This window comes from Benincasa hispida, chromosome 1, assembly GCF_009727055.1.
Source record: "Benincasa hispida cultivar B227 chromosome 1, ASM972705v1, whole genome shotgun sequence".
Lineage (NCBI taxonomy): Eukaryota > Viridiplantae > Streptophyta > Magnoliopsida > Cucurbitales > Cucurbitaceae > Benincasa > Benincasa hispida.
In genome coordinates, this window is record NC_052349.1 from 67,090,796 (window position 1) to 67,162,884 (window position 72,089).

At 33.8% G+C, this 72,089-nt stretch overlaps 3 protein-coding genes across 14 annotated transcripts in view; all 3 read right to left on the reverse strand.

The window, feature by feature from the left end:
* Positions 1-2,038, reverse strand: part of LOC120090689 (protein indeterminate-domain 7-like) — a 3,222-nt gene extending 1,184 nt beyond the window's left edge. The window contains exons 1-3 of one of the 4 annotated variants that reach the window (XM_039048409.1): positions 1,915-2,038; positions 1,196-1,396; positions 564-963 (exon numbers count right to left, since the gene is read on the reverse strand). In XM_039048409.1, the coding sequence (XP_038904337.1) occupies positions 564-963; positions 1,196-1,396; positions 1,915-1,993 (680 nt within the window). In that variant the 5' untranslated portion in view covers positions 1,994-2,038. Of the gene's footprint in view, positions 1-563; positions 964-1,195; positions 1,397-1,547; positions 1,887-1,914 lie in introns of those variants that run through there. The other 3 variants (XM_039048413.1, XM_039048417.1, XM_039048420.1) reach the window with 3 other exon arrangements.
* Positions 2,039-22,502: 20,464 nt separating this feature from the next.
* Positions 22,503-38,879, reverse strand: LOC120091422 (putative hydrolase C777.06c). 7 transcript variants are annotated; one of them, XR_005485716.1, is made up of 14 exons: positions 38,565-38,879; positions 37,982-38,106; positions 37,463-37,575; positions 37,265-37,306; positions 36,415-36,470; positions 36,171-36,247; positions 35,548-35,667; positions 29,260-29,336; positions 29,108-29,171; positions 28,971-29,021; positions 28,827-28,875; positions 28,552-28,658; positions 23,087-23,370; positions 22,846-22,987 (listed from the first exon to the last, which is right to left on the reverse strand). XR_005485716.1 is itself a non-coding variant. In XM_039049465.1 (14 exons), exons 1-13 carry the CDS (start codon positions 38,716-38,718, stop codon positions 23,604-23,606), a joined length of 1,053 nt encoding a protein of 350 aa, XP_038905393.1. In that variant the 5' UTR covers positions 38,719-38,879; the 3' UTR covers positions 23,382-23,476; positions 23,560-23,603. The 7 variants fall into 7 exon arrangements, 5 of the variants coding, with proteins under 5 accessions (XP_038905384.1, XP_038905393.1, XP_038905413.1 ...); XR_005485715.1 differs by having other exon boundaries at positions 23,087-23,476; XM_039049465.1 differs by lacking the exons at positions 22,846-22,987; positions 23,087-23,370 and adding exons at positions 23,382-23,476; positions 23,560-23,621.
* A 1,737-nt stretch (positions 38,880-40,616) lies between these two features.
* Positions 40,617-49,985, reverse strand: LOC120083818 (glyoxylate/succinic semialdehyde reductase 2, chloroplastic-like). Of its 3 annotated transcripts, XM_039039805.1 has the most exons (13): positions 49,666-49,977; positions 47,809-47,881; positions 47,462-47,527; positions 44,653-44,728; positions 42,988-43,043; positions 42,654-42,738; positions 42,464-42,524; positions 42,161-42,213; positions 42,008-42,078; positions 41,847-41,919; positions 41,135-41,239; positions 40,862-41,050; positions 40,617-40,765 (listed from the first exon to the last, which is right to left on the reverse strand). In XM_039039805.1, exons 1-12 carry the CDS (start codon positions 49,709-49,711, stop codon positions 40,889-40,891), a joined length of 927 nt encoding a protein of 308 aa, XP_038895733.1. In that variant the 5' UTR covers positions 49,712-49,977; the 3' UTR covers positions 40,617-40,765; positions 40,862-40,888. The 3 variants fall into 3 exon arrangements, with proteins under 3 accessions (XP_038895733.1, XP_038895662.1, XP_038895764.1); XM_039039734.1 differs by having other exon boundaries at positions 40,626-41,050; positions 49,666-49,976; XM_039039836.1 differs by lacking the exon at positions 47,462-47,527 and having other exon boundaries at positions 40,626-41,050; positions 49,666-49,985.
* Between the last annotated feature and the right edge of the window lie 22,104 nt (positions 49,986-72,089).

Genomic DNA, 72,089 nt, shown 5'->3' on the forward strand with positions numbered 1-72,089 from the left:
TATTCATAACAAAAACAACCCATGAAAATTATCAAACACAATAATTAATTCAAATCACATTAATGAAGACCAAGTTAAAATTACAAAACCTTTAAATTTATCCATTTGGACCCGTTGCAAATGTAGTAATCAAAATTTAGATTTAGTTCTCCAAATCTATAGCGATATATTATATCATTGATAGAAGTCTATCAACTATAGAGCCTATCACTAATAGATTTTACTATATTTGTAATTCTTTAAAAATATTGCTATATACTTAATTATTAACCCTAAAATACTATCCATTGCAATTATTTATGTTAGTTCTTTTTTGAGAAATTTCCTATATCTATAATCCAATTTAGATCACTGAATTTATCGTAATCTATAAACTCAAGCCTTTTAAGATGAATAGAAGTTTAATTAGTATATGAGTTTATGATTAACATATGTGTCTTAAATCATTAGGATGAAAACATTAGGAGTGTGATAATTTCACAAAACTAAAACAGTAAAAACTCGTGAGTGAATCTGTAATTTAACCGCAATACGAAGTGTATATATAATCATATTAATTTTACCTTGAGAAAAGGGTTCCACAGTCACATCTGTACTCTCTAGTGCCACAAGTCTTGGAATGAGCTTTCCAATCTGATTGAACTGCATACTTCTTAGAGCACTTATCACATTTCCATTTCTTCTCACCATGTTTTCTACAAAAGTGCTTTTTGATTCCTGTCAAGTCCCCTAATGCCCTTGATGGGTCATGATGAACACAACTTGTTTCTGGGCACACATAAACTTTCTTCCTTATTACCTCTTTGTTTGTTCTTTGCTTTAACTTCCATGGAAGATTATGCCCTCTTCTATGAAGCTGAAGATTCTGATCTCTCTGAAATCCCTTACCACAGATCTCGCATACGAATCTATTCGTCGCCATAAGCGTCTTCGGCGATAAAGCTATCACTTCTGCATCTGGGTCTATCATCAAAATCGAACAAATCAATTATCATCAGATCCGTAAAAAATAAAATAATATAATATAATGTAACTGACAGTTTTACACCGTTGAATCTATGAGAATTATAACAAATCATAATTTTCTAAATTGATGTGTTACGTAAACATAATTATTTTAGATTAATTTCCATATTACAATTATTATTTGATTTATCATGAGCTTGTAAAAAGAGAGAGAGAGAGAAAAAAAAACCTGGATTTCCGGGGAGGTTTCTCTTCTTTTTTGGTGGTGGTGGTTGGGTAGTAGCAAAATACTGGCCGGAGTAGTTGGTCGGAATCTGATCGGAATGGTTGCCGGAGCAGGCACTAGCTTCACCAGAAGCCGAAGTTAAATTGGACAAATTTTCCTCCATAGCTTGAGCTTGTTGTTGAAACAACAAACTTTTTATCATCCCTAAGATATTATATATATATAACAAATAATTAAATTAAGCAAATAATAATAATAATAATAAATTTAGAATTGGAAGAGAGTGGATGGATCTTAAGACGCAGGAAAAAAAAAGAAGTAAAATCCAAGGAGGAAAGTGAACAAAAGAAAGGACCTAAAAAGTCGTCTCTTTTGATCATTTTCTGCATAAACTTACTTAAAACTCACCAAAGCTCTTGAATTTGAATCTGTGTTGAATTTGGCACTCACCCAAGAGACAATTTTCAGACACTTTTTTTTTTTTTTTTTTTTTTTTTTTTTTTAAATATGCATGAAAGAGAGAAGAGATGAAGAGAGAATAAACAAAATTCTGAGAGAAACAAAATCCTGGGTTTGGTTTTTGGTGAAGTAAATATTATAAATCTTGATAATACCAATGAAGTAGAATAATTAATAGCCACCCAAATATGAACAAAAATAATAATAATAATAAAAATAAATAACCAGAAAGAAGAGAGAGAGAAGGGGAAAAAAAGGGTTACCTTGAAAAAAAAAATTTGATGTTGTGTTTGTTGAGTGGAAATAATTATGTACTGAAAACAAGTCTAAAAGACAATACATAAAACCACAAAGAGGCAAAGGAAATTGAAGCCTACGGCTGGCAAAACCCTTGATGTTGCACTTTCTGTCTTTTCCTCTGTTTTTCCTTTTTCTTTTTTATTTATTTATTTATTATTATTATTATTGCCTGTAAATATTTTTTTGAAAAATATTTGGTACATCTCGAGTAGCGATATTTATTTTTGTACATATTTAATTGTTCAATCACAATTTTTCACATGGTAAAAAAAATCTTCTTTTTTATAAAATATTTGGAAAAAATGTGTTTTTGGTTCTTATAATTTGGGTTTAGTTTTTCATTTGGTCATTGAATTTCAAAGCGTCACATTTTTATCTCTAAATTTTAAGGTTAGTTTTGAATTGGTCTTTTAAGTCTCAAAATGTTTACACTTTTTTTAATAGAAACAAATAAAAGAGCACAATAGATGCACTTGAATATCTCAACGATGTCGTAAAATATTTACATTTTTTATCATTGAGTAAATTTTAAGTTTTGTTTCAATTTAGTCTCTAGAGTTTTAAGATTTATATTTTTAACCTTGAATTTTTTTTTTTCTTTTCAAGAAAACTTTGATTTTCCGGTGAAATACTTGATGTTTATTAATTAATTTAATTCGTTTAGATTAATTATAATTACATTAGTTTTCACTAATTTTTCATCACACTAAAATTAATTAATTTGAAAAGAATCATACCGTAACTATTTTAAATTAATTAACTAAAAGTTAATGGCAAATACCAAAAGCATTAATAAATACTCGAGGGTAAAAGTGTAAAATATCATAATATAGGGGATCAAATGAAAACTAAACTCAAAACTCAAAGATAAAAATGTAATTATTTGAAACTTAGAGGCAAAATGAAAATTAGATTTGAAACTTAAAAACCAAAATAATATGTTTTTCTCTTTGATAAAGACAGATAGAGGTTGATAGAAATCTACCAGTGTCTATCAATGATAGAAACGGATAAAAGTCTATCATTGATAGACGCTGATAGAAGTCTATCAGTATTTTTTTGTTATTTTTGTAAATTGTTTGACATATTTACTATTATTTTCGCTATGCAATTAAAAGAAGTTGCACAAAAATTGGTGAACCCTAGATGCACCAAATATCATTAATATATTATTATTTTGTTACATTTTCTTTTGGGCAAAGTTTTGGAATTTTCCTCCCTTAAAATACCACTCTTTTACAAACAAACTTTTCTCACTCTCTCTCTCACATAAAGGTTTGCAACTATTACAAAAGCCTGTCTTAGTAAAAAGAGAGTATCATTTTGTATATACCTTAGAGTTAGAGAGAGACAGAGAGAAAGAGAGATTTTTTTTTCTTCTTTTTTTCTCAATTTATTTCTCTTTAGATCCATCATGGGAAATGAGTAGATCCTTTCCCCCAGCTTTCTTTCCAATTACTTTGGCATCATTGATCCATTATTGATTTTACATCAAAAGCTTTCATCATTTTAACCATAAACCCATTTCTATCTTTCTCTAAATAATTCTCTCTTATCAATCAAATCGAGTATATCGAATCACCTACTCCTAATGGTACTCTTTTTCTTCTCTTTCAAATTTTATATAACTTGCCTCTTCACGTAAACCTTGTTACGAGAAGTAAAAAGTTGATTAATTATTTAATTAATTAAGAAATATATGTCTTCATAAAAAATATTAAAATCCTAAGCATGAATATATTTACGAGCGATTCTAAAATGATTTGATAATAGTTCGAATTGATCATCCACGTCAAAAAAAAATCAAAACAAGTATGACAGAACAAATAGAGAAATAGACAATAAGTACCCTCACTTCAGATTGGTTTTAAAATTTATATTTATATATATAAATATTAAAAAGTTAAGATTACAAAACTCTAATTGTTTCCTCTAAAAATAGAACAAAGAAGGAAAAGAGGGGAATTTTGCCGCCCTCTCAATTTTCTTAAGATTTTAATTATGGTTACATGGATAAATAAGTTAAATTAGTGAAAATTTATTTTTAAAATATATTTTTAGTGTATGAACTTTTAGGAATAAGTATGTTTGGATTTTAAGTTTCCAAGATGTATATTTTTAATTTCTGAATTTTTAAAAATAGATTTAAATTTTTTTAAAACAATAATAATAATTATTATTTTAAATAATTATATGTCATTTTAAAATAAAAAAAATAATTTTTTTAAAAAAATCTTCTCTCCAAAATTATTTGTAAAATTAATTTTCTGATTTAAATGGTCATATAGTTGTTTAAAATTATAAAAAAATTACTTCAGGTATCTTTGGAGCTTATTCTTACAAATTTATGATTAAAAAAATTAAATTTTGAAAACTTAGAGTTCAAACACACTTATTCTTAAAAGTTTATGAACTAAAATTTTGTCCTAGATTTTACCCCGATATACAGAATGAGATGTGATAACAATAGACTCAAATGTGCAATGGAATCGACGGTCAAGCATTCCTGAACTTAAACAAACTATTTCTTCCTTAATTACCACTAACTAATCACTCGCATCATCCTTTTCTCCCCTAGATTATTTAAAACTTGGTACTTAGTTGCTCAAATTATCAATTTGTTCGAAATTCTCCCAAAAATATTTCTCCTACCTAATTTATCTTTAAAATTTATAGATTAAAAAGATAGTTTTCTCAAACTTAAAAAATCTAATCGATCGGCTATTCAATTCTTGGGCTGCTACTTTGTTTTCTTATTTATTAATTATCTACTTGACAATTTTAATAACTACAACTCTTTTTAGTCCTCGAAGAAAAATGAATTATATTATATTTTCTCTATTTAAAATGAAAATTGTTCCCACCATGAAAATGATTAATTTTTCTCTAAAATATTGAAGTTTCCAAATTAACAATGAAGAAAGTGTTTAAAAATGAGTTCTAAAATAAGAAAAGTTGGCGAATGACGATGACACACAATTGAATTCGATTTGACTGCATGCATGTCCTTCTCAAAACATTAGTACATTAATGACTTTTATTTTTGTTACCATATTTCCATTTTCCTAAATATTCCAAAAGGAAACTCTCTTTCTTTTTTTATTATTTAAAAAAAGATTAACCACTATACTAAAAGAATTCAACAACATTTATATAGTTAAAAAAAATTGGAAAAGAAGAAGATTGTAACATTATTCAATAAAATATGTACTATATATATATATTCGGAACCTTTTATATTGTGCTCTGTATATGCTTTGGAAATTCTTAATTTATTTATTTTATTTAATAGCTGTTATTACCATTAATAGTCAATGTTCAAAAGTTCTTTTTCTGATAGATTATAAACAACATGCTTTTTATTATTATTATTATTTTAGTTTAACACCACTCAATATTAATGGTGGAAGACACCTAGATTAATTAGATTAAAATAGGAGAATGAAAATACAATTCTATGAAGAGAGAAATGATGTGTGAATTTACAAAAATGAATCTAGTTCAATTCACGTTAAGTGTACTATCAATTTTAGGATTAAAGGTTTAATTCCAACCTCTCTCTATATATAATGTGTAGAATTAGGTAAGTTTTTCATTGATCGCAGGCTAAGAAATATTTTAGTCCTGCAAGAGGACCATATTTTCTTTGTTCACCATAGATTTGTTTTCATAAATATTTGTGACTCATATTAAAGGGTCTTACCCTATTTTTAAAAGTATGCTAGCATGACACACAATAAATGAAGTAAGTATAGAAAAATGTTCATATTCCCATAGTGTAAGATTCTTTGTTTTCAATTTTTGTTTAAATACTACTTTAGTCTCTATACTTTTGGTTGTAGTTAATTTTGGTCCTTATACTTTCAAAATATTCATTTTGGTTCTTATACTTTCAACTTTGGTTCATTTTAGTCCTATACTTAAAAAATGTTCATTTTAGTCCTTGTACTTTTAACTTTGGTTCATTTTGGTCCTTATAGTTTTAAAAAGTTATCATTTTTGTCTCTTCATTTTCACTTTTAGAGGGTAAAAATGGTAACTTTTTTTAAAGTTCAAGGACAAAAATAAACCAAAGTTAAAAATACAAAAACCAAAATGAACATTTTTAAAGTATACGGACCAAAATGAACCGAAATTGAAATTATAGGGACCAAAACAATCATTTTGAAAGCAGGGGGACACAAATGAACAAAAACCAAAAGAACAAGGACCAAAGTAGTATTTAAACTTTTTTTTTTTTTAATGCAAGAAGCAAGCGTGGAGGAAATTTACAACAAACCCATTCTCATGCCAATATTACGTTGGGACAAAACTTCAGCTAAATTGTGTCATGATAGCTTTATCCGATGATATTCTGTGTTTAGATAGAGTTGGTAATTTCAACCATCGTTGGGTCGGTAGAATAACTCTATTTAGATTCATATCGGCGTCGAGATTTCCTTTTCCTCAAACCTCTTTTCAGAAACCTTATGAAAAACTTGTGGATTGAGAGAGGAACAATAGAATGTTCTCCGACAATATTTGGGAGGATACTATTGCTTTAGTTGAGCTTTGGTCCTCCAAGTCTTCTCTATGCAAATTACCATGTATCTTCTTCATGGTTTTTAATTGGCATTCGTTTTGTAATCTTTGTATGTTTATATATATATAAACTTTCATATATATATATATGTCCAAATTTAGTTGAGTACTTTTTAATATATCTTAAAATTAGTATTTAAAGCTAATATTTCTGCAAGACCTATTAAAATAATAATGATAATAAGTTTAACTCAACCATGCAAATATGTTTACCAAATTGAAGTTAGATCAACATAGGAAGTAAATCTTTTTAATTAGCTGAATTTAGTGAAAAACTAATGGTGAAATCACTTGGGTCTAAACTAAAGTATTTAGAAAAACAATGACAAACATTTGAAAGTAGAATATATGACTAAAATAAAACAAATCCTATAATATAGGAACAAAGAATTATGTATTTTAACCTAATTTATATTTTGATATCACATTATCTTTTTTCCAATTAAATTTGGTAGCAAAAACAATTTCCAAACAAGCCTAAAAGCATCTAGTTTTCAATTAGATTTATGCATATACATGTGAATGCATGCATTAAGATAGATCTAATTATGGGTTATTTATTTATTTATTTATTTTTTTAAGTGTGTTTTGTCATTTTCTTGTTTTATTCTTTCCCAATGATTTGGTTTTTGAAAACCATAGCATTGGCTAGACCAAAAGTCTCCACACACACTATATGCTCTCTCCCAGCTCATCCATATCTCTAAAATTCTAAATTAAGCAAATAATTTATTTCCTTTTTCTTTTATGAATAGGTTTTAATCATTATTAATATAAAATTATTGTATCATTTCATGCATTTACTGTTCCATATATATATATATCTACACATTGTAGAATTGAATTTAGTACACACATAATATTTTTTTATTGCTGCCAATATTAAGTCACTTGTATCCACTTTACTCACTATCTAAATCAAAATAAAGAAATTTAATCATAATTTTGATCTATTAAACTATTGTTTTCTTTCCATATGTTTTTTTTTTTTTTTTTTTTTTTTTTTTTATTTTTATAGCTGGTCATTACCCTCAAATTATTTGTTTCAAGATCTATTTTTAATAGTCAAAATCAACGTTAGTTTAATCGGTATAAAATATGTATGGTTAATCTTTATTGAAGGTTGTTCAAGTCCAAAGGAGTTCTAAAACTTGCACAAGAGGTCCGTGCATTCCAACAAGGAAAGTCCAAGTCCTCTCCCGAGTTTCAGGTTGACCAACCAAGCTATAGAGTTTCACCAAAAGGGATAATCGAGCTGAATTGCTACTGGCACTCTGCAACATTGAGAGTCGCACATGTTAATTAATTTTGGCATTGTTATATTGCACATATCCCAAGCGAGAGTCAAAAGATTGATCATATAAATAGCCTCACACCAAGAACCTCAAGGGGTAAGTAATATTCTTTTTGTGCTTAACTGAACTAAAGACCTTGTGTACTAACTTAGATATCATAGTGCACGCGGTTCAACATCATATTGATGCGAGTGCTTTTACCAATAAGCTCTAGCGATGTGTTAGAACTTAAGAGAAGTTTGGAGGAGTGTTAGAGGGCTCGTTCAAGTTTCCCACGCCTATATAAATTTTGAAGTTAGGAGTTCTATTCTCCTTGCCTAATTATATTATAAAACTATAAATAAATAAATAAACAAAAGGGTTGTATTTAAAAATTAAAAAATGAACCAAAATATTTACAAATATAGTAAAATTTTAGAATTATCAATGATAGATGCTGATAGACACTGATAGACTTCTATCAATGGGCTATCAATGAACACTGATAGCCACTGATAGCTATCAGTACCTATAAACGTCTATTATTGATAATTCTAAAATTTTGCTATATCTTGTAAATATTTTCAACAGTTTTACAATTTGAAATAATTCTCTTAAACAAAAATACTACCTGGCTAGCTAATTTTAAAAAAAAAAATAAAAGAAAAATAAAAAGTATATTTGTAGTTTTTAAAATTGGACAAATATTCAAAGTAAAAACTTTAAATAATTAATTAATTGTTTTTTTTTTAAAAAAAAAAAGGTAAGATACTAAAACTTTGAAAAACATAAAACCAAAAACCAACAAAATGATTAAAATACAAAACTAAATGAACACTTCGGAACAAATTTGGTAAAATATGAATACAATATGTATTATTCAATAATTGATAATGCAAAACAGCATTGCACATGACAGTTTAATTTCCTCTCTGGAATCCATGCTTTGATGCTTACCAATTCAACAATATTTTGAATGAGACTTTATAACCAAAACCCATTCATATTGATTAAGAGATAAAGAGAGAGATCAACATCTGAATATAATACAACTAATTATTATTATTATTATTATTATTCAATGTTTTAAAAAATGTTTTGCATATTTCGTTTTCTTTTTAAATAAAACATATGCGTAATCACCTAAAAAAAAGAATTTTAAATTTAATTTTTTAATTAATTTTTATTTTTTAAAATTTTACCAAATTACAATGTGGCTAATGTCCCCCGCTAAATTCTTTGGGACATAATACTTCCTTACTGACTTTTTATTTATTTAATAACATAAACATTTTTCAACAATTTAATGCTGGCCAGCAAAATACCTTTTGAAAAATATACAAATTTTTCATATATAAAAGTAAACATTCTTTGAAAAATATATAAAATTTTCAACAATTACGCTATATGGTCATATATAGACGTAATATTTTTTTGTCAAAGTGAATTTAGTTTAATGGTATTGACATACACTTCGATTCAAGAGATCGGAGGTTTAATCTCTCTGTTATACTTAAAAAAAACTAAATTAAGTAGACATTTTTTTCAAAGTTTTTTTTTCTTAAATTACAATAGTTTAAAGTTTTAATTATGAATATATGTAATAAGTTTATAATAATAATGATTGGCTTTTGAATGTAGTCTCATGAGTTTTCGAAAAAATGTACAAAATGTTCGTGAATGACATGATATAATAATGTAGGTTTAAATATCAGTTTTTTTTTTGGAAAAGAAAAGTTAGTTTCTATTTTTCATTTCTGTAATTTTCGATTGAATTTATTATCACGTCAATAAAATAAATCAATGACCCCCAGCTAAATTCAGTAATTTCTTTAGTGTATATATATATATATATTAAAGCTACCGACGGAAGTGTAGATAGGAAGTGTCAAACTAATCAATTGTTGTATCGTGAAATGACCACCGTTTTGAAAACAATTTATGGAGAAATTGTAAAAAATAACACCATCAACTTTCCATCAAAGCTAGCACACTTTTTGAAAAGTTGTTAAACTACTTTTTCTTGAAGATCCACCATTCACTTGAAAATTTTACTTTCTTTAACATATCCATTGTTTTGGCCTTTTTGGGCCTCTCGTAGAGATTAAACTCCTATATTTTAATAATATTTTCAAGTAATGTATCCAAATCTTATACAAAATATTATATATTTTCAATTTTTCTTCAAATTCGGTTATTTTTATCAAATATTATATTCAATTCTATGTAATTTTAGGTTTTTTTCTTTTGTTTTTTTTTTGTTTCTATATGAATTTATAAATATCCAAATAAATTTACCAATTAAATTTTTTCAGATGAATGATTACATTTTGATTTTTTTTTTAATTCTAGGAAAGATTAAATTTTGCAAAAAGAAAAAAAAAAAGGTAATATATGGAAAATATATAAAATCTTAGTATTAATCTGTCCGAGAATTCACCAATCTCCATGTTAATCTGCCCGAGATTTATACCAAAATTTTATATATTTTCCATATTTTATCTTTTATCTTTTTTTTTTTTAATCTTTCCAAAAATTTAAAAATAAAAATCAATAATCTAATCCACCTAAAAAGATTTATTTGGATAATTGGTAAATTGATTTGGAAATTAGAAATTTGACTAAAGATTTAAAAAATCATGTAAGATTTTGATACAATATTTGGTAATCGAATTTGGAGAAAATTTAAAAATATATTAGATATAGTATAAGATTTAGGAAAATCACATAATATTTTGGAAAAATTACTAGAATTTCAGTTTAATCTCTCTGACATGTACTGAGAAAGGCCTAGTAGGGCCAAAACAATAAAAAAAAGCTATTTTTTTAAAAAACTAAATCTCGGTGGTCGATCTCATCCATGATGAACTAAGAAAAACTATTTGGACGAGTTTTCGAAAAGGTGCTAATTTTATAAGATGAAAACTTAAAAGGTGTTATTTTTTTATCAACTTTATTACACAATTTTGATGCTAAATCATTTATTGTGTTGTTCATTTCTATTAGAATTTAAAATAGAGTTTATTTATAATGGATCGTTTTTAATATATATATATATATATAATCGAGTTGTATTTATTTTTATTGTAAACTTCCAATTTCATCATTACACCTCAAACTTTGGTGAATCTGATTCCTAACCCTTGAATCTTAAAAACAATTGCAATTTGAAAAGTTACTAATCACTAAAACAAGTATTCTCGTGAATAATAAAACATATATATTCTTTCAAGAAAAATTATAAAAAAATATATATTTGCTACGAAATTAATAAAAGTACAAAAGAAAAGTGACTTTAGAGCTATATCTTTCCTTTTTAATTTTAATGTGGGAATTTTGGCAAGATTAATTTTGTGTATAATCAAATTTATTTTCATGAGAGCTTGATTTTATTAAAATTAGTGAAGGTAGAGAGACTTCTATTCTACTTTCAAAAATTAGTAAATTAAATTAAAATACTTTGAATAGTGTGTAAAAATTGGTACACGTGTAATAAATTTAGGGCTCAATTTAATAAGATTGACAGCTTAAAGTGAAAATTATTACCGGTCCTAAACAAGTTCATAAATAAAATTGTATTTTCCCCCCTAAATTTAAAGGACAATATCAGTATCCTCTCATGAATATTATATCAAATCACTTCAACATCATTATTTATAACACCATTAACCCAGAAAAAAAAAACATGAGGATTAACAAATTTAAACACTATGATTAAATTAAATTAAACTTTTAACATGGAAAGAAAAAAAATGACAAAAAAAAGGTCAAAATGGAGAATGGAGGTGACGTTTATTTAATAGTAAAAAAAGAAAGGAAGTGGATTGGGCTGTCATGTAATACAGCATCACCACACGTGAGCGTAATATTCCTGTGGATCACAGCCTAATAAAGTTCACGAGCGAGAAAAAAAGCACACATACTAGGGAAGAAAGTGCGGGTCCCACCTCCCCCCAATAATTGACAAAAATGGGCCCCACGAAAATAGTCCAAAAATCTAAATAAAAAATAAAAAAAAGAGAAATTTGATTGGATGTTAATATACGGAGGCGGTGCATCATGCTTGATGCACCACCACAAGAAAAATAGACTTTGGATTTTGCTAAAAAAAAAAAAGGGAAAAAAAGAGCTTTATCTCCCAATTCCATTCAAATCATTCTCTTCCTCTCTTTTTTCTTCTTTACTTACCAACTTGGGAGCATCCATGCCCTAATTGGACCCTCTCTCCAATCTAGGATCAAGATCAGATCGAACGTTATCTTCGTTAACGTATTTATGAATCAGTTAATCTCATATATTAGATCTACGAAGTTACACCAACTTTTAATATACATCAAATTGGATTCAAGAATACATTCTTTGTCAACCCATCTCACTCTCAATCCTACTTTACCTTCATATTACTCAAATGATTTGAAAGTTCAAGGTCGAGGTTAGGGTTAAGCAAGAGAAACTTTTTTTTTTTGTCGAAAAAAAATATATTGATCTCCTTCCCAAATCCATATTAAATGAAAATTTTCAACTTTTACCATTCTCAAACTTAATTAGTGCTATACAAAATCTCTCTCCTTGGACTCAAAAGTTCAAATCCTCATATTACTAAATTAAAGAAAGAGAAATAGAAATGAAAAAAAAAAAGTGTTATAAAAAATTAAGATCTCGTTTGGTAACCATTTAGTTTTTTATTTTTGGTTTTTGAAAATTAAGCTTATAGACACTATTTCCATCTCCAAATTTCTTCTTTTAATATCTACCTTTTGCCAATGGTTAAAAAAAAGTCAAATTTTGTAAACTAAAAAAAAGTAACTTTTAAAAATTTGTTTTTGTTTTTTGAATTTGGCTAAATATTCAACCATTGTACTTAAAAAGATACAAATCGTTATAAAAAAATGTAGAAGAAATAGACTTAATTTTTAAAAATAAAAAATAAAAAACAAAATAATTATCAAACGATCCCAAAATTTTGAAATTCAATTTCTACCTAAGTGAGGATACAAATGTGGAAAGTAGATCAAGGGTTCTTTGTCATTTTGAGCTTGGTTAAAATGGGACCCCCTCCACATGACATGTACAATTTTGCTGTCCATTCAACTCTCCATTATTGCATAAACATTACATTTTTGTTCATTTAAAAAAAAAAAAAAAAAAAACTTCGATAGAACAAAAAAAATATGCGACCTAATTTAATTAATTCCATCTCATATTAAATTATAGGGACGACAACTTCCCTTTTTGGGAAGATATAAGATTTTTATTAATGTTCGAAATCTTCCAAATTTACACAAATGTCTCTCTGTCAAAAAGTAATAGCACAATTACATTTAAACTCCGATATCTAATTTAACATATTAAAACATGGAAAATTTTCAAACTGAAATCATGCAATAAAATAAAATAATTATTGTTACATTTTGTTTTAAATCATTCACTATTCTCACCAAAATAATAATAATAATTATAAATTTAATTGTCATTTTCTTTCCTTTTCTTTTTAATCTAAAACGTTTGTCATCCCTTTAAACTTGAAAAAACACGTTTTTATCCACACATAAGTATATATGTAATATATATGTAAGAGTATATGCAAGTATATATTAACGGTAGGTGTATATTATTGTGTACGATACAATTAAAAATTAAGTTGAAGACCAAAAACTAATGAAAAATGACTGAAAAATATCCGAAAATGGCAAACAAATATACCAAATATATTTGCAAATAACTAAATATATCGAGAGTAGTACACATGTTAGATTATTTTAGTAATTTAATAAAGTATATATATCAATATATAAACGTAGTATATATGCGAGATAATTATAATGTATATGAAACATTTAAGCCTTTAATTAAAGATCTTCGTGAACATATAAGATTCTTAGTAAATTATTTATTTACAAAGAGAAATTGAATTAAGATCAAGATAGAAAGTACTTCAAGCTTTAGTAGAAAATTAAAAAATAATAAAAAAACATATTTTTGGTCTACCTACTCACCCCATTTATCCATTAATAGAAAACAATTTGTAAGATTGGATTATCAAGATGTTAAGGGATAATGGGTCCCAAATCCCAACAAGTTATTAAAGAAAAAAAAAGAAATATATACCACAACTATATATACAGGGTGGGTATTTTAAATTGAAATTTTCTTATTAATTTATTTTAAACCTTCATTTTGAAGCAAACTTGTTAATGTGGTTATCCCATTTTCCAAAAAGAAAATATAGTCAAATTTAAGGGGCTTTTTTCTCTCTCTTTTCCTGCTAGCTATACCATTTCTATCTTTCAAGCACGAAAGTCAAAATTTTGAAGTTCAAATAAATATATATATATATATAACAAGATAATCTTGTGTAAGTATAGCTCAACTAGCATAAATATATGTTAGAGACTAAAAGTTTAAAGAACAAGTCATCCCATTAAAAAAAAAAATTAGGAATGTTACATATCCTTTTGAAGTGTTATTGCGAATTTCATCTTTATTTTTTTTTTCCTAAATATGAGACCTTTAGTTGACTTTACTCCCAAGTTGACTATTGTTCATCTCATCATGATACAACGATTAAATTTGTAGAACAACAACCTTGAACTAACTAGATTTAGCAAAACTCTTGAATATTTATTCTCAACTCAACTTAAAATAAAAAAGAAAGAAAGATGGGAGAAAAGAACCCTTTAAATTGAAATGAGATACTCTAAATGAAGAAAGAAATTACTATTTACAGGCTAACAACTTACTGATTCTCCAAAAAAAATAATAAATAAATACAAAATTGAAATATTTGTCAAATATAACTCACTTAAGTTATTACTTGACCATACTCAAATATAACTCTTGAAGTGGAAGAAACTATAAAAGAAAGTTAAATTTGTAAATAAAACATCAACCAATTTGAATGTTATGACGTTAAACAACAATTGATGTTTCAATTCATGAATGTATTACTTCCTTTAACAATATAATAAAATTCAATAATCCCTCACATGAAAGAAAGTGAGGAAAAAAAAAAACCGTTCAGACCAAACAAACAAGATCTATCTATTAATCTAAAAGTGAATAAAAGATCTATAATCTAGTTTGGAAAATCGAAATAAAACTACTTTAATTATTATTTAAGTGAATTTTGTGAACTTTTTTTTTTTATTTACATGAATATCTGTTGATATCAATATGTCTATCGAAATATTGTCTTTTGGACTTGAAACTTTCTTAGTAAATACTTATCGAATTTACCAAAGAAATGATGAGACAAAACTCTAGAACTATTCTTTTTATTGGTGAATTTAAACAATAGATATCACACATAACTCATCCTATATCTTTGAGTTCTATACGATTGTATCTCTTTTAGTCCTAGACAAAATCCTAAATTCACATAGAGCTTCCGTTGGAAATGAAAGTTTTCAATTGACCATTTAATCCAAAATTCTAACAACCATATTTAGATCGAAATATATATTTTATTATTAAAAAATTAGATTTGTTTTTTATTGAAAAGAAATAGATTAGAATGTGTATGGATTTATTTTTTTAAGTTAGTTTTAACTTTGTTTTTAATTTAGCTATAAATGACCTTTTTTTTAATCACGTGTATCTACGTTACATGCAAACTCTAAATTTAGCATTTAAATGATTAATTGTATATAATAATTTTTGGAATTTTCATTTATTATTCATTTATCAACATTACATGTAAAATCCAATTGATGGTCAGCCAATACGGACACGTTTAAGCTAAGATTTTGACCGACGTCAAGAAGATGATAACGAAAAAACATTTCAAGTGCAACATACAAATCAACCCAAATTTAGAGTCAAGGGTGAGGACCTCAAAGAAAGAATACATTATGATTGTCGTGATATTGGGGTTAAGATGTAGTGGTTTTAAATGGAATGAGTGTAAGTGCATCGATTGCGAGAAAAGTATATGCGACGTGTGAGTGAGGGTAAAGGAAATATTACTGCCAATATTGTCTATACATTAAAGCATTTTGTTCGTCCTCTAATTATTTAACGTCTTTCATGCAAAGTCACTCTAATGCAAAAGGCTTTAGACATAAGTCTTTTCCATTGTAAAATGATTTAATAATCATATTTGAAAAAGATATGTTAAAGTATGTATTTATCAAAAGTATATATTTATGAGAAATGTACAAGAAATATAAATACTACACTAACAGTCGAAGAATATAGCCTACAAAGCTCTAACCATGCTAAAGTTGGATTAAATATACATTCACACCCTCCCTCAAACTCAAGGTGGTAAGGTCAGAATCAACTTGAGTTTGTTAAGTAGTTGGAGAAAACGACCGGGAGACAAAGCTTTAGTAAAAATGTCAACGGGTTGCTCATTGGTGGAAACATATCGTAAAAGTAAAGTTTTACTCAGGAGCTGATGATGAACAATATGGCAATCATTCTCAATATGCTTGGTGCGCTCATGAAAAACATCATTGTGAGCAATTTGGATGGCACTACAATTGTCACAGTGAAGAATAGTTGCGGACGACTGAGGGACTCCCATATCAGCAAGAAGCCAACGAAGCCACAAGAGCTTTGATGTAGCATCAGCCAAAGCGTGATATTCAGACTCTGTACTAGAACGGGAAACAAAATTTGTTTCTTGCTTCGCCAAGAAATGATAGAGTCACCGAGGTAGAAACAATAACTGAAGGTAGAACGCTGGTCAATAGGATCACCAGCCCAATCAACATCGGAGTAGTCAGACAAAACCAGGGAAGACTGGAAAGAGAACTGAAGTCCATGTCTCAAAGTTCCTTTGACATAAGGAGGATACGAAGAACAACAGTAAAATGTATAGTTGGAGGCGCAACCATGAATTGACTAATAATGTGAACATCATATGCAATGTCAGGATGAGTGACTGTCAGATAAATAAGGTTGACAATAAGTTGACGATAGAGACTGACATCCTCAAGTGGAACTCCATCAAATGGAGACAAGCGAACATTGGAATCGAGTGTTGTTGGAGCCGTAGTAGAGTCAGTGATACCGAAGCGCACCAAAAGATCTGAGGCATACTTCGCTTAAGACAACGAATAACTAGCATAGCTCAAAGATACTTCGAGGTCAAGAAAGTAACTAAGTGAGCTCAAATCCTTCATCTCAAAGTGTTCACCAAGGTAGTGTTGTAGATTAAAAACAGCCTGAGGATCATCCTAAGTAATAATCATATCATCAACATACAAGAGAAGAAGAATAATATCATGAGTTGTCTGTCGCGTAAATAGTGATGTGTCATGAGGACTGGATGTATATCCAAGTTAAGTGATGGTGGAACTAAAAGTTGCAAACTAAGCCAGAGGGGCTTACTTTAAACCATACAATGCTCGACGAATGAGACATACCTTCTGGGATGGAAAAGAGACACCTGAGGGCGGTTGCATGTATTCTTCCTCAGATAAGGCCCCATTAAGAAAGGTATTATCGACATCCATTTGAAAAAGTGGCCAGTGTTTGGCTGCAGAAACTACTAAGAGACACCGAACAAATGTCATTTGTGCCACAGTTGCAAAGGTCTCTTCATAATCGATTCCATACTTCTAAGAATAGCCTTTTGCCACTAATCGAGCTCTATAATGCTCAATATAACCGTTAGAATGAGTCTTGATCTTGTAGACCCACTTGCAACCAATGAGTTTTTTACCAGGGGTAAATCAACGTAGTCCCATGTGTGTACCTTGTCTAGAGCCTGAAGTTCTTCTCTCATAGCTTGCTGTCACAGAGGATTAGTATTTGCCTCATGAAAAGAGGTAGATTCAACCAAGGAACTGATAGTAGAAAAACAGTGAAAATCTCGAAGACGAATAGGAGGTGCCCTTATCCTAGTGGAGCTTCGAATAGGAGAAGCAGGGTCATGAACAGGTTCAGTTTCCACAGATGAGATAGAAAGCTGATCACGATCAATAGAGACTGGCACAGATTGCTCAAACTCAGATTCAGAGAAGAATGTAGAGGAGGGGAAAAGATCAAAAGTATTGTTAGAAATATAGGAAAGAGGACTCAAGAGAAAGTCATGAAAGATCGAGAGACTAGAAAACATGGTGTGCTCCCAAAAGGTGACATGTTGAGAGATGTGCAATCTGTTAGAAAGAGGATCCCAACAACGAAAACCTTTGTGTTCAGTTCCGTAACCGAGGAAGCAATAAAGACGCGCACGCAGTTCTAATTTGGTATGTTCATGGGGGTAAAGAAGTACAAAACATGCACAACCAAAGATCTTAAGGTTAGAGTAATCAGGAGAAGTACCATATAAGCAATCAAATGGAGAAGCATTTTGAAGAACAAATGAAGGAAGGTGATTGATTATGTAGATAGAGGTAAGAGTGGCTTCACCCCAAAATTTTGCAGGGCAAGAGGTAGACAGAAGTTGGGCCTGGACAGAGTCCAGAATGTGACGATGTTTCCGTTTCGATTGCCCATTCCGTTGAGAGGTATGGGGACAAGCGCGCTAAACAAGAGTGCCTTGCTAGGTTTGAAAGGGAAGGAGACTAAAGTCTTTATATTCCAAGGAGTTATCTATATGCAGAACCTTGATTGTGCTAGAGAACTAGATGTGAACCATATTAGCAAAATCAATATATATTTGAGACAGGGAAGAACGATGTTTAAGAGAATATGTCTAGGTAAACTGAGAGTAATCATCAATGGACAAGACATAATAGCGATACTTATTGACAGTGGAGATAGGAGCAGTCCCCAAATATCAGAATGAACTAAGTCAAAGGGTCGATCACTTATAGAATTGGATTGGGAAGAAGATAATGCAGGCTGTTTTGCAAGTTTGCAATTCAAACAGTCAAAAGATACAAATTTGGAGACATTATTCAAATTTTTACTAGAGATTAAATGACGGAGTTTTTCGAAAGAAGCATGACCGAGATGAAGATGCCACTGATATATAGCAAAGTCAATGACAGCAACAGAAAGAGAACAAACAATAAGTTGTAGCGATGTGAGTTCAAACAATCTTCCACTTTGCGACTTGTACCGACTGTCTGTCCTATCTGTGGATCCTGAACCTGACACCCAATAGAAGAAAAAGAAACAATTAAACCAAGATCACACAATTGCCCGACAGAGACAAGGTTAAAGGTCAGATTTGGAACACAATAAGTATTAAAAAGTTGCAACTTGGAAGTGTCAATGGAGCTAACATGGGTTATGGCCATACAACTACCATCAGCAACATAGATGGGTGGAAGAGATTTGGCAGGAGTGGATGTAGTTAGAAGAGAGAAAATCAGACATTATATGGTTGCTACAAACGGAATCAAGAAGCCATATATTACTTGGGGAGACTGCAAGCACTGAGGAATTGGATGAAATCACCTGTTTAAGCAAATTTTGTAAGTTGCTCATTTGAAAAGTAGGCGGAGAAGGTTCAGAATCAACAAAGGAGATAGTAGCAACAGCAGAAGTAGAGCTAAGACCAGGTTTTGTCGAGACTTGGAAGTATGTCCTAGTAGTCGCGGTGGTCGCGTAGGGCAGTTGTCCAGAATATGACCTCGTTTTTTACAGTATCTGCACTCTACTTTTGGGCAGTCAACAAACTTATGCCCAGTAAGCTTGCAGTTTTTACAGAAGGTAGCTCCAGAGGTACCGGGTAAATGAGTGCTTGCAAGGACAACTTCAGATTGCTTGGAAGAAGTGATACCAAGACGTTTTTTTTTTAAAAAAAAATTTCCTGGATTGCTGAATCCAGTGACGGAAGGGGACTACGGTGTAGTAAAGTAGCACGGATCGACTCATATTCTGGACGAAGCCCCATAAGAACCTTGATAAGACGAAGATGATCGGTACTAATTTTAGCTTGATCCAATTGTGTCCAAATTGTCTGAAGCATGGCCAAATAGTCATTAACGGATTGCCTTGTCTCTTGATTAAGATTAACAAGAGTGTTGTGCAGTTAATAGTAGTGAGCTAAGCCAACGGACTAGAACCGAGTAGATAGGAAATCCCACAAACTCTTGGCATCATTAAACACATCAAACTGAACATGAAAGGCCGGTATAGACATATTTCTGAGCCAAGTGATGATCTGATGGTTTTTGCTATCCCAATCCTTTAATCGTTCGATGAATTTAGTATCGTCCTCAATTGATATCTTGACTGGCTGAGGAATATCACTAGTGACAATGCGCCATAATTTACGCCCAATTAGAAAACTCTTCATTTGATGAGCCCAAGTAATATAATTTATCCCATCAAGAATGGTACTAATAGGGCTAAATACATTATCTTTTTCCATGTGGCTTGGCGGCTTGGGAAGAGAAGAAACTAACTCAACTACTTGGCTTGACTGAAAACGGCTCAGAGGCTTGGCTTTGACTAAATCGGATCGACTCAGTCAACACAGATCAGCTCAGCTTGGCTTGACAAGATCGGCTCAGCTCGACTTAATAGAATCGACTCAGCTCGGCTTAACAAGATCGACTCAGCTCGACGTAACCGGATCAACTCGGCTCGAGTTGTTCAGATCGACTCGACTCGACTTAACCGGATCGGCTTAGCTCGACTTGACCGGATCGGCTCGGCTCGCGTCAGATTTGAAAGCACAACGGTACTGGAAGCATCGAATCTGGAAGGCTTGATGGATCTTGATCGGATCTGGAACGAATCAAGGTTGGCGAGGAGGCAGAGGTCTTGACCGAATCAAGAATAGAGGAGCTGGAAGGCTTGCGTCAAAGCTCACCGGAGGAACTCGGGTTACGTATAGAGGAGGAATTCGCACGAACAGAGGAGGTTCTAATTGACGGCCTTGCAGATTGCTCAAATTGTTGTTTGGCCTATTCAGACAAATTTAATGGGAAATACTTCATGAAAAGAAATGTACGTAGAACTACAGGTCATCCGAGATATCTATGCAAGATGTCCTAGTCGTTAATCCGTCTTTCCTCTCGAATAGTTTGTTGTCGAACTCCTGCATTGACTTTTCCCTCCACAATTGAAGTACATTTGCAACACTACTTTCGTTTGTAGTATTTGTTTAAGACTTTGATTTGTTAGTTATATCCCTACTATTTCCAATCACCCCTTTAATCTGTTATATTGAACTTTATCCATGAATCTAGAGTTAGAGTTAGATTTGGAGAGATGATTAATAAATTTAATTGGCAAATGAGTCATGGATATTGAAAGATAAAGTGTATATATATATAATATTAAATAAAAGTTGGTGTCATTTTAGATGAAAAAAATACAATTGTCTTTTTAATTAAAATTTGAGATCGAGTAAATCAGACAATAAGGTATCACTACGTTCAGTTTCAATTTGTTCATTTGGAGTGAGTGCATTATATTCGAAAATAAGAAGCTCTTAGATTACCTTTTCTCACTACAACTAATTTGTTCTTTAAATGTTGGTAAGAGAAAAAAATGCAAATCTATGAGCCTTAGGGTTTTTATTTCATACTCCTTTTTTTCTATCTACATTCATGATTTCCCTCATGTTTTATCAATTCAAATTTCAACTTCCTTACCTTCTCTTAAGACTCATGTCACCACCATTTTTCTCACAACGAACTGCTTCGATCGAGCAAATATGAGCAGCATAATTTGCTGTGGGCAATAGATGATCATGTCCAGAGTCTTCAGTTCGTTTGTCATGGGTAGTAGATCTTTGTAGCAACTGTTCTTCCTAGACCTTGTACCATTTCTCCTCCCCTTGTTTGATGTAGGTTATCACTTGCTATGCACATTTGATCATTGAAAACTAGGTTGAAGTTGCAAGTTGAATTGGAAGGATTTTTGTGGGTGAAGGAATCTAACCAATTCGTTTCAAGCACATTAAGATCAAATTCACATAAGAAAAAAAAGGGTTAATTGGAGACATAAAGTGGGTTTAGAAGCTAATTAGAAAAAAAAAAGGTGGTTTTCAAACTATTTAAGAAAAACGAGGTGTTTATATATATATATATATTTATCCTTATTAGAATGTGCCTCTTGAAAAGATGCATTCAATTCATTAAATAAATAATAAAAAAAAGATTGTTTGAATGCGTTTGTTGAGCTGACGTACCATAAAAAGAAAACAAAAATTACAGCTTGAATGCGTTTGTTGAGCAGACGTATTCAAAAAAAGAAAAAAAATGGTATAAAGATGGTATTTTTTTTAAACAAAATTTTAATTCTTTTAACCCTAAATTTATAATAGAAATTTTTAATTCTTTTAACATAAAATTAACCATCTCATTAGCCTCCTTTACTCATTTTAATTTGACATACACAATAACTTACTTTGATTAAGAATTTCTATTCTTTGATTAATTTGATGTACTCGATAATAATTTTAATAATGTTCAAATCGTTTAATTCCAAACCATTGTTGTTGTGTTTTATATATACAAAAATATAATGATCAATATGTGTAAAGTTTGTACTTGTTCCAAAAAAAAGTCTTTTTCATATATATATTTGAAAACGAATATAGTTAATATTTACGAAATTTGTATGTTAGTTCCAAAAAGAATCTTAAATTTTTTAAAAGTTTCACTAATACCTTTAAACTATATATATATATATATATATTAAAGATATCTTCACCATTTTTTTTATTATTAGAAACTTATTCAAAAATATGAATATTAACTTTCAACAATTACATTAATGATTTTCAAGATTCTTTAGGATGCTGATGTGTTTGAGGTGTAGAATAAAATTGCATTTTTATCACTTGATTTTGATTGATGAAGTTGATTACAAGTACAATGTTCTTATTCATAACCAGAAAAAGATTCCCTATTACGCCTAAATCGATCTTATTGAGTCACATAATGTCCACGATCACCACAACTTCTTACACTTGATGATTGACCCTTCTCTGTAAAATGTATACCTTTGTCACGATGTTGGTATTTCACGTATTGATTGTGGACATCTCGACGAACATGTAAAGTTTGTCTTTCTTCCATACTTAGCATACTAAGGGTTGTTGGAAAAAAATTCAAATATTGAGAGGGATGACATCATGGAACTATGTTAAAATGATCGAGTGGGGTTACTGGATATTCATTCTAAACATTAGGTCGAATAGGAACATCTTGATGTCTTGTTGGATCACCTTATTCTTCAATTGGAACATCACCATCGAAATATCGCACTCGATATATAGAAGTGCGCCTACGCAAGACTCTTGTAGCAGATTTGATAAATTAGACTGAAAAATAATTGAAAACAAATTAATGACTTAATAAATTATATTGGCATGTAATTAAGCAATAAAATTAAACATTCTTAGTAAATAATAAACTCATACCAACAAGTGATAGGATGCTCCTACTTTTGTTCCTGCTTTTGTTATATTTCGTCTGCTCACGGTGGAATACCATTCAATATATCGAGACTCGATATTTACACCGTGGTTAATAAGAAGTCCATTAATAAACAAATTTTGTCGATTTTTCCAAATTGAAATTTGAGGAGCCAAATATACAATATGTCGCTCATGTCTGCCTTGTAGATTGTGTGAATGGAATCAAGCGTCTGTATTGCAAGGTTGCAAAATTTGTTGCAACATCCCAAATTGACGCATCACACAATCTAGGTGAAGCCACTCCACAACAAAAAAACCATGAGTATATCTCATTATCATGGAGGCAATATAGGGAAATAGTTGGATGAGATGATTATACGACTCCCAAATAATCTGCATGCATATATGTCATAATATGAGTGAACCAAAATATTGAATATTATTAATATATAATATACAAATGAATATAATATTACCTGGTTAGGCATAAGCATATCCAATAATGTATCTATACCACAGTTTAACATGCTTTCGTACTCTAATAACAGAAAAGTGAACAATCACAAGTGAACATTAGTTATTAGTATTTCATAATGGAGACAGAACAATAATGAGGTAAAAATGTTATCGTATTGCAAATGGTCTGCCAAGGGTTGGCAAAATTCCCCTTGGGGCCCCACCTTGATTGGGAAGAGGAATCTCCAATTTGACCGAGGAGGGATCCTTGAACTGGGACAAGGCAAAGATGGGGGGTATCCCCTCCTTGTCCCTGACCTTGACCCCGTCCCGATTAGATTTTTAAATATATTTATATATTAGATATTTTAATTTTTTACATTTAGCTTATTTTTTAATTTGGCCCAATCTAAACCCAACTAAAGTGTCTAAACCCAAACCAAAGAAAATTTTTGAAAAAAAATTTAAAAAAAGGTCTCCAACAAAGGGGAAATGGGGAATGGTCCGTGAGGATCTATTTCCCCGACGAGGAATCCCTGCCCCCAACCCCGCCTTCAAATGGTGTGGACGGGGGTGGGGTTGAGTGTAAATTCCCCCCATCAGGGACGGTGACGAGGAACCCCTCCCCGCCCCAACTCGGCCCCGTTGCCAACCCTAGGTCTGTCACCCAAGTTGTTCTCATATCGATGGAGTCATAGATAAAGATCCCCCACAGAGTCGGGACCCCATGGGGATCCACCCGAAACAGGGTAGGGAATCCCCGATTGAACGGGGAATGAGGGAGGGAGTAGGGAAAATTTTCTCCTCGTTGGCTAAATGGAGGCGAGGACGAGGATTACATTCCCCTTCTTCGACCCCTATCCCCACCCCACCGGATGAGTATAACACACATATTTACATATATACATACACACATAATAATAATAATAATAATAATAATAATAATAATAATTAAAAAAAAACACTCACATTCTACAACTTATTTCTTTATTATTTACTTTAAAAAAATCACAGCTTAAACATTTTCATCCTAATTTTTTCATACTTCAATATATAATAAATTGTTATTTTAAAGATCATGAATGTAATAAAATAAAATAAAAATATTTTAATAATCAAGACTTTCTTATTTTAAAGATCATGAATGTAATAAAATAAAATAAAAACTATTCTTAAAAATGAAGAAATTTTTTGCCATTTTATTATATTAGTAAATAAATGGTTCAATTGCCTATAATAAAAACAACCCCATAAAATATTATTATTTTTATAAGAACATTGTTTTTTTGGAATAAAAAAATTATTGAAAATAACTCATTTAATATGTAAAATCTTATTTGGTTGAAAATAAATTTAAAAATTTGTTAAAAATAAATAAATTATAGAAAAAATAAGCAGGAAATTTTTTCCTACAGAGAATCCAATCCTCGCGAATTCCCTGCCCTAATCTTCGCGGGGAATTTCACAAGGACAAGGATTGAAATAGAGGCTAGGAATGGGGACGGGGAAGACTTCCCCGTCCCTACCCCACCCCATGGACATCTCTAGTCGTCGATGTGCTAAAAGAGGAAATCGGTCTCACGCCCAAATATGCAATAATGGAAGCAAATCTACAATGTCTTTGCCATTTATAACTGCACCCTTACACAGTTATCTATATAACCATACAAGATATTCAACTCCCCAACTGTACGTCTCAGCAACATCAAAATCTATTAACAGAAGAAAATACATTAGTTGCACTTTGTTGTTGGATTTGCCAGTATGTACCAATCCTTCAATCAATGTGAGAATATATGCTCGAGCCTATCGTTGGAGTTCATCTTTATTCGCATTATCTAGTAGATTGATGAAAATTGTTGCATTGTTCAACTAGTCATGGTAGGCTAAGATGACCTCCCCCCTAAGAACGATGTCATTCGATATTACACCTAAGAAGACAACACATAGTTGTTCTTAGTCGTAGTTTAGTGACCCGATCAATGGTCTTCCATTAATCGGAAGTCCAAATTGGATGGCTACATCCTATAGTGTAATCGTACACTCTCCATGCAACATGTGGAAAGTGTGTATCTCTTATCACCATCGTTCCACTAATGCCATCATAAGATGTCAGTCTAATTGTATAAATTTCATACATGAGACTCCATAGAATCCTGCAGCTCTTTGATAATTCAAGATACAAGGGTTTGGGTCTTCCTACCTTCAAATAACATCAAATCGTCAACAATACATAACATCAATATGCTTGTCTTCCCAAACAACTTTTGATCGATGGCTGCACTGTAAGTTTAAAATTGAGTCATCGTATGACCCTATGCTAACATCATCGTCCATCTAATCCCAAATACATTATTAAATTTAACTTAGATAAAAATATTATAAATCATTGTGATTACAATCAATAAGGACAATTAATATCTAAATTTACAATTAGCATGAACAATTTGTCGAGGAATACACCATTTGTTATGAACAGTTAAAAAAAGTTGCATGAAAAAACCAAGAAATAATAACGAAATCCAATGACTAAATCGCATCGAGGTCGATTGGGACTATTTCATCTATTATGTCCTTGTCTACAAATTGTTCATCGTATCTTGTAATGTTTCCTCTAATCCATTCCATTCTACAGGCAAGTAATCCATGGTCTGCCAATGTTTCTAACTCGTGATTCGTTCGGATAAATAGTGTGAAAGTTAGGATTAAGCTAACATTTTTTTATTGACGATGGGCTCAAACTAAAGTGTATAGAACGCCAAATAAGTGAAAATTTTGTAATCATCTTTGATGTAGTACAAGTAGTCTAACCCAATGGTTACACACAATCATGGTGTGGGAACATGAGATTCTATAAACTCTGTCACTTATTGCATGTGCATATTCTTTTAGATATTAATTGTCCTTAAAATACACACATTCCACATGTTGCACGAAGAGTATACAATCACACTACGATGTAGTCATCCAATTTGCAATCCCGATTAATGGAAGACCATTGATCGAGTCACGAAACTACGATTGGAAACAATTATGTGTTGTCCTCTTAGGCGTAATACCGAATAACAAAGTACGATTGTTGAAAGTTAATATCCATGTTTTTCCATAAGTTTCTAACAATTTCAAAAAAAAAAAAAAAAAAAATTGGTGGTGAAGGTATCTTCAAAAAATATATATTTTTTTGGTTGGTTTAAAGGTATTAGTGAAGCTTTTAAAAGTTTTAAGATTGTTTTTGAAACAAAGTACAACTTTCATAAATATTAACTATAATCCTTTTTAAAAAAATGTATATATATATAAAAAAAAATTTTGGAACAAAGTACAAACTTTATAAATATATAACATTATTTTTTATATATAAAACACAATAACAATAATTTGGAAGTAAACAAATTGAACCTTATTAAAACTAATATAGAGTATATCAAATTAATAAAAAATATAGAAATTCTTAATCAAAGTAAGATTATTATGTATATCAAATTAAAATGAGTAACATTATTATCACTATAATAAACAAGACTAATGGGGTGATTAATTTTATATTAAAGGAATTAAAATTTCTACCCTAAATTTAGGGTTAAAAAGAATTAAAAATTTATTAAAAACAAAATCCTATCTTTACACATTTTCCCCCTTTTTATGAATACATATGCTCAACAAACTCATTCAAGCTACCATTTTTTTTTTCTTTTTATGAATGCATCTGCTAGACATTATTCAAGCCATCTTTTTCTTTTTTTCTCGTTTTTTAATGAACTGAATGCGCCTCTTCAAAAGATGCATTCAGTTTTGATAGGTAAAAAAAATATACAAATTTGTAGAATGCATCTCAACAAGGACAAAAAAAAAAAAGCTCCATTTTCCTAAATAATTCAAAAACCACCCATTTTTCCTAATTAACTTCTAAAACCACCTTATTTCTCCAATTAACCATAAGGAAAAGGAACACAAAAATATTTTCAAATACTTTTGAAGCACGTTTGAAAGTGATATTTGAACTAGTTATTTAGGGTATGTTTGGTAGGTGAACAAAAATTTGAAAACAAAAAAATTAATAAAACAAGGTCGTATTTCATATTTTTAGAACATTTAGAAATTGGATTTCCATTTAAATAATGGTTCTAAATGTGTTCCATATATATATATATACACACACTAGAACTTGTAGCAAGTTTACAACATGAACTACTATAATTATTAATATTTCCTTTATATATTTTTAATACAATTTTGCCTCTTAAATTTTCAAATTCAAAACGTAGATACACTAAAAAAAAAAAAAAAAAAATTACCTATCAAACAAGCCTTTAAATACAAGTGATTTGTAATATATCTATGCACACTCATAAGATGATAAAAAGTCATTTTTAACATTTAGATCAACGCTTTTAATAGTGATTTTCATAAACTAGAAGTGGTTTCAAAATTAATTATGTTTTTAGAAAAAAAATCGACATCATAATATTGCTACCAATCTTCAAGATCCACATATGTTGTACTCTACTAAAAAACACAAACACCTCACATACAACAGGTGCTTTCTCAAGTGATTTTGGTCAATAAAGTGCCAAAATCGCGGGACAGAAAATCATCTCCCAACTGATTAACTAAAAATCAAAAGTGACTTGGCACTCTCTAACATATCCTTGTGATTATAAAAAATCACTTTTGATTCTCTTAACCAAACCCCAAAAGTTTTGAGCTTCTGAAGAGTGAAAACCCTTTGCCCTTGTAAAATCATCCCAAACTCACCCTCAACAAAGGCAACCTCGCCTCAATGGTAATATAATGAAAGTTACATAAGAGAGCCGAAAGATAATTAGAAAGCCAGATCAAAGTGCAGGTCATGGGTCTACATTTGAGAGGCAAATAATATTGTATGTGTGTGCACACACTCACATATATACATATATATAACATTTTATTGATCTAATTAAATTAGTGAAAGAATTAATGGGGAAAAACATAAAAGTAATAAAATGTTAAGAAGAAGAGAGTTAGAGGGTTACTGGTATTCGAAACCCATCGTAGCTTAGTTGAGCATCAACACCTTCAGTCTCCTTCAGTTTCAATAGATAACTGTTTACTTCTTCATGATCCATTAAATGCATCATACCTTCATATCAAATAGTTCATTTCCCATCACAAATTTAGTTAAGTACAAACAAAAGACTGTAAACCAATAATAATGTTAAACAGAGAGAAAGGTAATGAATTCAATAGATAAAGGTTCGGAAAACAAGAGAAATAAAAGTGGGGGTAGAATAAATTAATAAATTGATACCAATGAATAGAGTTCTCCTTGGTTGTATTTTCCTTACTTCCTCTAAAGCCTGAAAGGAAAAGAAAGAAGAAGAAACCTTAATTCTATTTCCTTTCATTTCTTTGGTTTATGCTTAGGAAACATAGAATGAGTGCGAAGAATTACTCTTGGAAGCCCAAAGTGGGTGGAAGAAGATCGATCAGGCCGTAACGCATCCTGAAAGTCAACCAAACCACAACTATTATCTTATTTTCAGCTGTATGTTTCTTACTAATGGAAAAGAGAGAAAAAGAAAGAGATACCAGTATGAGAATTTCACAATCTTTCAACAGTGGATAAGTTTCTTCAGGTATTTCACTAACATCACTGTCCAGAAAAGCAGACAAGCATTTGTAAATCCTAAACTGATTTTAATCCTGAGATATTTTGAAATGGAGAAGCAGATTTTATTTACCTAATGTAACAAACATTGCCAAATCGAAAACCCAATGAACGATAGCCATGACCATGCCAGACTGGTAAAGGTGTAACCTGAAAAAGAAAGAATCAGAATTACAATTACTTTAAAGTAGCATTTTCATATCAACAAGCATTACTTCGAAAGCATTCAATACCCACTTCTCATAACTGTTGAAAGATGAAAATAGAGAATCATGAGTTTACGTGGAAAACCCTAGAACGAGGAGAAAAAACCACGATAGAGTCTTTTTATTATTTTAACATAAAACGAAAGTTACAAAAGAAGCCATATTTATAGGCTCTAGCACGCCCTAATACAAAAAAGGAAATAAACCTAGGGTAAAGTAAAATACTAAAATACCCTCGGGGCTATAAACTATCAACAAAACCCCTTATTTCTAATACTTCCCCTCAAATTGGGACGTAGATGTCAATCAGACCCAACTTGCTTACCCATGAGTCAAAACTTTGCCAGAGTAACCCTTTGGTGAGAACATCAACAACTTGTTGATTAGATGGAATATACGAAATACAAATACTTTCATTGTCCAGTTTCTCTTTTATAAAGTGTCTATTAATCTCCATATGTTTTGTTTTATCATGTTGTACAAGATTATTGGCTATGCTTATAGCTGTTTTATTATCCCAATAGAGCTTCATAGGGAAAACACTATCTTGGTGAAGATCAGATAGAACTTTCTTCAACCAGATTTCTTCACATATTCTCAAACTCATAGTTCTGTATTCAGCTTCAACACTGCTTCTAGCAACAACATTTTGCTTTTTACTTCTCTAAGTAACTAGGTTACCCCACACAAAAGTATAGTATCCAAAGGTAGACTTTCTGTTAATAACCAATCCTGCCCAATCAGAGTTGGTAGCCTCAATGCATTTCTTGTCAGTTTTCCTGAACATCAGACCTTTACCCGGAGAATTTTTTAAATATCTTAAAATCTGATTCACAACTTCCATATGTTCTTCATAGGGTGCCTGCATAAACTAACTAACAACACTGACAGCATAGGAAATATTTGGTCTAGTGTGAGATAAGTAAATCAGCTTTCCCACTAGATACTGATACCTCTCTTTATCAACAGAAACTTTGTCAACAGAATCTCCTAGTTCACATTGAATTTAATAGGAGTATCAGCAGGTCTATATCCAGTCATACCCGTTTTTTTTAACAGGTCAAAAGTGTATTTCCGTTGTGAGACAGAGATCCCTTCCCTTGATCTTGCCACCTCCATTCCAAGGAAATACTTTAGATTCCCTAGATCTTTGATCTCAAACTCGTCAGTCATTTTCTTTTTTAGCCTAATGATCTCAGCAAAATCTGACAAGACATCGTCTACATACATCATTAGAACAACAATTTTGCCATATATTGACTTTTTTGTAAACGTGTGATCAGAGTGTCCCTGAGTGAAATCTTGGGACTTAACAAAGATGGTAAACTTGTCGAACCACGCTCTCGGGGACTGTTTCAAACCATACAAAGACTTCCTGAGTTTACAAACTTGATGATCAAACTGGGCTTCAAAGCTTGGGAGTGACTCATATAAACCTCTTCTTCTAATTCACCATTCAGAAATGCATTTTTTACATCAAGTTGATGGAGAGGCCAATCTTTATTAACTGCAACAAAAAGAAGGACCCAGACCGTGTTTAACTTCGCTACAGGGGAGAAAGTTTCAGAATAATCTATTCCATAAGTTCGAGTAAACCCTTTTGCTACAAGTCTGGCCTTGTACCTTTCTAGAGTTCCATCTGATTTATATTTCAGAGTGAACACTCACTTGCACCCAATTGTTTTATGCCCTTTAGGAAGAGCTACAAGGTCCCACACATTATTCTTTTCAAGAGCTCTCATTTCTTCCATGACGATGATCTTCCACTCGGGAATTTCCATAGCCATATGTATGTTTTTCGGTATTGTTATTGTACCAAGGCTGGCAGTGAACGCCCTGAACTCAAAAGACAGATTACTATAAGACAGAAAGCTATGCATGGGATACTCGGTGCAGGACCTGGTGCCTAACTGTTTCTTCACCCAACTGTTTTATGTCCTTTAGGAAGAGTTACAAGGTCTCACGTATTATTCTTTTCAAGAGCTCTTGTTTCTTCCATGATTGCAGTCTTCCACTCAGGAATTTCTATAGTCATATGTATGTTTTTCGGTATTGTTGTTGTATAAAGGCTGGCAATGAACACCCTAAACTCAGAAGACAAATTACTGTAAGACAGAAAGCTATGCATGGGGTACTTGGCACAGGACCTGGTGCCCTTTCTCAATGCAATGGGCTTGTGAATAGAGATATCATAATCCCCGGGTTTGTCTGAATCCTCATCTGTAATGGGATTTTGATTACATTTTTCAGCTTGAGGAAGAGTCTCACCCTCGTGTTTCTTTCAAAGTCTCATCACTACTTGCAACCCTATTATTCTCTGGAACTAACATATCAGTCTTGTCATTCTCAGCCAAATCAACAATATCATCCTCAACACACAAGTTAGTATTATCAGGGCCAGTAGTACCTTGAGCTTTTGTTGGTTTAGATTCATGGACCGGAGTCGGCGAAGCAGTAAGGGGCACCATTTCCTTTATGAGATTCTTCCTGTAGTAAGTTATCCAAGGGACTTGTTTAGTGGGTAGAACAATGTCATAGGCACTCAGGATGGGTTCAAGAAAGAGTTCAGGAAGGTCAGTAGGGACTGAAGATGGGAATGAAAATGTGGACCAACTAGTCTATTCACTAGTACTCTCCCCCTGAAGATGACTAAAGGAGAAGAAAAGTTTATCCTCAAGGAATATTACATCCAAGGAGATGAAGATTTTCGGGAAGAATGGTGGAAGCATTTATAACCTCGTTGGTGAAGAAGATACCCAACGAAGACACATTTCTGAACTTAGTTTGGTTAGGGTCATGACTATGGACAAAGGCAGTGCACCCAAAAATCCGGAGAGAGACATCAGGAATAAGTCGCGTGGTAGGGTATGACTCCTTGAGGCATTCAATAGGGGTTCGGAGTTGGAGGACACGGGAAGGTATTTGATTAACAAAATGAGCTGCAGTCAGAACTGCAAGCCCCCATAAGTAAGATGGAAGTGAAGTAGACAGCATGAGAGACCACGCAACCTCGAGGAGATGACGATTTTGTGAAGACTGAAACAAAACTAACATCACTTTTTCAGATGAACAATCCTGAATACAACTCTCTAGAGATTTGAGAAATCATCCAAAATCATAAACCCGTATGATTTTACTGCCAGGTTCATTAGAAGAGAAATGAAAGAAGATGTAAGGCCCCTAGTTAGAGAAATAGTAGGATTATTAACAAAATATTAATATGGTTATTAGGAGCGCATATTAGTAATTAGCTAGTAAGTTTGTTAGTGCTTTTTAGTTATAAATAGAGGGAATGGGTTGAGAGGAAGGTATGAAGAATTTTATGTAAGGATTTCTTAATTGGGAATTTGAGAGAGTCTAGTCCTCTCGAAAGACTAGAGGTTATCTTGTTACTTTGCTTATGAGATTATAAAATATTTCAATACATTTTTCTATGTCTATAATTGAATTGTTGAATTTATTCTGTATTTTTTAGTATTGTTCTTAATAGGAGGGATCCTAACAAATTGGTATCAGACCTATCCTTTCTTGAGTACTGTTTTTGTTTGGCAATGGGGAAGAAGAGCCATGGACATGGGAGTGAGTGCATACATGATACATGGAGTGCTGATTGCAAACGTGAGGCGGCCGAGAGAGGCGAAACTCCATGGACATGGAGCAAATGCAGAAATGGATTGCAGATTGCAAGCGGGAAAGAATTGAAAGAGAAATCTAGGAGGAGAAGTTGCAAGGAAACCAAAGAAAAGAAAAGAAAATGATTCAAAAAATAATGAAAGAGAGGTTGGATGATCTCGACAGAGACAAAGTTGAGATCAAAGAAATGTTGCAATTCCCTATTTCAATGTATGAAACAATTGATTGTTGAAATTCAGAGGAGCATACCTTCAAGGGATGAAAAGCAGGAAATGTTGGTGACGGAAGCCGAATCTGAAACCTCCAATGAGTTTACAAAGGATATCTCAACATAGGAAGATCCTTCACAGACATTTACAAAAATCGAGAAGGAAAAAAAAAGACTATTCCAAAAAGCTTCGATGAAGGCAAATTGCAACAAAATCTAAAAAAAGAGAAAAAAGAGGAAGAGAATGTCGATTTTGTGAGCGAAATCAAGACCAACAGTTGTTTGAAGATTGTCGATGTATCAGTACCGAAGAAGTCTTGGGTGCAGGGTAGTGGTTCAATTAGAGGTGGAAACCGAACGAGGAAGATGGAGAGGAAATCAGAGAGGGAACGAGGACAGAGAAATATATCCGTGAGAATGGATCGAAGAAAGCGAAGAAAGAACTCATTTAAGGTCGAAAAGTTGGAGAGACGAAAGAAGGAGAGGGTGAGAAAAGTACCGGCGGGAAAACATGGAGACAAGCGAAAGAAGAAACGACGAACAACGTGGTTGGAGATGGAGTCGTGGGGAAGGCGCCAAGGCAAGTTTTGTGAAAAAGTGATGAGGAAATTGGAGATTGACAGCCCTGAAACCATGGAGAAGAGTCAACAACAATTGTTTTTGTGGCCGGAGATGAAGACTCAGGTGAAGGAGAGGTTGTCGCTCAAAGAAACAAAGGATGGCTAGCCGCGAGGGAGAGAACACGTTGGCGGCTCATGTGCTAGGATGGCAAAGAGTACGACAGACTGAATCGCTGTTGGTAACGTCGAAAAAAGAGGATGGGAGAATGATGAGGTTGGAAGTGTTGTATATGGAAGATGAGGCTGTGCTACAGTGGTTGGAGGCACTAGTCGAGGCAGACGAGGCTGAGATATGGTGGTCGGAGAGGAAAACTAAAGGAATATGGAGATCGACTATAGGCCCTTGCCCGCGGCAAGCAAAGGCACGAACGGATATGAAGCCGAGGGGAGGAAACGCACACCATGTTTGTGAAGAGAGACTTGCGGGAAAGGAATGTGTTAGTCACATGCGCGATCTGAGGAAGGAAGAATCTGGAAGCAAGTTAGTTACCCATAGGCAAAAGTTGAACCCTAATTATTTGGGTCTGGCATTTTCAAATGGGTTTATTTTAATCTAGCTATAGAGGCCCATAATGTTGCTATAAGGCAAATTAAGGAAGGGGTGGCTACTTGGGGAAAATGGGAGGAAACAAAAAGAGAAACGGGTCTGGAGGTGGGACCTCAGACTGGATGAAATGGCAGCCTAATTGTGAGCTTGCTTATGGGCTGGAATGACAGCATGATTGTGGGCTGGACTATGGGCTGGAATTGCTTGAAGCCCACTACTACATTTACGGAGGATAATGATTTATGGGCCCAACGTTTGAAGAATTCTGCATTTGGGGCAATCCAAGTTATTTTATATGGGAAGTGGGAATTACTTAAGAAAAGGCTACCATGTTGTTTTGGACAGCAAATTGATAATGGGCCTAGCCCATTAGAGAACAACGCCAATGGAAATGAAGAAAAAAGAATATGGATTCATGGGTTGCTTATTGGATTTGGGTTGAGTCCAAGGAAAGAAACTGAAGCCCAATTTCTAGTTGAAGAGAAGGCTGCTGGTTTGGGTTCTTTGTTTTCACTATGTTAAAAAAATATATAGTAAAAGATAATTTTTTTTTAAAAAAAAACTATTCTTAAATTTTAATTTTTGTGTTTTGTAAGCCACCTTGAGGGCAAGGTGTCTTTGAAGGGTGGAGTAATGTAAGACCCCTAGTTAGAGAAATAGTAAGATTATTACTTATTAGTAGAATATTAATATGGTTATTAGGACATATTTGTAATTAGCTAGTAAGTTTGTTAGTGCTTTTTAGTTATAAATAGAGGGAATGGGTTGAGAGGAAGGTATGAAGAATTTTATGTGAGGATTTCCTAATTGGGAATTTGGGAGAGTCTAGTCCTCTTGAAAGGTTGGGGGTTATTATCTTGTTACTTTGCTTATGAGATTATAGCATATTTCAATACATTTTTCTATATTTCTATAATTGAATTATTCTTGAGTTTATCTGTATTCTTGAGTATTGTTCTTATTAGAAGGGATCCTAATAGAAGATTATCAATTATCACCCAGAATCAAGAATAAAATGAAAATGTTACTAAAAAATTTCTTCTTTCATTAATTGAACACTGCATGTAATCAAGCTGATGATAAAATTCTATTGCATTAAAAATTTGGAGGCTTAGAAAACAAATCCATTCAAAATTAAGATTCGTACCTTCAAATCGTTGACTACAAAAGGCTCTTCGGGTATGATATTGAACTGCAACTCTGAAACTGCAGCACCAGGTAAAATTACACTTGTGTCTACCAAATAATAGTGAGTCTTCTGCATCACCTAAAAATTATTTCACTATGTGTCAAATATCAAAATAAAAAATAGTAATAAGTTGAATTATAAACAACACCTGAACTTTCCCATTTATTTCAAAAATACCCTCATTCTTTCGAAAGTCACAATATTACTCTTGACCTTTTATAAATGTTTAACTACCTCTACAACAGGAACACGTTAGAATGTCGGGTGAAACTTGGGTCGTGGAATGGTGTGATGGTCACTAGAGAAGAGTATAGTAATCTAAATCTCCATTCTAAGTCACCATTACATTGTTCCAAGTCCCAATTTTTGTCCAACATTCTAAGGGATTTCTGCTCTAAAGATAGTTTAGAAATGTTGATAAAATGTCAATGGTAGTATCGAACTTTTGAAGGAATAAGGGTATTTTTTAAGTAAGGAAAAAATTTAAGGGTATTTTTTATAGTTTAGCATAAAAATGAAATATCTTGGAATATGGATACATGAAGAAAATAAATATGAAATTAAACTATAAAAGTTGGAACCTCAAAATCACGTTGAGCCACATAAATTGGAACGGAAGGCTGGACATTGTTTGTCCAATCACGAAGATCATCGAGACCTGATGGTGAAAAGGCAAACAGGAAAGAAGAGAGAAACAGTGGTCAATGATTAGTTTGAAGGCTATATAGTAATAAAGGAATGAAGTAAAACAATGTACTCTTGAAAATTGCAACTTTTCTTATAATCTAAAATAAGATTAGATTGCAAGGTATTCATGTTTGAGACCTCCAATTGCATCGGCATGAGAATGAGTAATAATAACTGCATCAATTGTTCTTACCCTGTCAGAAATGCAACTAGTTATGATGAGGCAAAAATCATACGAAAAAATGTATGGCATAAGATCAAGTTGAGGGCAACATCATAACATATTAAAAAATATAAACAAAACGACAACTTGAATTGTAGCATATTAAAAATGCCACATCTTGGTTATGTGGTAAAATGAACATGTTAAAAGGGGGGTGGGCAAACAAATTAAAACTTGGAAATGAATGTAACAGTAAAATGGTTACTCCATTGAAACTCATGAAACAGAATTTGAAATAGCACAAGAAATAAGGTTTTCTGTCTAGTACCTTCTAATGAAACATCCATAGGGAAAGGAAATGGAATCCTCATTTGGCATTTATGCATCACTTCACTTTCTTTATCCATGCTTGTAACAAACAAATGATAAGATTGAAGTGGACTTACAAAATGCATGAGTTTAGAGCTTGCCCTTCCAAAAATTATTTATTAAAACAAGAAAAGGAAAAAAAAGTATATTATGGAAATATAAAAGAAACAAAAACTTGCCCCAGAAAAGAAACTCACATATACCACGTGAGAGTACAAAGGAATGACGGCACAGAAAAAATAACAGAAGTGGCATGAGAACCATGCAAAAAGAATGTGAAACTTTACAAGTAAACATAAACTAATTAACTTAGGTTCTAAAGCTCTTAGCAATAGAAGTGCATCTAGGGCCCCCTAATCTAATATAGTCAACCAAACATTAGGACTAACCAAGTAGCTACCTAAATTTACTCTATGGAAAAGGTTGAACTTAAGCAAAAAAAAACTAATTACACACCCAAATGCTGGAAACCATCGGAGAGCGCTGTGGTAGAAAAACCTGCAGGAAAAATATAGAATTGTCAAAATAGGCATCAGAAAAATATAGCAACAGAAGATAAATCTTTTACCTGTTTCCAATTACAGAAAAAATACAGAAAGGCTTGTACAGAATGAAGGCTAAGAAATAAAAACCATATGGTAATATTATACTAACTTTCCGACGTCAATAAGAATATTACGACTTCCAGAAGGTCCAGCATATCGAACTAGGATACTGGTATTAAGCCTCCTGTTTTTATTGCCCGGTTCTGCAGCTTTGATGCATACCTAAAATAAAATAAAATAATCATAAAATGCTGTTGAGATTGTTTAGATCGTGAGTTAGTCAAAATAACTTGAAATTAAGAAGTCAAGTCTGTAGTCTGCTCATAAATTTGTCAAGGCTACAGTCTACATATGCTTATATAACATAAACCTATACTTGCCAATCCCAACTTTAATTCTATACACTGACTTTAAAAGTCATAAACCTACGAAATAAACACAGATGTGACAGACCCACATTTCTATAACCTATAATACCTTCCTACTGGCTATTTAAGTCCACTACTAGTAGGTACCATTAGTTTCCTTCTTGGTTCTTACAATCGTTTCATTCAGAAGTAATTTAAGCCACTGTTAAACATTTTGACATTAACCAGCAAATTCATGCTCAGAAAATTGAAAACCATACCGGACATTTCTTTACAGGATCAGTCAGGCAGCTCACTCGTGGGATTCCTTCGCTGGTACCCGTACCTATAAATATGATTTCTGATTCATTGGCAGATAATGTCTCTCCAATCTCACCACCAGAAACTGTAAATACAAAGTAAGAATTACCACACATAATATCACATAATATTCAAGCCCACGACCAACCCTCTACATTTTGCCTAATTTCAGTTCTCGCAGTTGATTAACAAGATACAACATAACAAAGTAATCAGGAAAATCTCGTACAATTTTCCTCTTAAAAACTTATAAACGATCGTGCCGTGTAAGATGTAACTAGAACAATGAAGTATAAAAGTATGGTGAGTATAGTGAGCCATGCAAAATCTCCCCAACAGCGGGCATTCAATTGATGAGCAATCCACCACATCCCCAGCTTGAAAACTCATGAAAATACAGAACAGTTGAAGCGGAAAATAAACTAGATACACAAAAAAGAACAGATGATAGTGAAGGAATCGAAACGAAATAGAAAAAGGGCCAAGAGTTTTGACAGCAAAATTGAATACCCATTAAAGCAAACAGCGAGAAATGTAGCTCACCGGACTGAAGGCGAGATTGGGCAATTTGTTGAAATGGAGAAAACCCTTTTCGGGTAATCGAAAATGCAGAGCTTCGAAGTTGAACTCGGGTCCTGAGAGCGGCAAGATAGGCCATAGAAGTGGGTGGAAGAGTCGTACCCACAAACAAAACCATCGAAAAGACTTTTGTTTACAAATCGTTGGGAACGCCGTTTGACTTTGAGGGAAAGAATGATAAAGCACTTTCTGACTGAATTGAAAAGCGTTTCTTCTAAGCGGACTATAGCGGGCCGAAGCGAAGTTCATTGGAGATTATAGAGTCTCCCTCGCACAAAGTGATCTGAGAGAAGAAATCGTATTATTATATTATTGTACTAATAATATATGTAATTTTTATATAAAATACTTATTTTTTTTCTTCATAAACCAATCCATTAAAAAAAAATCATGCCACAATTACTCCTGAGATAAATAATATATTTTATTAGGTTAAATAATGATAATTTAAATTTAATGAAAGGTATATTTATTCACATTTATATTTGAGTATAAAATTTATGTTACGAAGATTTTCAACTATGTCAACGCATTTCATATTTTTGTTTTAACCATTTGTGGGGTTGATCTCCAAGGTAGGTAATATAACTTATTTTGCATTTATATTAAAATTATACCTATTACACTGAACAGACATGGACATATATGTTATAACCATTTATATTAAAATGATACCTGTATATAACCATTTGTGCTATGCTTATTTTGATCACTTTTCATATATGTTGTAAATCATGCCGAAAGAAAAATATATAATATATATAGTTTTATCTACTATTTCTCTCATTGGTTTGTAAAATCGTGTTAAATGTCTACTATTTAAAATAAATGAAAAATATTCTATTTAATATTTAAATTTCATCCTCAAAATCAAAATTTCCCACGTGTTTTTAACTAGTTTGCTTAAGTATGGGGATCGACCCATAGAGTTAGCTATAATATTTAAGTATGGAAATCAACCCATAGGGACGATCATAGAGCTTGAGAAGGCTAACCTTATGTCGTTGTGCTTTTGCACATGCTTGAATCACTAGTGAAATAAATTCAACAATTTACGACGGTTAGTAACAACTTGATTAACTGCCCAAGGAATGAATTAGTGAATAACTGTTCCGAAACCTATTTCTATAGAATCAAGAGGGCTCATGACATTTGAAGTATGTAAAGTGCACCCTGAACTCTCCATTCTCTCTCTCTCTCCAATTAATCACTGATTTGATTGATGGAGTGTTGGTGGCCAAACTGAATGAGAATCGAGTCTCGATGGAAGCATAAGATCGTTTTTTTTGTTAATTTCTCAAAATAATTAAAAACAAGTAAACAAGAAAAAGGTTAAGTACCATACCATTGTCAACACGTGATTGCAGCAACTTCTCTTAAAACTGATAGTCTCCTTCTTAGGTTCTTCAGAATTTGTAGAAGGAAAGTTCAAGAGTAATCATAGAGATTATGTACCATGACTACCCTATTGAAACTCTATGTTATTCCTAATCAACCTAGAGATTTCTTATTAAATATTTAATAATATTCAATATTAATAAATATATACCCAAATAATATCTCAAATTAAATGGTTGAAAATATTTAAATCATATTTAAATATTATTATCTGCATGATTTAATTATCTACTATTGTTCATTATTAAAAGATAATTGTTCATTTATACTTCATATTAAATGAATTTAAATATTTATTCTATGCATTATCTCTTTAGTTGGGATTTAATTCAAATTAAGCAATTAATTATTTGAATCATATTCAAATAAATTAATTCTCCCAACATCTATTTAATTTGAATCTTATTCAAATTTACTAATTTATTTATTTATATAGTTCACATCCAAATAAATGATTAATTATTTGAATCATATTCAAATAAATTAATTCTCCCAACATCTATTTAATTTGAATCTTATTCAAATTTACTAATTTATTTATTTATATAGTTCACATCCAAATAAATGATTAATTATTTGAATCATATTCAAACAAAGAGTCTTGTCTTATCAAGGAAAAAAAAAGAATGAGTGAATTATCGATTTCATTTTTCATCCAATCTAATAATACTAATCAAACTCCCAAGTTTCACAAACATGCCACAGTTTCGACATAGCACCATTATCTTTAGCGAATCAAGATAATGTTCCAACCATCAGAGTGTTACCTGGAATGAACACAACAGAACGCAAAAATACTAAACTCATGAGGCAATTGTTTCCTATTGATATTGCAAATAACCTATAATCAAATATAATTTAACCTAAATGGTGTGCATTTTGGGCCTTGTTCATGAATGCTGCAACTTTGATTTTAATGATTCAATGACGGCTGAGAAATCCTGATCACTGAGTCCATGAGATTTGGCTACCTTGTAAAGCTCATTTGCAGCTGCAGCAATCGGGGTCGGTTGCGATACGGTTTCGGCTAAACCCAGAGCAAGCCTCAAATCCTAAACCAGTTGGTCACATGAGAATTACGATGATGGTATATATATTTGTATGAAGTTGCTAAAATAAAACTAAAAGGCAATTACCTTCTGTTGATGCTTTAAAGGAAAGGCAGTGGGATAAAGAGATTGAATCATTGATGGCCCCTTGAGTGAATACATTGGTGCACTAATAGCACCCTGGGAAACCACCTGAAATGAGAGGAAGATTTTATGGTTCAATCTAGGTCACAAAGTTCTAATGCCCAAATATTTTGACAAGGACAAATCATGGGGTGTATCTGTTTAAACATGCTGATTTATTTATTAATTCGAAACCAAGCCTTCATTGAAAAATAGGGGGGGAAAATTACTAGGGCATACAAAAAATAAGTTAATCTAAAGGAGCTCCAACACTAATTATAAGAACGAAAAATAGGGGGGGAAAATTACTAGGGCATACAAAAAATAAGTTAATCTAAAGGAGCTCCAACACTAATTATAAGAACGCACCCCAATTTAAAAGAATGAGACCAAAATGATAATTACAAAAAGCTCATCTCTAGATATCTCGGCCCCTTTAAAAATCCTTTGTTCCTCGGTCCAGTCAAATAAATACTCCACAAAGTGGCAAAAAACCAAGATTGACACAGAACTCTTGCTCTATCACAAAAAGGAGGCTTCATGAGTACCTCATCAAGCATAGAGCGGCTAATTCATGAGATGAGAAGTGGGACAGAAGTCTAATATTATTTGACTTTTTTTTTCGAAGGCTTTAAGCATTGAGAATAAATTAAAGCACAATTATTCTGGGGAATACCTGAACAAGGATACTTGGGTCAAGTCCTACTTTTTCACTTAGAAGCAATCCTTCAGAGAATGATGCCATCATGCTACAAATATTTAGAAAAATAAATACAAATTATTGTCATAACTGGCTGGCAGGAGTACCAAAATAGCAATTAAGAGATGGGACAGAACCTTCCCATGATCATGTTGACAACGAGCTTCATTGCAGCTCCATTTCCGACTTCCCCAAGATAAAATTTTGACTATGTGAAAATAAAATATACAATGTGAAGGAGCAGCAATTTTCACCAAATCAGTAAGTCAAGTAACTAAATTTCTTACTACCTTCCCCATGATGTCCAGAAGCGGTGCAACTCTTTCATACAGAGCTTTGTCACCTGCATTTCGAGACACTACATCAGTATTCTAGTCTTTATGATAGAGAAATGAGATATATAGGAGAAGGCACAGAAAACAGGCAGTATGATAAATGTAACGAATCTACTGTGAAAATCTCCTCTGCACTCGCTACAAAGTACATACTACAGCACTCTTTTTTAAAAAGTTCAAGATGTGACGAAGTGAATTTTCTACAAGAAATATGACTCATGATAAACTGTTAATTCCTTTATGATATAAGTTACTGACCCGCAGTAAGAAATATAAGTTGTCCATCTTCCGCGGGCTTTTTGGAGCCGGAAACTGGAGCCTAGAAGAAAGTTGCAATTTGTAAGTTCAAATGTCAATTATTACAGTACGAACATCTGCAAGCAGTCCTAGAATGCTCATTATAATTGGTAACTGCTCGTTGTACGCATGGATATAAATATAATCCTACCTCCAGAAATAGAGCTCCCGTATCCTTTATACGTGCACTAATCAATTTAGAAGTAGCACCATCAACTGTTGAAACATCCACATAACTGCCAGTGGCAATAGTATACAATAAAATGTCTACACGATGATTAAAATAAATCACAGGGCTTCGTGAGAAAGCATTCAAATTGAAGAAATAGAAAGCTAAACGGAAGTGCCAGCAGGAGAAAGATTTAATAAAAAACACTACCACAATTTGCTCGCACTAGATAACATATACAAATTTTAGTAATACAAAGTGAAAAATCATATTATAATGTGAAAAGAGAAAGAAACAAAGAATAATAGAGTTATACCCTTTTCCTGGGCCCAATCCACTCGCAGCTCCATTTTCTCCCGTAGAAACATCCAACTGAAAATGGTGAAATAAGTTAGTTGAATCCTTTTTTTAGTTATGAAAACCAAGAAAGAAAAAACAAAAGAATATATACAAACCAACCCCAAAAGAAGCGAAGCTAAAGAAGAGGGCTTCAATCAAGCAAGATCAAAATTCAAACCTAACGGATAATCACAAAAGTCCCTACACACCTACGCCGGAAGGGAGGTATGGAACATAAAAGAGAGAACAAACTTTCCCTTGGATCACTCCACACCTCTCAACGCTCTATTGTTCATCTCTCTCCAAATAATCTAGAGTAAGACACAAATGCTAACTATCTACAAGAAATATCTTGCTAAAGGGTGGATGAAGCAACTCCTCGATCATAGAACTCCAGGCTGATGAACCACACTGATGCCAAAGGCCTGAAAGAAACGAGACCAGACAGTTGCAGTTTAATCACATGACTATAAAAGATAATCGAGGTCCTCGACTGCTCTCTTAAACATGATACAACATAGTAGACCTATCAATGAGGATGACCATCCCCTTAATTCAATAAAGATCCATGGTTAGCTTTGTAATGAAGAACCTGCCAAACAAAAACTCTAACCTTCATAGGGATTTAACCTTCCACAGGAAAGAAAAAACTAAAAGACTAGAGGAGGAGGGATTAACCAAACAAATTTAGAAAAAAAGATTTACATATCGACCCCTTAGAAGGATAACAAATCCAAGTGCAACAGGCCCTTAGCTTCTTCAAATGAGCTTGGCTCTACCACTTCTTTTGGGAGGCACGAGACTGAAAGTGTCACAGTGTCTGCATAGATCCCTCTTCCCTGGAAAAACAAAGAAATCTCCTCGTATAGATAAGAAGGCCAAAATATCCGTCATTTCTCTAATGGATAACAGCTGCAAAAAACCAGTGGAGAAGAGGAAGCCGCAAAGGAGGAAAAGAGAGAAGTCACCAAATGAAGTCTCAAGGGAAGGTGGTATAGGCGAGGAAATAAAAAGTAGAGGGGTCTATTACCCAACCACTTGTCCCTGTAAAAGAACATACACACTCCATTCCCCACCATGCTCTGAACAAAGAAAAAAAGAAAGGAAAAACACCTAAGAAATAGCTTTCCACAAGTGTGTGGAAGTGCCTTTCAAACTCCCACTTGAAATCCCCTTAAAATGGCGAAGACTGTATTTAATCGCAAAAACTTTGTGCCAAAGGCTATTAAAATTCTCAGGTAAAGTGCCACATCCATTTAGCCAAAAAAGCTTCATTACATCCTAAGGTGATCAATGCCTAACCTTTTGAACTCCACTGGCTTGGATACCACACTCCAATTCACAAGATGAGACCCTTTATCTTTACCTACTCCCTCCCAAAGAAAGTTTCTTATACTTTTCTCCAAAGAATTACTAATGGAAATGAGACTCTAAATGAGGAAATACATCAGGATTCCCTTTAGAACAGATTGAATCAAAGTAAGCCTTCCTCCATTGAAAAAAATGAAACTGAAACAATTTTTGCAACGTTATTTGGATGGAACTTTTCCCTTTTGTGAATTTCATACTTTGTTTTTTATTTAAAAAAAAACAAGAAAAAAAATAATAAACAGTCTAAGAATGGAAGATAAAATATACTCACTGCACTTTCAGGGTCAGCAAGCATAGCAAATGTGACATCACAAAATGCGGCCACTTCCTGAGGAGAAGGCTGGTATCTGCATCAGCGGACTTGTTCAGTTATAATTGAAGTGTTGGAATAAAATATCAGAATCGAGTGAAACTCAAACAAATCTAAATTTCTAGCACACAAATTACGTCAATCAAAATGATTGATTGAAAATAAGAACAAAAACCAAAGGAAAAGAAATGAGTTTCTTGGAGGACCAAGAGTAAAGACACCCACTGTTTCAGTAACAATCATATGGGAGAAAAATGCAGCACATCAAGGATAATTAACAGTTGAAAAGCAATTCATTAAAATAATGCCAACACTATTTATTATATCGACCTAGTCATTGCCTATCTAGCAACTCATAACTCAGAACTTCCTCTGACCATTCTACTTTATGAACTATCTACTCTACCACTCTCAACATACTCAGATTCTAAATCGTTTCAGAATGAACTAGACAGTTTATCTAGATCGTGATGAGTATTCTCCAAAATTCAATGTTATTCATCTTGCGAATTCACAGATATCACTTATCAGATACTTGATTCTCAATTCTATTTTGAGTTATTTATTAGTCCTCCGCCAATTCAATTACTTAAGATTCTGATGCTATACAAACCAGACTCTAACGTCGCTGGTGAAATAAATCATTTGCACTTCAGTTAAATGGCCGGTTTCCCTTTTTAAGCTTTCCAGCTTCTTTGCACAGATGCACGTGTCTGATGGTTTGTTTCTAACAATTTCAATATAATCTTTGAGATAAGACATTATAACTTTTATTCAATGGAATTAACGTCAATCAGAACTGACCAATCTCTCACCGATCGGATTACTCTAATATTAGGATGGGGGAGGAAAAAAGAAGAAGAAAAATGGAAAAAACCGTATGGTCCCTTCTCCTGAACAGTGCTCCCTAACCAAAAGACCTAAAGAGTCAAAGACATAGGAACGATTAATTTTCCGACGTATAGTTGCTAGAGAAATCTGGAATTTCTTTCTTGGTATTTCTATAGCTTCAGGTTTTATGATAGCTACCTTGAGCATGCTCCTGGATGAAGAAGAAGAATAGGCAATTTTTTGAAGATAAGGTTAGTTCAGACATGGGAAGGAACTCATAAATTCTGTTTGCTTTGTTTGGGTGTTTCTACTTGGACTACAACACGTTCTTTGTAATTAATTCTTCATGTTTAAATCTAATAAATTTGAGAACGCCTTTATTACTTCAACGGTGTCGACCAATTGACTATGATGGTTTCTGGCTTCAGAGGGATCTGATATCCTCCCCTTTTCTATTGTACATAGAAAACTTTGAAACAGTTTCCTTTCCTATTAAAACATATTATTTGAGAACTCGTTTCAAATACATGTCTATTTTTAGTTTAGTATTTGGAAAACTGCTAACCTCCCTGGAACAACCAGAGCTTAGAGTAGCTCAATATCAAAGTTTCGATTCCCTATCCCATGTATCATATGAGGAAAAAAAAAACAAGAGTATTACAGAACGACAGGCCTATTACTCTCGTTCCTGGAATGTTATGGGTAAATGTAAGTTTGTAACTGGGAAAATGTGGGTCAATTGGAATAAATAAATATGGATCGATTAACACATCGTTTTACACGGGTTCCAGAAATAATCTTCTCCATGATTTCAAGTTCTTTCTCTTCTTTTCTTTAATAGAAATGACCATTTTTGGAGATAGGCCTTCCAAAAGAAAATAACTTAAGAAGCTGTCTAATTTAAGACTTCGGAAAAAATTGGAGGTAAAAAGAAACAATCTTTGAAGATAAGTCGATAATATCCAAATATCTCTTTCTGAAGCTAATTGTCCTCTTTTTCAAATTAGTATGATATATTATATTTTTCATTATTAAAGAAAAATAAATAAAATTTCTTTTTATTTTTATCTAAACTACTTTTATTGTTCATTAATAGAATCTGTTTCTGGTTCTCTAAAAAGATCCTTTTCATTTTTATATGAACTGTGATAAGCTTTTATAATATAATAAATACATAAATAAATGAAAAATTATTTCAAATGACAAAACTGCTGAAAATATTTACAAAATATAGTAACACTTCAAAATCTATCAATGATAGATAATGACTATCAATGTCACTAATAGACATTAATAGAAATTTATTAATGTTTGTCTATCATTGATAGATTTTGAGATTTTATTATATTTTGTAAATATTTTGATTCATTTTTTTTATCTAAAAGTAACTGTAAATAAATAAAAGAAATGTAATGAAAAAAGATATATTTCCTACTAAAATAAAGTTTAGTTTTTTCATTAAAAAGAAGTAGTATAGTTTATTTGTTACGATATCGACAACCTCATACTGCAGTTTTATTAGTTAAAATATTAGCAACCTTTTTATAATCTTCACCATACATATGATAATATATTTTTGGAAAAGAAAAAAAGGAAAGGAAAGGAAAAACTAGAAGAAGAAGAAGAAGAAGAGGAGTAGGGATATTTGCGGACATGAAATATATGTTTCCTTTCCTTGTTTGCCAGACACGATTACTTTGTGAGATTGAGAAAGTAATTCTCCGAGTTTCTCTCCCAATTCTTCTTTTCCTTCCCTCTCAAATCCTATTTTCCCAAGCACTACATAAAAGTCTTGCCACTACCCAGTGCTCCAAGAATGCTAACCACGTCACAGATGTATTTTGGAAACCAAGTCCTCAAAACCTCAGAAGGTATGGGCTTTGTTTACATGATGGCATTATGTATGCAGTATATATGTATTAGGACATCAAGAACTTACTTTGCACCCAAGTTGATAAGAGGATCACATTTGCTCTTGGTCCTATTCCAGACTGTCACATCATATCTACAAGCAAGAGGAGACTACATATTTAAAAGATGTATGGGTAGATGATACCAAGGGAAACCGAATGCAAGTAAATAAAGCATGAGCTATCGGTTTTCTTCAACTGGAATAGCTAAAATACTTGAGACAAAAATTCTATAATTTGTAAAATAAAATGACATCACATTGTGATTATATCTTGGTCAACCTATACCATAGAAACGTTTGTAAGTTGATGGTACAGATTTAAAAGGAGGATCAAAAGGGAAACAAACAAAGGAAAAAGCGCTCATAAATCATACCCAGATTTTATAAGATTCTGTGCCATTGGTGAACCCATGATTCCAAGACCTAGGAAGCCAACGCGCAGCTTTCCTGCATATACAATAAGTGAGAGATCTGTTTTTGGATAATATTTTATTGATAGTATGATACTACAGAAGAAGGGAAAGCCCAAATAGAGAAATTACAAACGACCTTTCCAATTGGAAAAGGAGCGTAGAAAAGCTATAGTGGTGGAATAAGGGGAACATTTACACCATCCCACAACCTTATTAACTATAGCACAAAAAAAAAACTATAATAAGAGAGTTCTTTTTCATGGAAGATTCTTCTATTCCTATCTTACCAAATGTTCCAGTAAAATGCTCTAAAGTCTATAATCAGTGAGTGAGACCTGTTAAGTTTGCTAGGTAGTGAATTTTCCAGAAAACGAGAACAAAAACACCAAGTGGACAGACCAAAGCGAAAATGTGAAACTAACAAACCATGCCTCCAAAATTAGATATCACTGCACTGCTAATCTTGTTCCTTTCTTACTTTCAGCGGAAAACAAATCATTTTCATCGTTTTGGTACAATTTAATTGGACTGCTATGTCTTAACCCGGACTTCTTCAGAACTTCTATAGCTTTATTTGCAAATTGTTTGATCCTAATATGAAGATTTGAACATCAGTGAAGGTACGTCAAAGCTTTGACAGAAAGTCCCCAAAAAGGATTTAACTGAAAGCTGAAACCCAACTCCCAAAAGTGCAGGGGAAAGGCGTAGTCATGTAGTCACGCTCGTCAAAGCTTTAGCCGTAAAATCTATCCATTTTTTCACTCGTGAAACCATTTCTCAAGAATGATCACGAACATGCTTTCACCAACATTTTCAACTTCCACGATCCACTGATCCGATTCTCATTATTATGAAAACTAACTCCAATATAATGCAATGGCGGCTTCCATTTCCTAATTATCACTGGCCATGAAATTTGCTTTGAGCGCACATCACAAAGATTGGTACGACGACAGAGTCAGAGATAAGAAATCCAGCTCTGAAGTTCACTACCTTATTTTCTAGAACAAAACGTGAACAATTTCTTTCTAATTTGGATGGATTTATACACACCAATTCTCATTTATTATCAAAACTCTATCAAAGCTGAAAAATGATCTAAGATTGCAACAAATAAACGCAGTTCCGTTTAACAGCTACATGTAAGCTGAACTAGCTACAAAAATCTCCAATTACATAATGCCTTTTTGATACAGAAAGTAGAAAATTGGCACAACTAGAAAAACATAGATTAGAACTTCAACAGCTACGGATCACCATTATAGTTCCAAGGGCCAAAACGAGAACTATCAGTTCTATCTAACAAGGAAAAAATTATTCCCATCAACTCTCAACTAATATCACAGCTCTAGCAAAGCAGAAAAACGATCCTAATCATCTCCACCACATCCTTAACTCAAAATCACGACTGCAAGTAAGAAAATGCAGCTCCAAAAAACATAACAACTACATGTAAACCGAACTAGCTACAACCACAATAACTTCCATCATCCTTACGTCTTTTTTGGCACAGAATAAAGCAGCACAACCAAAGAAACATTACTAAGAACTCCACAAGCCGCCGATCACTATAATATTTCCTAGGCCAAGAATTATCAATTCTTTCTAACAAGGATGAATTTATTTATTATTATCAACTCTCAACTAATATCACAGCTCTACCAAATCAGATAAATTATCATAATCATTCACACCGCATACTCAACTCAAAGATCGCAGCAATGCAGATCAAAACTACATATAAACCGAGCTAACCACAAAAAACTTTCAATTACATTCTACAAGTTTTCTGGTACAAAATGCAGGTATGAAAATTACCGGCCGCCGCAGTCGCATCCAGAACAGAGGAGCCAAGATTTGACATATTGGAGTCGATGTCTTTTCGCTGTGCTACAAGACGAAGATCGTCGAAAATGGAAAGCGACGGACTGGACGAGAGAACCGCGCGACTACGATCAGCGTTACTTCAAACCGTGATTCAGATATTTCAGTGTTGAGGAAATGGACAATTTCACTGACAGAAAGCTGTGAGAGGAGAGAGCATTTGATTGGCGAGGGAAGCCAGTTTGTAGGCCATTAAAGCGCCTGATACGACGTCGTTTAGTGGGTTAGGTTCCAATTTCAGCGGAATTGGAACTTTTCGAAGAGAACAACAAAAACGACGGCGTTGCATCCTCCGGTCCTCCGGTCCTCCTCCAAAGCACTCTAGTTTGAAACGAAAAGAATGTGGGACCTCCATTAGACTTTAAAATATTGTGGTTTAAATTGCAATGTGGAAAAATTTTTAGTATTAGTTTACCTATCACTTTTATTCATAATTTGATATGTCATCAAATTATATATTAATTTATTTTGTAGACTGTATTGTTAATGTTGAAGGAGAAATTTTGGACAATCACAAATTACACGTCATTTAATAACAAAATTACAAATCATCTAATTTAGGACTAATTAAAAGTTGACATGTGTCCCCAATTGAGATTGAAGACATAAATTGACGAGTCCCTGTGATGCCATATGTTTTCATCACAATCGTTGGATTGAATGAAATTAATTTTGTCCAATTTTATTTGGGTTAAAGTCTAATTGAACCCAAAAATAAGCTTAATTGGGCCTAAATGTCAACATTGGTCCAAATCCAATTAATTGGGCCCAAGGGCCTAGTCTACTTTCAACCAAGTCCAAGCCCATAAGATCCACCAGAAAACTCTATATATATAAGAGTTATCTTCATTTGATGCAATCATAAATTCTACACTCCAAAAAACCTAGAGATGTCTCTCCCAATAATCAAAAGACTCTCTAACTCCTAAAGTTGATCACAGTTGAAGATGCCCTTTGGAGATATAAGCATTATTCCAAGACTCCGACTCCATGAACATCGCGCGCTTTACTTTCTCTAATCAAGTGTAGGCATTCAACTGAGAGAGAATCAGAGGATCAAGTACTAGAGATCAAACCACATCTGCATTAAATTTACATAAATACGAATTCAAATCTATGAAATAAGATTCTCTAGAGACCTTGTGTGAATAAATTAGCATGTCCAATGAGGAATCTCTATCTCTCATCCTCTCGACATCCAAATAAAAAAATGGCACCAAAGAAAGTTGCATCTAAAGCAACTGCTACAAGCGGTTGCTATATAAGACTTGTCACTCAAAGGGGATCCTGCATGAGCAAGAATAAGACTCTGTCATCGCGGAGAAAATATGAAAATAGCTAATGGAATTTCCTAAAGGCAAAACTATCATCAGAGAAAATCCCTTGTTCAACAACTCTGCTCCTACTTCTAATCGATCAGAGAAAGAATTGCACTTTGATGTAGTGTATGTCATAATGACGGATGTAATAGTTGAGGCAGCCATGATAGAGATGAAGAGGAAGAAAAATCTCTTAATGAAAGATGTTGAGGAGTGAGACCATGAAATCACTGCCTTAAGAGATCAAATGCAAGTTCGAGAAACTATTGAGACAAGTCAAGCTCTAGCTGCCAAAGCCATTGACAAAGGAAAGACTATCTTACAGGAAAACCAACTGTAACAATCTACCTCTATTGTCGCCCTGTCAAATCAACAGCCGCGAGATATAATTGTTGGGTTTTATGTCTTAAAACTCGTGGTTTGTAAACATTAGAACTTATTCTGAGAATTCAATAAAGTTTTTGTTGAATATTTTTTTTTTTAGAAATCCAATAAACCTAAGTCCCTTGACTATTATATGAGTATTTGAACTTTATGTGGAAACATACAAGTGGATCAGGTTCAAGTAAGTGTCAAAATGATCTATAGTATATGAATAAGGTTGGGTACCTTATTCTGATAACACTATTGGATGCGGCCTACTCTGTAGTTGTTACAAAGAATTGTAAAGTGCTACATACAAAGTGATCCTAATTCGTACATGTTGAGACATGAGAAGTGGGAGTGTCTTGTGCAAATGAGTTTTGTGCAAGATCGGACCACGAAACTTATCACTCTTACTTTATAATGCTGTTTACTGTTTAAGACTGACAATTTCAAAGCGACGACCTAGGTAACTTAACCTTAATCCTGAGCTAACTATGAACTCCTGTTTGTTCGGGATTATCCTTTGCTCTAAAAACAGTGAGAGTAGACCAATTGCCTCTGTTCAATAAACTTACCATTTTAGGGATAAGACCGGATGAATAGCTGGGAACATAGGGTGCAAGAGGGAATTCACTCCTAACCGATTAGGGTTAGTAGAGAGGTTGTTCCCTTCAAGTGCTAATTTTGGGTCTTGAACAAGAGGCCTCACCCTCTCATTGGCCTAAGAGGGATTCGATTTGTTGATGGATCACAAATCAATTGTTCATTAGGGGATCAATGGTACTTAAGGAACAAGAGGTAATTTCAGGGGTAAAACAGAGATTCAACCCAGCTGTTATTATGAGCAACCTGTGAAGGGTTAACTTACTAATCATGGTTATATCGAGTGGACATAATATATCCACAGTGAGGGAAGTTCAGCTATAGGTTTTAGTTGAATCACCCATTAATTAACGAATGGAGGTTAGATCGGTCTAATGAGTTTAGCCGATTAATCTCGGATCGTTGGAGCCCATGATCTGCAGATCCGCGAGGTCCCCCTACTAGCTCGTAAATGGGTACGCTTTAAGGTAGCTTGAGAAATTAATTTAAAACGTTCAAATTAAACGGAACAAGAGAAAAAAATATGTAAATATGATTTAAATATATAAAGATGATTATTGTGCAAAAATTAATTTAATATTTGATATTAAATTAATTATTTTTAAATTTATTTATGAAATTAATTTAAGAAAATCAAATTTTAAATTAAAATGATTTAAAAGTCATTTTGTATTTTAAAAATAAAAAATCGTTTTTGCATGGCACATAATGGAAAAAGAGTATTTTCCATTATCATCATCTTTTATGCTCATACACAAACCATGATCTTCTCTACCTTGATTCTCCAAGCATGAGTTGCAAGCTATGCACTCCATTTCTTTGCATGTTCATCTTGATATATAAAGAAGATTGGAGTTGTTGGAGAAAAAGGAGATGGATACAAAATTTTGAGAGAAAAATCGTGGTGAAGAAGAAGTTTTCTGTAACTTGCTGTTGTGAGCTTTCCTTGTTTCTTCCACATCTACAAGTTGTTCTTGAGTCCCACAACTCTGCCTAAAGCTCCAAGAGTATAGTAGGGAAGACTTTGAGGTGGTTCACGTTGATATTAAGTGAAGATAGCAGCTGAACAGAGATTTTCTTGAAGAGTTCTTCAAAGGTATGTTCTGAAAACCCATTTTTATGAACAACATGCTTTAGTTTTTGCCAAAATTAGTGAATTAGAATGCTTATGGATCCTTGATACTTCCACTTCATGTTGTTTAACTCTAGCAATAATTACGAACCCTATAAGGCTCAGTACGGAGGACCATCACAATCTTCTATTATGTACTCCAAGCCGTACACTAAAGAGATCGACAACTTGAGAATGCCAGCTGGGTACCAACCTCCAAACTTCCAATAGATCGATGGAAAGGGAAATCCAAAACAACATGTTGCTCACTTCATTGGAACCTGCGAAAATGTAGGAACCAGAAAAACCTGCTAGTCAAGCAATTTGTTCGAACCTTGAAAGGAAATGCTTTTGATTGGTACACCAATTTGGAGCCATAAGTGATTAACAGCTGGGAACAACTGGAAAGAGAGTCCCTGAATTGCTTTTATAGCACCAAATGCATCATTAGTATGATGGAGATGATAAACTCCAAGCAATAAAAAGGAGAGTTGGTCATCGATTACATCAATCGATGAAGTGCTCTGAGTCTAGATTGCAAAGACAGACTCACTGAATTATCCACAGTGGAGATATGAACTGTTGCATTTTGAAAGATGCGATGATTATTAGCCTTATGTTATGCTCTTAATTCTAAGTGAGATGAATTTTCTAGTTTAAACGAAATGTTTTCTTCAACTAAACCCAAGTTTAAGTCTAATTAGAGTACTTTTCGATGAGATCAGAGGCCAAACTCATGGACATACGACTAAGAAGTGATGAAAATAATTGTTTGATCTTAGCGCAGTGAGTTGCTATTTAAGCATGCAATAGAAGTATGTGATGAAAATAATATTTACTATCTAATAGAATACTTACATTATTGGTGGAATGGATGATGATATGGATGTGATAGTAATTGCAAGTGCTAAATGAAGTTGTGCAAGTTAAGAATGGATAAAATATCAATGACTAGACAGGGTTGAGAAAGGTTCACTTACATTTTCCTAAGCGATGCATAAGTTATGCATTCATGCGATAAACTCTTAAAGTAATAACTTTTTCTATCAGTGTTTGAGCCATAATGTCCTATCTTTAAGATGCATGTGATGAGTTCTGGTTGTGATAGGTTAACTTTATCTCTGAAGTGACTTCTATCCTTGTTTAACGAGTTTCACAATCTCTTACTCTTTCAAGTAGTAGATTGTTTCCTACTCAGATTAATCTCTTGATTTGATCTTAGTAATCCTTTTTGCACACGTTAAACAAGATGAACACCTACTTATGCATAATTTAGTAAAAATGTTAGTATATCTTTCTCAGCTTATGAGGAATTTAGTTAACCATGCTTGTGAAAATAGACATGGATGGATAGAATATGGAAGTAATTGTATTTATATTAAGAAAGGCAGAGTTTTTCAATCTCTAAAAGCTTAATACAAATGAAGATGACAAGACAAATGTAAAGAGAATTAAAATAGAAAGTGTCAAGTCGTCGGTCATAATCTCTTGCTCCCTTTGGCTCCGATGGTGGTTGCTTCACTTAGGTTGCAATAATGTGAAAGTTGTTCTCTCTTTTTTTAGAAAAGAACTTTGAGCTCTCACTTAGAATCCTTCAAAGAAAAACTCGAAGAAGTGGTGGTTTTGGCGGGTTTGGGGCAAAAGTTCGACAGAGTTTTGACCTCTTTCGATGGTGAAAATCTCTATCCCATTGATCGATTCTTCAAAGGGCTATTTATAGGTGTCAAGAAGAAGGTTCATCACCTCTTTCCAATGATGGTCTGACACCTTGCATTAATTTCCATGCCTTACTGTGCCGCCTGCCTCGCTTCAGAGATCCATTGGCTCTACTACAAACATCTCACGTCAGCTACTAACTTGTTCTATTGATTTGACTTTCACCGCCTACAAGTTTGTCATTTTCTATTTGTCGCGTTTCATCTCATCGTGTGGTGTTATGCGTTGTAAAGTTGGTAGCCGGTTAATTCCTTCTATGCGATCATGGCTTGCAGCTCATTTCTTAGGCTGGTTTTTTTCCTTATTTCATCTGAATTCTACATCCAAAAGTGAAAAGTTTTACACTTTTCAAGGATTATTAATTTTGTAAGCATATGACCACAAGATATGATTATTTGCATGAATTCCTTCTCAAGCTAATGCGTTTTCCTTTGAATTTTCCTAATTGTTCTCAATAAAAAGGGAAAATAACTTGTATTTCTACAAGTTATCGCACCCCCAAATTTAAAACAATGTTTATCCTCAAGCATATATATAAAGTCTTATTATATACTTCAACTCACTTCGATGCATTAGCTAGAACTCTCAAAGTGCTTTCTTATTCAACATTTATTTGACTTGTATACTTCCTCAAGCTTTATTTCTTTCCTATGAAAACATTTCTAGACCTTAGATGCGGCAAGCTTATTCTTCAAAATTCCTTTACTCATTTTCAAGGCTTTCTTATATTTCTTTTAAATAATGGGCTTATGGTTCAAAGTTTTACAAATTTTTCTCTCAGTTACTCCTTGTATTATTAAGTAGTTATGCGTGGATCTAGGCATTTCACTTTTGTTTTGGCTTGCCCTACAGGTGTCATGCAGACATCCAACTACGAGCAAAAGTCCTTTCAAACTCAACTCTTGCCTTGAAATTTTTCTTTTAATATAGGCAATGGAGCTGTAATTTTTTTTTCCTGCATTGATCATACCCCCACGGGGTGTCATGCGGACATCCAACCATAAGTAGGTTCCAATCTTAATGCCACTTTTACAAAAAAAAAATCTTTTTTTTTTTTTTGATATGAAAAATTAAATGAGCAAGGAGATTTTAAAAAAATTTGAACGCATTTAGCTCAAACCTCTCTTACCCCTAAATTTAAAAGGAAACAAGGTCCTCAGTGTTGAAATCAAATTATGCAATAACCTTAAAAATTTTTGCAAAAGAGGTTTAAGGTAAAACTTGCATGCATACTTAATTTCGAAAAATGTTTCCTAAGGCAAAGTCCTAAGGTTTAAGTCCTAGAAACTTATCATAACAAATCTAGGTATTGATTAGCACAAATATCATCATCGAGGTCATACGACAGAACATATCAAAGCAAGGAGAAATACTAAGAAAGGAGTAAATATAAACAAGAAACTAGAGCAAGGAAAAGACACAAGAAAAAGAACTGGATAATTCATTCAATGCAATTAATTAACATGAATCGATCAATGCGTACAAATCATTGAATGAAATACAAAAATTGAAGACATCCCCAAATTTAATTTTTGCCTGCATTATTATTGTCATTTAGCGGGGGAGGGAAAACTTCTTCCTCTAAAAACTATAAGGGCTATTGGAGATGCGGTGGAATAGTAGGTCCTGTAAGGAGCTGAGTAAGAAATTCTTGAATATATTGAAGTGTGAAGCGAAACTACTCATGCTGCCTTTACGTCTGATGCCAAATGAAGTTCCTCGTCAAGGTCTGTTAGTGCTAAACTTGTTGAGATTAGCGTTGAACAAATTCTCGTAGCTTGACTTGTTGCTGTACGAGCTCTCATTGTTGCCGCAAAAGTGTGTCTTGTTTAGGCAAAAAATCGTCAAGACTCTCCAAGATTGGTTCCCAGAGGTCATCATGAAAGAACTTGTACAAGTCATCAAAGTCCATGTCAGTTGATTCATCTTCAGGTGTAGGAGGAATATTGTGTTGAGTTTCTTCTTCGACGTGTGGTGGATGCTTACCAACCTCACCAACGTTAGATCCTTCTCACATTTGAAAAGTAGTGGAGCAAGGAGGCTTGGGTCATTAGCAGTAGGCGGTGACAGAAGGAAGCCTGTGATCACTGGCTCCTCCAAAATTGGAGTCTTGCCTTTGTTTTCTTTTGGCCGTGGCGGTGGAGTTTGCTCCCTCCGTTCAAGCGGTAAGGGAGGGAGGAAGGATTTATTTAGAAGGATTAGATGGTGTTCATTCAAATCAACAGGCAGCTTTGGAGACTCCTTTATCAATTTCTCTTGAGGCGGAGAAATGATCTCAACCTCAGGTTCAGTATGGCGCGATGAAGGAGTCTACCGCCTAGGCTGGGGTGGGGGAAATTTCTCTTTTTCGATTTCTTCATTTACTTTATTGGTTAGGTCGAGGCAGAGGGAGAGCGATCTTTCTTTATCATCAAATTGAGGTGGTGAGATCAAGTTCCCTTCTTCAACAAGTGAAGAAGGTGAACTGAGTAATTTTTCTATTGTGGTGTTTGGCATAGTTTGTTCAAATAACTTTTTCACCAATTTCATTCTCTTAGGCTGGGGAGGTTGCGCTAGAGGTGTTGTTTGCGATCGAGAAGGTTGCTTCTTAGTCTTTTCTTGCTTAACTGCCTCAAGTTAAAACGGTGAATCCTTCAACAGTCGTCGGAGAGTATTGTTTGTGATGACTTCTCTAAGAGACACCTTTTCTTCATCTTCAAAAACCCTTTTGGGCAACACATAGCCTTGTTACAAGAAAGAGGAAGAATAACTGCCCCCTAGGCTTGAAATATATAGCCCGCATAGCGATGATGCGCCTGACATCCATAGGGATACATCGCATGATGCAATATATCACCATTACTCGATCCTTTGATATGAAGTTGTCGTGCGTGGTTGGGAGTAACTTCTTTTTGACAAAATAAAGCTACACATTTGCCTCAGGAGTTAGGCTATGCAACAAAAGTGTCCTGATCCCCTTAGCGGAGGTGATCCACTTCGACCTTGGCTTAGCCAACACTCTTAATGCATCTTTCATCTCCTCACATGTTGGCTCTTCGATTATTCTGTTCTCCTCAGCTTCAGGGTCATTTTGAAAGTTGATCAACGCGTTTATCCTCTTGGCACCAAAACCAACTTTCTTATCACCTACTTGAGCAATGTATTTGCTAGGATGAGGGGTCCCTTCATAGAACGCATGGACCACACTTGGTTTGAGCTTTTGAGGTCCCTTGCAGAAGTTTTGCCACCTCATGATGTTGATAACATTTGCTATGAATGTGGGCAATGGTATGACCTCAGGGAAAAACCCCATCTCCAATAGTAGTGGTGATCGCCTTTTGGGCGTTTTCTCCGTTTCAACTTCCATTTTATCTTTTCCTTTATCTTTTCTATTTTCTTCAGGGCCAACAGAAGTCCTACTCCTCTTTTATTTTTCTATTTCTCGGCACAGTCTTTCTACTCACCACCCGACCTTTACTATTCTTGGGTTGCTTTTTCCTTCTTGTAGCCTCTTTTTTCTTTTCCTCCTCCGCTGTCATCTTTCTCTTCTCCTTCTTAATTTCTTTAATATTTTGGTGATGCGTTGAGTTTTTCTCATTTATCCTCATTTTCTCCGAATCACTTTCTTCTCTCATTTTCTTCTCAAATTCCATCGTGACTCTATCCATGTTATCCATTTCTTCAAGCTTAGTGGGCCTAGTCCTTGTCGCTTCGCCGACTTCTTCAATCTCCTCATCGCTAACTTCTCTTTGAAACTCAGTTGCCACGATGAGACTTTGCCCTTCCTTCCTCAAGTTTTAGAAGCTTTCTTTTGTTTTCTTTGATTTTTCGGCCAATAGGGCTGCCAACTGCTCCATAGAGGATTAAAGGAGAATCATTTTTTTTATTTTTGTGCTTTCGAGATGTACCCCACCTCTTTTGTTTTGGTGCTCTTTCATTGCAGGGGCACCATCTTCTTCCTCTTCTATTTCCTCAAGGTCAGCCTTAGATGTGACTGCCTTTTCTCTTCTCTCCTCTTCTCCCAAATTCTTTTGTTCAGGCTTTGCGGCCACTTTCTTTTTCTCGAAATTTTTCTTCTTTTCCACCAATTTCTTTTCAAACACAGCAAACAACTTCACTACGGGTCCATCCTTAGCACTAATATGGCTTTGTATGTAAGATGCTAATGCTTCAAGGCCATTGGCCACAGAGACAAACCTTTGTGGTGAAACCTTCTTTCTTTGGCTAGTGGTCTCCTTGCTTGGCTGGTTAACCACTACTTCATCATCTAAACTTTCCAATGGTCATATTGTTTCTAAAATTTTCTCGAACACTTCTGGTTCATCCCTTCTTCTCTCCTCGTTGGTGTCAACTAGGTCACTAGCACATGATTGTATTGGACGCACTCCCAACTTAAGACTATTGGGTCGAACCTTCTCCTCGCAATGTCCTGCAATGGTTATTCTAACTTGGGTTTTTCCTTCTTACAGTGAGGATGATCTTGAGAGAGTCGGTTCTTGAGAGAAAACTACAATCAATTGAGTTAAAAGGGCAGGGTTGAGAAGATTTGGCTTTAGGGCAGGAGAAGGGGCAAATTGGGGAAATAAATGGGTGCTAGAGAAGGAGGTAGGGAGACAGATGGTTGGAATTTCTATCGACCGGAGTACATTTTTTGGAATAACCACCTCATATCATCAGTGAGGGAGTTAGGGAAGGGATGAAAAAGTTGTGGGTTTTGAAGATGAAGGCACGATGATGGCCTTGGAAGTGCTCTTTCGGCTGTCTATGAGTAAGGTTTTGAAGAAGAAATGGAAGAACGACAAGGGAGAAGGCTTAATAGGCCACTAGAGGTTTTGTCGAAATTTTTGCAGAGAAGGAATTTAGGATTTTAGCGAATTCATAATGGAAAATGAAAGAGGAATGAGGGGAAGGGATTTTATACGCATTAGTGGGTGCGTGGGTTAAGGCGTGATCTCAACATAATGATGGCGCATTAAATGAATGAAAGACGTGACGTCGTGTCAGGCAGCGCACGTGATTGACGTCCTTTTAAATCTCACTAATGGTAAAAAAAACATTACAGGTCCCCTCTCTTGCAATGAGCATGTTAGATGCGATGAGTTGTCACCTCTTTGCATCCTACACTCATCGCAACTCTCATTCATTTTTTTCATAAATTCAAAGTTTAATCAAACCATTCATAAATCATCGTAACTACTTTTAAACAACCAATTTCCACAAAATTCAAGCAGTTCAAATAAAAGAAAAACATAAAATTAAGAAAGCAAGTAATAAAGTTAGGATGCGTCTCTAGTGAGATATCATCATTTTCACCACAGGAACTATCCATCCATTCTTCATTCAGGCTTTCTAAGATCAATGGACACTTTGTTGCAATCAACTTCACCTCCATAGTATGGTTTGATTCTTTGCCCATTGACTTTAAACACATTTGTTCCTTCTTCGTTTGTCAGCTCCACTGTTTCATGTGAGAAGATTTCTTTGATTATGAAGGGTCCTGACCATCATGACTGCAATTTTCCTGGGAAAAAATGCAATCCTGAGTTAAATAAAAGAATTTTTTTGTCCAACAAAGGAGGCTTTCTTATAGATGCATTGATCATGCCAACGCTTAGTCCTTTCTTTATATATCTTTACGTTTATGTAAGTTTGAAATATCCATTTGTCTAATTCATTTAATTGCAATTTCCTCATTTCTCCAGCTGTATGCAAGTCCAGGTTCAACTTTTTAGTGCCCCAATGGGCTTTATGTTCCAACTCCAAAGGCAAATGACATGCTTTCCCAAATACCAACGCATAGGGGGACATCTCTATAGGCATCTTATATATGGTTTAGTAAGCCTAGAGTACTTCATTAAGCTTCTTCGCCCATTCCCTTTGAGTAGTATTGATGACTTTTTACAAAATAGACTTGATCTCGCGATTGAAAATTTCTGCTTGTCCATTTGTCTATGGGTGGTATGTCGTTGATATCCTATGATGCACACCATATTTAATAAGTAATTTTCTAATGATGTGATTTATGAAATGTGTACCTTCATCGTTGATGGTCGCTTGGGGGGGTGCCAAAGTGTGTGAAGATATGCATTTGAAGAAATTTGGAGACTATCTTCGCATCATTTATGGTACATGAAATAGCCTTAACCCAAATGGATACATAATCGACAACCACCAAAATGTAACTATGGTCGTTTGAGGGCAAGAATGGTCTCATGAAGTTTATTCCCCATAAATCAAACAACCCAACTTTCAAAATTATAGGCAGGGACATCTCGTTTCTCTTTGAAATATTACCTGTTTGCTGGCAGCTATCGCATCTCACCACAAACTCTTTGGCATTTCTGAATAAGGTGGGCCAATAATACCCACACTGGAGAACTTTAGTTGTCGTTCGATCTCCGCCGAAGTGACCACCAAAAGGTGATTCATGACAATTGAGATAGCATGCGTTGGTATGCAATTTCAGGAACACATTTTCTGAAGATGTGATTGGGTCCTCGCCTATATAGATTGGGCTCATCCCAGTAGTAGAACTTACATTCAAGCATTAATTTCTTTTTCTGTTGCGTGTTGTACTTTTCAGGGAGTTGCTTGCATACCAAAAAATTTACAATATCTAAATACCATGACTCAAAATCATTAATCTTTAGCACATCTTCATTAGGAAAGCATGCATGGACTTCAGGCTACATGCAATCAACTTATGAATTCTCAAGGGGGGATGGTCAGCCACTTTATTATCGATTCCCTTTCTATAAAAAATTTATGTATTGAATTCTTGCAACAATAAAATCCATCTAATTAACCGAGGTTTTGCGTCTTTCTTGGTCATCAAGTATCTAATAGCGGAACGGTTAGTATGGATGATGACTTTCAACCCCAGTAGGTAGGCTTTGAATTTTTCTACTACAAACAACACGACTAACAGTTCCTTTTCAATGGTTGAATAATTGACTTATGCTTTGTTGAGCATTTTGTTAACATATGTGATGGGATGCAGAATTCTTTCTTTGTACTGAACCAAAGGGACTCCCATCGCATAGTCACTGGCATCACAAATCAACTCGAAGGGAAGTGACCAATTTGGTGCGATCAATGCAAGTGTCGTGACCAATTCTTGCTTCAACTTTTCAAACATCTGTAAACAATTTCATAAAAAACAAAAGATATGTTTACCTCAAGCAACATACTCAGTAGTCGTGTGATCTTCGAGAAATCCTTAACAAATCTGCGATAAAAACCAGCGTGGCCAAGGAAACTTCTCATGGTTTTTACATTCATTAGGAGAGGTAATCTCTCAACAACTTCGATCTTAGCTTTTTTCACCTCTAAGCCAGATTTAGATTCCTTATGCTCTAGCACAATCCCTTCATTTACCTGAAATGACATTTTTTTCAATTCAACATTAAATTGGTATTTTCACATCTTTGCAAGACTTACTCGTGGTTAGTTAAGCATGATTCGTAGGATTTTTAGACTACAGAGAAACCGTCCATAAATATCTTCACCGATTCCTCTACGCAATCAGAAAATATTTCCATCATGCATCGTTGGAAGGTGCCTGGCTCATTGGGTGCAATCATTATCTGGTTGTATCCAGAATATCCATCCAAGAAGCAAAAGAAATCATTTCTAGTTAGTTGGTCAAGCATTTGGTCAATGAATGGTAATGGAAAATGATCCTTCTTGGTTGTTGCATTTAACTTCTTGTAATCCATACAAATTCTCCACTCGGTGACAGTCCGGGTATTAGAAATGTCCTAAAACTCGCAGTTCATAATCATGGAAACATATTCTATTGATCAATAAGAGTATTGTTAAAGAATTTATTCAACAAAAGTGTTATTGAAATTGCATTATGTTATAAAATCGTGGCTATAGTATGAATACTTTAACTATATGTAGAGACATAAAAGAGAATCAAGTTATAGTATATAGCCAAAAAGGTCTATAAGTATATGGATGAGATTGGGTATTTTGTCTTGGGGACACTATGGATGCGGCCTACTTTGTATACTTATATAAACAATGATATCCCAAAATCGTTCATGTGGAGACATGCGAGTGGATGCATCCTATGCAAAAGAGTTTTGCATAAGACCGAACCATGAAATAGTCAGTTTTTTTTTATAACAATCGTTTACTGTTAAAACTGACTATTTGAATTCGATGACCTAGGGTAACTCGATCTCAATCTTGAGCTAGCTATAATATTTATTTGGGATTATCCTTTGATCTGTATAGGTGAGAGTAGTTCAGCAACACTACTCAACAAGCCTTCCATTTTGGTGATAGAACTGGATAGATAGTTGAGGACATAGTATTGCAAGATGTAATTCACTCCTATCCATTTTAGGGTTAGCAGATAAGTTGTTCCCTTAAGTACTGAATTCTAGTCTTGAACAAATGGGCCTCGCCCTCTCATGGCCGAGAGAGACATGGTTTATTAGTTGGACTATAAACCAATTGTTTAATAGAGAATCAGTGGGAGCTTAAGGAGCAAGATGTATTTACAGGGGTAAAATGGTAATATTGACCTAGCTGTAATTACGAACGACCTATGAAGAATCGACTTACTAATTATGGTTAAATCAAGTGGACAGAAATATATCTACAGTGAGGAGAGTGTAATCATCGAGCTATAGTGGTATGTCTCGGTGGTTAATGAATATTGATTAATTCAGGTTAAAGAGTTTAACCGATTAATCACAAATCGTTGGAACGCATGATCCGTAGGTCCATAAGGTCCCTCTACTAGCTCGTAAAGTATTACACATTGGACTAAAATATTGAGCGAATTTGAAGTGTTCAAATTCGAAATTAGGGTTTGAATTTGAAATGTTCAATTTCATTTTTTTAGGGTTTGGATAATTATATTCGATATAGTTAATATTTAAATTTATCAAAATTAAACGTGATTGGAGAGTTTAAAATATTTAAATATTGATTTAAATATAGTTTACATGAATATGGATTTATGTTTAAATTAGGTATTTTAGTAATTTAATATTTGATATTAAATTATTAATTAATTAATTAAACTTAAATAAATTTTCATTTTTAGATTAAATTTATAGAAATTGAATTAAGATTTAAATTATTCTTGAATTGAAAAATGAAAATGTGAGTGAATTTATCCCAAATTTGGGGTTTTTGGTGGATTTTTCCATAAATCAACCACTCACTTAGTGCTGATTGAAGTGTCAATTAGTTGAAAGACTAAGTGCTTACATGCTTGAACTTATTAAATACTTCAATTTCAGAAGTTGGAGTAGAGATGCATGCTGATTTATTGAAAATTATGAGATTTTTGAAATTCTCTCAAACCCTCTCCAATCCCTTATCCAATTCCTCCTAATTTTGAGTTTCCACCACTCAATCCAAAGTTGAGGATAGTAGAGAAGATACTTTTGGTGGTCTACTAAGAATTAGTTCAAACTCGTGGAGTTCAACAATGATCAAGAAGAAATCAACAAGGGTATACACATTGAAACCCTCTTTTTGTTAAAATATGTTTTTAAGCATGCTTTGTACTCAAGTTAAATGTAACTAGAGTGCTTAATGATTTTGTTTGCTTCCGTTTTATGTATCTTTACTCTATCAATTGGTATCGGAGTATGATTTAAGCATTCAATTAACGTTAATTTGAGTTTGGTGGGTGAATTTCTAGCAGTGCATGTTTAGTGACTGATATGGTTTTTTTAATTCAACTTTGACATTAGAATTCTATTTGATTCGATTGTTAAATTTGTAATTGGCTCTTGGTTGATGAGCCTTAATGTATGATTAAGGATTTTAATTTTATTGGAGTCAATAGAGTTGAAAATAGTTTGTCATCGAAGTTTGAAGCAAGCAAGTTCAGAAGCAAAAACTGGAGAAGAAGCCACTACTAGGCAGCGTCGCAACATTGTAACGCTGTTCTTCATGAGCTCGAAGCGTTGCAATGCCAGGATGAAGCATTATGACGCTGCTCATCCCAACCTAGAAACACGTACACACGTGTTTTAGTTTGCAGGAGCAGTTCGGTTCGACCGGTTCGGTGGCATGGGGTCCGGTTCAACCATATCAGGGCCAGTTCAGCCTCTTTTGGAGCTAGGAGCGCCGGTTCGGGTGGTTCAAGTTCGGTTCGGGTCGGTTCGAGCAGTCCAGTGGCTTTTTCAAGTTGTTTTTATATTCTTTTGTAATAAATTTGTTTACTGCTTGCTTAGGATGCCAAAGTTGATCCATATCGGTGTTTAAATATTTTATGCATGTGATATATGTTATATTTAAATTAAACATGTATGTGCATATTGTATGCCATGTGGATTTAAAAGCCCACCATAGGAGAGCATGTTTTTGTGCATTAATATATGTTATAAATTGGCTATAATGTATATAGTATGCATGATTAAGGTTTCATAATATTAATATAATTGTTATATTAATGTGTGGAATGCTTAAGTTTATGTTATAGCATGTCTATTTTTTTTTATAAGAGTTATAAAATGGATTAGATATTTAAAATCCATAACAAAGATAAGATGTATGCCCACTTAAGGTAAATAATAACTTGTTTTAATAGTTAAAATATGTCGTTATGTTCTAAAACACGACTACAAACTCAATCGGTCTACAAACTCAAAGAGAGGTAGTTATTCCAAGTTCTTCACAAGAGCGAGAGATATGTGGAAGAAGATTTCTTCAAAGGTAAGTCTCTCACTTCTTTTGTATTTACTTTTTAAAGCATGTCATAATTTTGTTAGAAGATGCATAACTAGTTTGTATGTATGTGAATGCTTGTAATTCTATCACAATGAATTTGGATCGATCGTGCTTCTACTCATGGGTTCTCTTTGATAAGAGATCCTTCAGAATGGTAATCTAAATCAGTTAGAAGACACATCTTTACCTCCATGTGAGTCATGTCTTGAGAGAAAAATGACTACATGATTTTTTTTTTTCAGAAAAAGGTCTTAGAGCTAAGAAACCTCTAGAACTTATACATTTAGACCTTGTGGTCCAATGAATGTTAAAGCTCTGGAGGATCTGAATGTTATGTCCGTTTTATTGATGATTATTCCAGATATGGCTATGTTTACCTAATGTATCAAAAGTCTGAGACTATTGAAAAGTTCAAAGAATATAAGACAGAGGTTGAGAACTTATTAGGTAAAAGGATAAAAACACTTTGATCAGATCGAAGTGGTGAGTATATGGATTTACAATTCCACAACTATCTAGTAGAACATGGAATTCAATCCCAACTCACAGCACCTGGTACACCACAACAGAAAGGAGAAATCGAACTTGTTAGACATGGTTCGTTCAATGATGAGTTATGCCTAGTTACCTCAGTCCTTTTGGGGGTATGCAGTACAAGCTGTTGTACATATACTAACATGGTTCCTTCAAAAAGTGTTTCAGAAAAATCGTATGAGTTATGGAGACGACGTAAAGATAGTTTGTGTCACTTTAGAATTTGGGGATGCCCGACACACGTGTTGGTGCAAGACCTTAAAAAGTTGGAACGACGTTAAAAAATATGCCTATTTGTAGGATACCCTAAAGAAACAGAAGGTGGGCTATTTTATGATCCTTGAAAAGATAAGGTATTTGTATCAACAAATGCTACATTCTTAGAAGAAGATCACATAAGAAATCATCAACCTTGCAGTAAACTAGTATTAGATGAAATGTCCAAAGAATCTAAAGATAAATCAACAAGAGTTGTTGATCAAGTTGGTCCTTCAACAAGAGTTGTTACTCCATCACATCCTTCTCATGAGATAAGAATGCCTCGAGTAGTAGGAGGGTTGTTCAATAGCCTAACCACTATATGGGTTTAATAGAAACTCATGTCATCATATCTGTAAAGGAACTCGTTTTACAGAGAACGTATAAGCGAAAGTGGATCGTCCAAATCCCATTTCGATTGAACATAAACATTTACAGTAAAACATATAAATATGCACTTTAACTAAATTACAACATGCTTTTGAATAAGAAACAAAATGCAGAGATTATACCTTTGAAGAACTCTTCTTCGCGTTAATCCCACGAACTTTCACGAACACTTCGAACAACAACGAAGTTTCCTCGAACAGCAACAACCATAATACTCGAACCAAAAGTGTAAGACATTGCCACTTGGTTACCTTGGTATTCTCAGGGTGAGAACCCAGGAGTTCTGAGCTCTGACTATTTTGGTTAGGAAATAGTTTAGAAGTTTGGAGGAGGAAAATGATTGAAGAAAGAACAAGCTATCGCATAGCAAAACTCTCAATCATTTAGATAGCAAAGTCTATTGCATAGACTCTGAGATAATCGTGTAGTCTTTGTACTGTCTCTTATACACATCTAGATGTGTATAAGAGACAGACCTTATAGACCTGTAGCTTGAAGCTCCAATGGTACGTGAATAATTAATTAAACTCTTTAATTACATTATCCACCATCTATTAACTGTCGAGCACTCCACTAAAGATCGGTTGCTGCACTCTTCGCACTACAGATATATTTCTATGTCCATTGGATATAAGATCAATAGTACGATGACTCTTCACAAATTGCTCGTAAGTACAGCTGGGCCCCTACCCCTGTCTCTTATACACATCTAGATGTGTATAAGAGACAGCTATGAATCTTATTCATAGAAAATATATTTGAATCTTATTCATACATTTGTTCCTCCAATTAAACTATAATGTATCATATACATTATCTCAATTATATTATATATAATTGAATCTATTTTATTATATCATATATAATCAAATTCTCTCTTATTAATTTGAACATTTCAAATTAACCCAAAAACTGATTCTCAACTAAATCCTTTTGAGCTATCAAGGGGACCTTATAGACCTGTAGCTTGAAGCTCCAATGGTACGTGAATAATTAATTAAACTCTTTAATTACATTATCCACCATCTATTAACTGTCGAGCACTCCACTAAAGATCGACAGCTGCACTCTTCGCACTACAGATATATTTCTATGTCCATTGGATATAAGATCAATAGTACGATGACTCTTCACAAATTGCTCGTAAGTACAGCTGGGCCCCTACCCATGTAGTTACATCTAACTCAATGAGTACCACTGATTCCTTTAATGAACAATAGATCATAGTCCCACTAAGACTGAACCTCTCTTGTGCCAAGAGAGGGTATGGCGCCACATTGTTCAAGACCCGGAATTAGCCCTTCAAGGAGCAATTTATCTATTTATCCATGCTTCGGGGAAGGAGTGAATTCCATCTTGTGTATTTGAGTTCCTAGCTCCCTAATTAGACGAATCCCCAAAATGGTAGGCTTGTTGAGTCGGCGATCTAGCCACTCTCACCTATACAAATCAAAGGACCACCTCATAGGCAGGAGTTCACAACTCACTCAGGATTAAGGTCATGTTATCTATGGTCAACCGAGTGAAATGAATGTCTCTATTATGAACGATGTTATATAATGAGACTAAACATTTCGTGGTTCGGTCTTATGCAAACTCCTTTATATAACATTGGTAACACCTACAAAGTGGGCCATACTCATAGTGTCACCAGGATAAGGTACTCAGCCTTATCTATATACTATAGACCATTTAGGTCATCATTTAAACATAATCTACTTGTATGTCGCCATATACAAGTTTAAGTTACAACGATAACCTTGGATGTTAGTTTATAGGTTTGTGATTAATGAAACTAAAATATCATATATTTCATAGACAAAGTGAATAAAATATAAAATATTATTAATCACATATATGTTTGTTCATACACAGTTTACAAACTATAAAACTCTACGAGATTTAGGGCATCAATCCCAACAATCTCCCACTTGTCCTAAAGCTAGTGGGGTGTACAAGATAATCAAATTACAAGTATACAAAATAATAAACTAGGGCATAACACGCCCAATACAAGATCTCCCACTTGCCCTAGTCCAGCCGTGGTCTGTCACATAGACCAATACTCTGCAGGTGACCCTCAAACACTGTAGCCATGAGGGCCTTTGTAAACAGATCAACAACGTTGTGCTCCGAAGCTAAGCTATCTTCGTGACAATCACATCCCTTTGATGCACAATTTCTCGAATGAGATGGTATTTTCGCTCAATGTGCTTGTCGCGCTTATGACTCTTAGACTCATGGGAATTCACCACAACACCACTATTATCACAATAAAGTGTGATGGGCTTTGACATGTCTGGAACAACTTCTAGATCAGTCAAGAATTTCCTGAGTCAAACGGCCTCCTTAGCAGCTTTACAAGCTGTTATATACTCAGCCTCCATGGTGGAGTCTGCGATGCCCTATTGCTTGGTGCTTCGCCAGACTACAGCCCCTTCGTTAAAAGTGAACATTGATCCTGAAGTGGACTTCCAAGAATCTCTATCAGTCTGAAAATCAGAGCCCGTGTATCTTGTAAGGATCAAATCCTTAGAACCATACACAAGCATGTAGTCCCTCATTCTTCTTAGATACTTGAGAATATTCTTAACGGTTGTCTAGTGATCATATCTGGGATTAGATTGATATTTACTAACTATCCCTACTGCATAACAGATGTCAGGTCTGGTACATAATGTCGCATACATTAAACTTCCCACGACAGACGCATAGTGGACCCGTCTCATTTCCTCAACCTTTTGAGGTGTCTTAGGACACTGTTCCTTAGACAAAGTAACGTTGTGCCTAAAAGGAAAAAGACCCCTCTTGGAGTTCTGCATCGAATATTTGATCAACATCTTGTCAATATACGATGCATGAGACAATGCTAGCATTTTGTTCTTTCGATTTCGAAATATCTGAATACAAACAACAAACTAAGCCTCTCCCAAATATTTCATTTGGAATTGGGTCGCTAGCCAGTTTTTAACCGTAGTCAGTAAGCCTATATCATTCCCAATGAGTACGATATCATCTATATACAACACTAGGAAAACTACTGAACTGTTGATGATCTTCTTGTAGACATAAGGCTCATCAACGTTCTGATCAAAACCATAAGATTTGATCGCAGTATCAAACTTTATCTTCAAAGATCGAGATGTCTGTTTCAGTCCATAAATGGACCGATTTAGCTTGCAAACCTTTTGCTCTTGACCTTGGACTATGAATCCCTCAAGCTACACCATATAAATGGCCTCTTCAAGATTGCTATTCAGAAAAATAGTCTTGACATCCATTTGCCATATCACATGGTCATAATATAAGGCAATAGATAGGAGGATCTGGATAGACTTTAGCATGGCAACAAGCGAGAAAGTCTCCTCATAGTCAACTCCCTCTACTTAGGTATAACCCTTTGCCACCAGTCTAGCCTTGAATGTTTGAACCTTCTCCACAACACCTCGTTTCCTCTTGTAGATCTATTTACAACCTATAAGTTTAACCCCATTAGGTTGATCTACAAGATCCCAAACTGAATTGAAGTACATAGACTCCATTTTGAGATCCATGCCTTTGATCCATTCATCTCTGTTAACATCCTCCATTGCCTTCTTATAAGGCAATGAATCCTCAACCTCGCCATCAGCTACCATATCTAGGATCAACCCATAAAGCGAATAGGTGGGTTTGCAACCCTCCTACTACGTCGAGGTTCCCTCAACACTTGAGGTGGATTTGACCTACTAGATGAACCTACTTCAACAACTCTTATTGAGGTAACATGCTCTTTAACAACTCTTGTTGAAGATTCAGTAGTTTCTTTGGAAAGCTCATTCAACACGATTTTGCTTCTAGGTCTGTGCTCCCTTATATGATCCTCTTCAAGAAAAGTAGCATTTGTCAACACAAACACTTTGTTTTATTTAGGATCATAGAAATAACCTCCTCTTATTCCCTTGTGGTAGCCTATAAATAGGCATAACCTTGAACATGATTCCAGTTTCTTAGGATTAGCTTCAAGCATATGTGTTGGGCAACCAAGATTCTGAAATGACGTAAACTAGCTTTACGACCATTCCATAACTCCAAAGGTGTTCTGGCAACACTCTTGGAGGGAACATAGTTCAGGATATAAGTTACAATCTCTATTGCATAACCCCGAAACGCATCAGGTAAGGAAGCGTAACTTATCATAGACCGAACCATGTCCAACAAGGTTCGATTTCTCCTTTCTGATACACCATTCTGCTGAGGTGTACCAGGTGCTAAGAGTTGAGATACTATTCCATGTTTTATCATATAGTTCTAGAAAGATGTATCCAAAAACACTCCACCTCGATCAGATCGAAGTGTTTTAATCATTTTATTTAATGTGTTTTCAACTTCAGCCTTGAATTCTTTGAACTTTTCAAAAGATTCAGTCTTCTGTTGCATTAAATAAACATATTTATACCTTGAATAATTATCAGTGAAAGTGATGAAATATTCTTAGCCTCTCCTAGCTCTTATATTCATCGGACCACAGAGGTCTAAATGCACTAGCTCTAGAAGCTCTTTGGCCCTATAACCTTTTCCAATAAAAGGCCTTTTAGTCATTTTACCTTCAATGCATGACTCACACACAGACAAAGAATTTTCTTTTAACTCGCTCAGAAGTCCATTCTTCACCAACCTCTCAATTCTATTGAGATTAATGTGTCATAATCTTAGGTGCCAAAATTGAGCGTTTTCTTTAGGAGAAATTTTAAGTCGCTTAAGTTACGACAGTTTTAAACATCTCTATGTTATGGAGGGCATTTGTTGCTAATGGCCTTAGCACATACAAATTACTTTCCAGTTGTGTAGAACAAATATCAACACCATTCTTTGTTATAAACACTTTATTAAAAGATAAAAAGAGTTGATATTTACATTCAAACAAACGCTTTACAAAAACTAAGTTCCTCTTTAAATCAAGAACTACATATACATCATTCAGAATGAGAAATTTTTTCTGTAAAGTTAACCAGAGACCTCCCACCACCACAACTGAGACGATATGTCAGGTTCCAATTCGCATCGTCGTCTCACCAGTACCAAGCTGCCACCAGGAACTAATTCCCTGAAATGAAGAATAAACATGGTTAGTGGCCCCAAAGTCTATAATCTAGGAAAAATCATCATTCTCCACTAAACAAGTTTCCAAAACTAGTAAATCATATTTATCTTGTCTGGCCTTCTTATTCTCTGACAGTATCTGAGGCAGTTCCTCTTCTAGTGCCCATCTTGGTTGCAGTGGAAACATTTTCCCTTGTCAACCCTTACTGGTTGCCTACCCCTTGGAGGAGCAGGTTGTGGGTTAGTAGGCGTTTTCCCCTTATCACCCTTCTTCTTCTTCTACTTTTTGGTGCCGG

Coding starts and splice junctions, on each gene's coding strand:
- LOC120091422 (XM_039049447.1), bottom strand. CDS start 38,718: ATGGTTTTGTTTGTGGGTACGACTCTTCCACCCACTTCTATGGCCTAT. Junction 38,107..38,564: donor CCAATCTCGCCTTCAGTCCG/GTGAGCTACATT, acceptor TTGTATTTACAG/TTTCTGGTGGTGAGATTGGA. Junction 28,659..28,826: donor AAGGAGAACTCTATTCATTG/GTATCAATTTAT, acceptor TTTGATATGAAG/GTATGATGCATTTAATGGAT.
- LOC120083818 (XM_039039805.1), bottom strand. CDS start 49,711: ATGTCAAATCTTGGCTCCTCTGTTCTGGATGCGACTGCGGCGGCCG. Junction 42,739..42,987: donor GGATTGGGCCCAGGAAAAGG/GTATAACTCTAT, acceptor TGCCACTGGCAG/TTATGTGGATGTTTCAACAG. Junction 41,240..41,846: donor ACCCAAGTATCCTTGTTCAG/GTATTCCCCAGA, acceptor CTCTCATTTCAG/GTGGTTTCCCAGGGTGCTAT.